Below are 70,539 nucleotides of genomic sequence, written 5' to 3' on the forward strand. Positions count from 1 at the left end.
CAGTTTTCGCCAATGATCATCGTCGGTAACTACGTTGTTTTCGTTGAGGCGTGAAAGTCACCAGTCAAAGCAATCGTCATTTGGGTAATCGTATCCGTCAACGCACAAGATTGGCCAAGCGCTTAATGTAAGCTTCAATGAACCAGAAGCTCGTTCTGGGTTGACGTGTGGTAAGATTAGTAGTAGTCATCAGCACCGCCATCTTCATGCGGTGTTTGGGGTTGCCTCGCTGGACTCGGACGCTCTGTCGCCCGGCACAGCGGCTTTGTACGGTCACGTTTTACCCAACTTCCGGATTACTCATATCTGCGCAGAACTGCAACACACGTGTCGTCTGCTGTCAACCTTTTGTGGGCGTCAGATAAGTCACACAAATACAATATTCATGGCGGGTGTAGCTACGACCACGGGGACTGCGGCAAACGAGGACAGTGTTTGCAGTGTAGAGTAAGCTTACGCTACCTCGGGCAGTCTTCGCGGGGTAACCAGTTTTGCCCTTGAGTGAGTGAGTAAGAACTTTATTAGAGCACCGAAGAGCTAGTCAAGGGGAGGCTACCCTGTTAGGGGCGCCAGTGAAAGGGACCAGTGCTCTTGAGCGCTAGAGTTCAAACCGCACCCCCTTACGGAAGCGCCCGGCACGGAGCAGAGGCCCGTTGGCGGTGAGAAATAGGCGGCAGGGCAGAGATAGGCGGGGAGGGTAAGGAGACGTGCGAGTGTCACGCGTGCGCGGGACGTGGCGGAGGAAGTCGAGGAGGCCGCCGCCGCAGCGATACGCGCGCTCCACGAAGGTAGGCCACGAGTCCATGTACGGGGCAGAACCATAGAGAATGGTAGAACCATGTGTGATAGAGGAAGACGAGCCTCCATCTGTGGTCGCTCGTACATCGGCGAGGCTTAAACATCGCTCGGAGGCAAAAAAGAGGGGAAATGCTACTGTTGCGTACAGCTTTGCTAACTTCAAGTCTTACGCATTATTAGTGTGAGCTTCCATCATTTTTTACTTACGTTTTGCTACCTAATTAAATTCCAGTCATGAACGTTGGTGTCAGATATTGCTTATATGTAAGAAACTTGACGTTGCAAATTGTGCAGAAAGGCCCAGCGCCTTTTTTTTTTAACTACCCCGCTATTCTTTTACAGACCCGTGAGTCTTAGATCTATGCTTGCACTGGCTGAAACGAAGGTCCTCGAAAGCAAAGCCGAGAAAGAATTCTGATGGACCCTAAAGCACCTCTGCAATTTTTCAATTTAATGCGCAGAATTTATGGAATTTAGGGGGGTGAGCCTTGTCGGCAAATGTGAACCATGTATGTGGCATGCGTAGTTTGTGAACAATTTAAAAACCAATCTCGAAAGAATTCAAAATAGTTTGTAAGCGATTTTTGAAAAATAAGCGCAGCTTGCTTTAGTGCCACGTGGCTGGAGAAACAGCATAGCTGGTGCGGCCCCTGTCCCTTCGTCCAAGACCCGGCTGTAGCACCTCACATGGACTTCCGAACTTTCCGCTGAAAGTTCTCCATGCCTGGCAGGTCCGGATCGTTTTGTCCACAGGCTTTCAAATCTTTCCCAAAGTGGACCGCGTTAGCACGCGCTGTAGAGCCCACGGCAACCGACTTCGCGAACGCTCTGGAACTGGTGAAGAGAAGAGCACGTGAGACATACGCCACGAACAGTGGACAGAGTGTCCTCGAAGGCTGAGCTGGACGACGCCGCTCGCTCCTCCCGTGGCGCATTCCCACGTGCACTCCTTATTTTAACTTTTTTATTTTTTTGCGAACACCACCGGACCAAGATAGATAGATAGAAACTCCATTGGTCATGGGATGGTGAGGACGAATCAGCCGCCTCAGTCCAGGCGGCCGCTGAGGGCCCGGATTATGTGGACCGCCAGTTCACGTTGCTCTTGGAAACTCAAGCTTAAACAGCTCTACTGATAAAATAAAAAAATAAATAGAAAGTTGTCCGTGGCGCAGAAATGTTAAATACCCCCATGCATCGTCGTAATTCGCACTCTGCGTACGCGCTCACACGTTTTTTGTGACTTTACTTATCTTGGAAATGGTGCCTATTGATATCTATATTAGTCATCATACATATCATATCTCAGTGGTGAGACGCATAAGCCTTAGGTCTACATCGTGTTGTGATCTTCCAGGTGGTGCCTATTATTAACTAATCTGCTCAAAATTCTCATCTAAGTGATGAGGTGTATAACCTTGAGGTCCACGACGTATTTCGAACGGCGTGTAACTTTGGTGGCGACCTCTATTAGCACAAACACCGCGACGTTACCTTTCCTACGCCTTGTTTCACAGAACGCCTCTCGCTTCTAAGACACGTGTAGCCGAGGAAGTCACACAGACGAGAGTATTTCTAGGGCTACTTAAACGCGAAAATTTTGGTCTGTATGTCCCTTGATTGGGCCGCCCGGCTAAATGTTCGAATGAAGTTTTAAATACTTCGTAAAGGCAAAACTTTTCCAAGCCACTATACTCGAAACAGAATGCACATTTGTCAACGTTGCTCATCAAAAATAAAAGATTAAGCTTATTTGAGGCGATACATCAATATACAAGCGCTATTTGTAGTGTTATATTGATTAAAAATAGATGGCCGCCTGATTTTTCCCATAGAAAATAAAAATATATACGTTGAAAACAGTGTCCTGATCCAAAAATGCAAAAAGCGCTCATTCCTGACCTCGCGTTCTTTCCATGGTATTTCCAATTCGTCGCGGTATTCAAAGGAGTCCAACGGGGGCGAAAGGTTCCAGTAGATGGCGCACCAGCATGCGAAACGCGGCTTTCGACTTTCGACGACCTGTGCAGCAAAGGGAGCAGATACGCTGCCTTTTTTTTTTTTGTTGTTTTTGTTGTTGTTCTCAGTCATGAAAAATACACAGAATACTAGGCATATAAACTTCGCTGAATAACGGCATTGGATATCATCATCGTCACGAGGGGCGCGAAAAGGCATGTACCTGCGTCCTCCTGCCCAGGCACGCGTGCACCGTCCACGGCTCGGTCTTCCCTTCCCGAAAGGAAGAAGTAGATTGCCTGGTACGAGGAGCGCTCAGCGCAGTCATGGTCCCGCTGTGTATTAATTTCACTCGTCCCACCATAGTGAAGGGAGGGCGATGAGGACGGTGATGGTATCTATGACTATACTCGGTTACAACTCAAGAACGGCACCACCTCATGTAGTGTATCACTCCGCCAAAGCGCCGGACCCGCGACGTCAGTGCGCGCGCGTTTTGAAAGGGGCTTGCAATGAATGCGTGATATCGTTTGCCTTGTCTCGCGCAGTTTGTTTGTCGTCCTTAAAGTCCAAAAAATCACGGGAACGGCTCGTGCCATGTTCAAAATATTCCCAGTAACGCCCTACTTGCGCCGCGCGGAGAAACATCTGGCTACGGTGATAAGGCACAGTGGCAACTTCCGGTGCCGTTTTTAAGTTGTCACCTAGTATAGGAGCAGGCCGCTGCCACGTCACTTCGCATACTTGCGCCTTCCATTTCGTTGCAGCATGATAATCATCGTCAGCCTTCTTGGTTAATGGACACAGAGAAAAAATAAACTTTCATCAACAGCCTATCTACGCCCACTGCAGGGCAAAGGCATCTCCAATTATCCCGGTCCTGTGCTAACTGCGACCAATTTATCCCTGCAAACGTCTTGATTTCATCTGCCCATCTAACTTTCTGCCGCCCCCTGCCACGCTTGGAGCCACTCTGTTTTAATGCTCAACGGTTATCTTGCCTTCGCATTACATGCCCTGTCCATGTCCATTTCGTCTTCTAATATGTCATAATATGTCCTAAACACGCGTTTGTTCCGTGACCCACTCCGCTCTCTTCTTGTCCCTTAATGTTACACCTATCATCTTCCGTTCCATTGCTCGCTGAGTCGTCCTCAGTTTAAGAGCCTCCAAGTTTCTGCCCCGTAGGTGAGTTCCGGTAAGATGCAGCTCTCATACACTTTCTTCTTCAGGGGCAATGGTAGGCTGCCAGCATTATCTGACAATGCCTGCCGTAACTGCAATAAACTTTATTCAAGGCAAAAGGGCTGGAGTTGCGTGAAAGATACCGATTGGAGTGGTTCCTAGCCGAGGGTCCAAGCATTGCCAAACAGGCGCCAACCATCTTGTCAAACGGCTGGTAACATTAGTATGTACGTACGATGTATGTACGTCGGTCGGTATGTTATGTATGTAGCCATATATGTATGCATTTATGCACGCGTGCAGGCATGTATGTATGTATGTGTGTATGCATGCATGCATGTATGTATGTATGTATGTATGTATGTATGTATGTATGTATGTATGTATGTATGTATGTATGTATGTATGTATGTATGTATGTATGTATGTATGTATGTATGCCATATTGGCCAGATCCTGGCGAGGTAACAAGCAAATAATTGTTGCAGAAGTGTTGTAAGCTGGGCGAGCTGGCACTAATCTATGGTGAATAACAGCGCAAAAACTGGACGAAGAACACGCAAGGGGTCAAGGTGCATGCATTATGTACAAGTAATATTTTTTTCGAGCAACAAGTTGGGAAGATTATGCGCTACAGTCGACCGCCGCGTGAAGAAAAAACCGGACGTTCCCATGTCCAGCTGTACGGTGAAGCATCTTCATAGCTATGTACCTCGTCGCACTTCTGTCATCTATTCCATTCATCTGCCTTTTGTCCGCCGAAGTGCGTATGTGCCACGAAGAAACGAACAACAACAACAGCTTTTGTTCTACGCTGGCAACATATAGGTCACATGGCTGCTACTGTGTGTGCAGCATAGTTTTGTCCTAGCACACAAACACGTACGAAACAGTTCGGTTTCAACTGGATTTGTGAAGCCGCTGGAATAGATATTTCTTGTATTGCAATTTTTTGCTGATAATAATCTATGGTACCGGCTGCGATTAAACTCCCCACTGTTATTTAGCCTTGAGAGCCAAACGTCATAATATTTGTTTCGGGATAGTTCCAACAAAACATCAGTTACAGCCCTTTTTTCTGTCCATGTTCATCCCGAAGAGGCCCATGTATTGATAACAGACATTGCTAATTTTGAAACGTTGACATCTCCACTATGAATAAATAAGGAAATAAGGACACGTAAATGAAACTTGGGGAAATTACTTAGCTCCCATAGCAGTCTATCGGAGGAGGAGGAGGAATAAACGTTTATTGTGCACACCACGATGTGCTCAGCCTCCCAAGTCCAGGGGGCCGCGAGTCCGAGCTGCGTCCAGAGCTCGTTGCACCAGGGCTTGCTGTCGCTCTGGTGCTGAGCTGGTCAGCTCGGACTCCCACTGCTCAGGGTTGGGGGATGGGATGGGGTTAGGGTGGTGAGGACAAGAGAAAACAAGGTGGTAAGTCGTGAGAGGTATGTGACAGTGCGGGCAGTTGTAGGGGAAAAGGGACGGCGAGATGTGGTGTAGGATGGGGTGATTATAGAAGGTTTCAGTTTGCAGGCGGCGATAAAGGGTGGCGTGGTGTGTTGGGAGGGAGGGGTGGGGCGGGGGGTATATTCTTCGTGTGTGCCTGTAGTGGGACAGTACGGCACTGAAGGTGGAATCAAGGGCAGGGAGCGTGTCTTCAGTGGTGGGAGCGTAGCACCCAGTGTCGGTCCTTGAAGTTGGGAGTGCCCGGTAGTGCAGATCGCGGGCTGCGGCATGAGCCGCTTCATTCCCAACCAGGCCGGCATGGCCAGGAGTCCATACAATGGTCACTTCTAAGTCCGGAGGTAGGCAGCGTAGCATGGGTAACGCTTGCTGTGGGGCGAGACCGGCCTGGTAAAGGCGGCAGGCTTGCTGTGAATCGCTAATGATGGTGAGATAAGGCTGATTTCGATGTGTAGTTATGGCATGGGCGATGGCCAGGGCTTCGGCTTCGGGTGTAGGCATATTTCGGTAAGTTGCCGCAGTAAGGGTGTTGCCAGAAGTGTCCAGGGTGACAAGCGTAGCCGGAGAATCGGGGGAGGGATGCGCAACATCCGTGTTACGGGTCTGCGGGTCATTGCCGTAACGCTTCTCGAGGTGGCGTACTCGAGCTTCTCTTCGCGCACGGTTGTAAATGGGGTGCATGTGCCTGGGTATGGGCGCTGTTCTGAGTTGTTGCCGAATGGAAAGGGGGGTGCGCAGTAGGTTAAGACGAGCAGGGGGTGGGGTTCGGCCTATATTATGAAGAACCTGACGGCCTGTGGGGGTGAGGGCAAGTCTTTGCAGCTGAGACACGCGCTGGGCTTCGATGAGTTCATTCAGGGTGTTGTGGAGGCCAAGTTTCATGCGACGTTCGTTCGCGGTGTAAGTAGGCAGGCTGAGGGATGATTTGTACGTCTTTCTTATGAGGGCGTCCAACTTGTTAGTCTCTTGGGGTTTCAGATTGACGAAGGGGGTCCCATAAGTGATACGGCTGGTGAGCAAGGCTTGTACGAGGCGACATGTGTCTGACTCTCGCAGTCCATATGAGGAGCCCCGGATACGGCGAATGAGATGCATCAGCTGGGAGACTGTTTTGTGTAGCTGTGGTAGGAGAGCTGACCCGGATCCGTCTTGATGGAATGGAACTCCCAAGATGCGAAGCGTGGGAACTTGTGGGATGGAAGCGCCTGATATACTGACCTGGGGATCGGGAGTAGTGTTAGCTTTTCTTCCCCTAGTACGAGCACGAAGAACGAGAAGGCTAGATTTAGTAGGTTCGCATGTTAGCCCTCTACGTTTGAGATATTCCTTTGTTGTGTCAATAGCTTGCTGTAGGCTGTCTTGCTGCTCACCGCTAGAGCCCCGGGTTGTCCAAATGGTGAGATCATCAGCATAGAACGCGTGGTGAATTCCAGGAATTTCTTGCAGCTTGGCCGGGAGGTGGAGCATGGCGATGTTAAAGAGTAAAGGTGAAATAACCGAACCCTGGGGTGTACCTTTGGCTGGGGTGTGAAAACAAGTTGAGGTGAGGGGGCCCAGGCGGAGAGTTGCTGTTCTGTCTCGCAAGAAGGCACTGATGAATTGAAAAGTTCGCAGTCCACATCCCATGGTGTTTAAGTTATCTAGTATGGCCTGATGTGTAACATTGTCAAAGGCACCCTTGACGTCTAATGTAAGAATGGTCTTCGGGGTGGTGCGGCTGAGGTGGTCAAGCACCTCTTCCTTGATCTGGATGAGCACATCTTGCGTGGAAAGGTGTTGGCGAAAACCAAACATAGTAAGAGGGTAGAGGTTCTGCTTTTCTAAATGATCGGATAGGCGTTGATGTATCAGGTGTTCAAGAAGCTTTACGAGGCAAGACGTCAGAGAGATTGGGCGGAGAGTGTCTATCGGAATATAATATTTTTCGTGATACCTACGTTACATTGGGAGCTACAGAGCTTTCGCAAAAAAGTTGGCTTCCTCGCCCATCACTAAACACAAAAGAATTACGAATCTGGCGCCGAATCGAAACACAGACTTACTACAAAATGACAGTTCTACATCACATCTCACCAACTTTTTTCCCTGCAACTGCGCAACGTATAATACACCGAACACCACCTCTCAGTTGACGTGGGAGTGCGTCAAACATCCCAATCCAACCCCTTCGCCCACATTGGAGCCGTGGGAGCATAGGTTGACTAGCGTCCCAGCTCGAGGATCAAGAGTACCTGATCTCGCTCCCAGGCGCGCGCTGCTGGATTCCTGAAGACGGCCTGTGCTGAGGCCACCATCCACTTTCCTTCGCCCTCCCTCTTTCCCTTGAAAAATAAATAAATGTTAGTCCTCCTACTCACGGCAAAGTGTTTTCTGTCGAGTACGACGACGACACAGAAACTTCGATCAACGTATCATTGGTAGATTCGCTGTAAAAATGTCTAAAACCCCTCTCCGACATTCACTAACGGAATCAGAATTTAAATAGTTTTTTTTGCGCGCCATAGCTACACCAGCTTCATAAGGTGGGCCATATAGAGCTATCGTTTAATTTTAGATGGTGTACTGTTCTCAAACCGTGAGCATGAAGGTCGTATACACTGGCACTTTTTTTTCATTTCGCTTCTATCAGAAGTACAACCTCCGCGACCGGAAGTAAAAACTAGAACCCTGCCTGAAAGCAACACAACGGCGTGGCGACTATCCACGAGGTGGATGCCACGTGAAAAGACGTGACGACATAGAAACGACTACTCCCAAAATTCAGCCTTATTCATTTCACACACGGAGCTGGCGGCAAAGTTGTCCCAGTCCACGGTTAGTCCAGGGTTAGGAGCTTCACGAGGAGACAGTGCGCCAGAGTAGCCGCCACCGTGGACGAGAAGGCGAAAGCCGCCGTCTGCGGCGGCGCCATGCTCTGCGTGACCCTGGCCACCAAGCTCCGCCTGAGCAGTTCGTCCATGGTCCTATTCTTGGTGACGCACTTGCCGCCGCGTTCCTCCGCGTCGCCCAAGCACGAGCAGTGGCTGAGCACGCAGTTGGCCCCCACCCCGGCACAGTCGCGGTCCGAGTTACAGCGGCTCCTCAAGCCGGAGTTCTTGGGTAGACAGTTACTCCAGGCGTCCCTCGCGTACCCGTGAATGCAGGCGCACCAGTGGTGCACCGTGCACTCGCTCTTGGGCTCGACGCTCTCGCACTGCTCGTCGTACACGCACTCGGTCTCCAGGAAGGCCTCCACTCGGCACGTCGTGTGCACCGACTGCAGCTTGACGGGGTACTGGGGGCTGGCGCATGCGCAGCGGCTGCTGACGCACCGCGCGTTCCTCGGCGCGCAGTCCTTGTCCGTCTGGCAGTCGTCCGAGACTCGCGCGTGCACCACGCTCTGGGCCGTCTGCATCTCGTCGTCAAAGAGGTAGATGCACTTGAACACGTAGATCTCCTTGAATGTGGGCAGCTTGAGCACGTTGCGGATGAATATGGACGATATCATGACCTTGACTCCCTTGTAGTCGATCGTCTGGATCTTGGACTCGTCCACTTCGAGCAGCACGCGGTCGTTGAGCGTCCACGACACCGAGGCGTGCGTGTTGTAGCCCACGAAGCACTCGAGCTGCAGCGTGTCGTTGCTGGAGAGCACGGCGTGCGCCGGCCGGATCTTTACCTTGCCCAGCTCCATCGGGTGGCCGTCGCCGATGACCTTCTGTGCGCTGCTCATGTTGAACACCTTGGCAGCGTTGCCGGCGCCCGCCTGCACGCCAGAAGGGAGGCCGCCGCCAGGCATGACAACGGGTCTTAGAACAGCGGCGTTCGACCGACCGACCGCGACGCCTTTGATGACTTCGTCCAAAAAGCTGTCGTCTGGCCTTGGCTGCTGTTGCAGCTGCTGCAGCGCGTTGAGAAAATCGTCATCGTCAATGCTACTGTCCTGTTCCGTGATGACGAACGGCCGACCCGGTCGTCGAGTCTGCAGCTCGTTGCCGCCGTTCTCAGCATGTTCGTTAAGAACGAATGTCTGGCGCTTCTGCGTGTCCACTGAAGCGGACGCGACGACAGCGGCTTGCTGCGGCTGGAGGTTTCTGGATTCATCGGGAGCATCAAGCATCCAGCGGCGGGCGGTTCTGAAGAGGGGCTGCGCGTCCGGTTCATTACCAGCGAGCTGCTCTTTCAGGGGCATGGGCTCGTTGAGTTGCGCCGCGGTGGCCTCTCGTGAGGCAAAGAACAGGGTGAGCAGGCATCCCAGAAGGATGTCCCGTAGCGTCTTCGCAGCCATGGGCAATTTTTAAGCGTCCTTTTTTTCGCCAAGCCGTGATTCACATCGACAATATGGGCCACAGTGGCAACGACGCCCGGTTGTACGGCTTTCCCCTGCGCCAACTGGTGGCTGGATGTCGCTGCGCATCTGGCTGCCTCCAGCGTTCACGCTTGTGGTCGTTTGTCCTTGCTGCTTAGTTTCTTACCGTGGCTTGGTATTTTTATTGTTGTTCTTGGAATAACATGTCATGTTTTTGTGATATAGAGCTCTGCTTTTAAATACTTCGCTTGCAATCTGACAGCCACCTTCCATAGGAAAGATGAAGAAGACGGAAAAGCTTCTGCGTGACCATCAGTACCGAGTATGAGAAAATAGTAGCCGCACCACCGCTAGGCTTTCTCTGGGTCTGCCCGTGTCCGCCCACATCTCTTTGCGGGATCTTCTTGAGCCGCGCCCCACAGCACGAATAACATGTCGCGCAGCTACTGCGCTCTTAACGTTCATCCGGAACACGGGACTTGACACTGAGCTATGAACCCTCGGACAAGTCACTTTTCGCCTGATTTTGTGTGTGCTTTTCACGTGTGCCTGTGTGTTGGAGCCGTCATGTGTATGTAAAAGTTCTTCTCACACCTATTCACATCACCTTCACCCTCATCTGGTGTAGCAAGTAGGACGACTAGCCTGGCTGACCTCGCCTGTCCAATAAAGACTTTCTCTCTCTCCATCTCTCTCTCTCTCTCGCTCTCTAAAATGGTAGCAGTGTAGTACAACCTTTTGTTGATCAGGAGAGCCAATGGACACTGTAGAGAGTCATGCTCTTCATAACTTGATGTTACATCTGGGGGTAAAATTGACTATCATGTTACGTGCATCGTGAGAGGCCACTTTTAGTGACAAGGCGGCCTATTCAATGTAAAAAAAAGATTTGTCTAATGCAAGCTAGTCGATTGAGCCGTTAAAATAAGATAGTACAAAGGCAAGATAGGACTAGTTTGACGTGCCTGGATGGTAGAGGTTAGAGGTCAGCCAGCAGAGTAATGTTGACAGAACGTACATTCAGGGAAAAGTGGGGAGCAATTCATTTGGGTAGGATATACCGAGTAAATGCCGCGTTATCGATTAGCGTTTGTAGTAACATCAATACGAGGGAGGGCGATATTGTCCGCCAGGGTTGTTGCTGCTTCTTTCTTGTCTTCAACCATGGAACCTGGGCCAAGGGAGAATCCGGTTGAGAACTCGTCGTAGAGGCAGCCAGTGGACAAGAAATTGATCCTCTTGTACTGTCACGTGGCCTGATTGCCCAGACAATCTGCCTCATGTCCAGAGTTTCAATCCAGACGAACAGTCCTTCCGTTGCGTACAAGCAGATCAGTACCTGTTTGACAGTGGGGCCGAGGGGTTTTGGCCTGTGTATACCTCCTGGAGTGCTTGAAAAGAATCAGTGAGAAGACGAATATGAATTGGAGGGCGCGTAGTGCAGTCATTGCTTATTTGTTTTAGGGGAAAATAAAAGGCGGCAGCTTCTGAGAGCGCTCGAATCTGTAGGCAGTGCCAAGCCAAGCTAGCTGGATGGTCAGACCATAGGCGTGCGCAGAGTTCTCGATTAGGGGGGGCAAAGTCTTACCGCTGCGCCCCCCTTCTTACAGCAAACCTCTTCCCACTGAAGGCCTAGCGGTCCGAACGCAGTGCAAGGAGGGATGATTATAAAATTTTTATTTCAATGCGATGGAATTGCAATACAAAATATTTCTGAGCAGAAATATTTGCTTTAATGCGTTACATTGGCAAAATATGGGCCAATTTGGCGCCCCTTCAGATGATTAGGGGGGGCGGCCGCCCCCCCCTGCCCCCCCTGTGCGCACGCCTATGGGTCAGACGTAGTATTTGGGAATACAGTAATCCTTCGTTAACTCTAACTCGGATATCTCGAAATATCGGTTAAGTTGTGGGATTCTACATTTCACACACTACGTATTTCCCACCCCGCAGCCATCCACGCTCAGCAAACATGTCTTGCGAGCGCCGGCTGCGGACGGGTCCATTGTTTGCGGAAAGAGACAAAGGCAGGAGGCGACAATGGCAAAACGCCAATGGCAGCATTTATTGCAACGTGCAAATCAAATATACTGCATACAGACTAATCGTAGGCCATAGCAGTAATATTGGGAGCGAGACATTAAACAACGCTAAAGATCGAGACGGTTCGACTCACCGATGGAATACCGGTGCAGCGGGGCGCCGCGCGTGCGAACGCGGGTGCAGTTTCCGAGATCGCCCGGAAGCGTCTATTTGTGGCGCGTTCCCCAGGTCCGGACGAGCGCGCCGAAACGTCCGCGCGCTACCGCATCCCCAAGACAAGAAAGCTGTCCTCACGTCATGCTACATCCCACCAGACCTCACCAGACGGTGGCGCTAGGGTGGAGGATACCGGCTGAGACACCCCTCTGGTGTCCACCCGCTACAAAGGGTCAAGCCACTACATCATCATCATCATCATCATCAACTGGTTCTCGGTTAAGGCAGAGGGGAAAAGGGTCCACTCCACCCCGGCGACAACAAACGCTCCGGTTGCTGGAGCGTTCCCGACGCGCGAGCGAGGGGCGCTGTGCAACATCGGCCGCGATGGAAAGCTAGGCAGAAAGGGGTTCGCGTACAAGTCGCGATCCCCACAAAGTAGAAGCTTTTTCTCGCCGTGCATATACTTTCGATTGGTGCTATGTATTTGGCCCCCGTTATCTCGAGACGTTTTTTTCGGTGGATCACTGATATCTCGAAATGTTGCTATAGTCCGCTATAGAGCCAGCTGAGAAGGTCTCCGTTCGGAATCTTAGCTCCAACCACGTGACGAACGCGGTCGTCAACGGCAAATTTACGCGGAGTAAGCGCAGAACGAGGCTGATGTCCCCGTTACCCCAATGCTGTCCGACGCCGACATCGTTGACATAGGTGTGGATGAAGTAGCTGATTATGCGAACGACGAGGGGCCTCCAGAAGTTTCTACGACGATAGAAACAACAGTCCTCCTGCGCCATTCTTCGCAACAAGGCAGAATGTAGCGGCGGCGACCAACAATTGATGCGATGCGTTTAGCAGCACGAGAACGCTTTTTTTTTTGGGGGGGGGGGGGGGGGAGCAGACGCGAACGCGACACAGGCGAGCATGACGAAGTTCTTTCTCCCGCAATACTGCAAATTTGTTTTTCCTGCGAAATATTTTGCCTTCATTACAAAAGCTCCCCCGTGCAGTGAAGCTTTTGTTACGAGCAATAGCTCTTATTTCAGTGATCTGGCCCAAACTTCCGGCGTTGCGCTTAACTCGAAATTTCGCTTATGTAGAAATTTTCAGCGGATTTTACGACTTCGAGTTAACGCGAGATTGCTGTATATCTATTTGATTAGAAAGCCGTGATTTCCCCACCTGTTGTAGCCGGTTCACACAAAGCGTGGCCAGCCTAGCGAAACGGGTTTTCGAAGAGGTTATGTGGTCACGTTCAGTGTTTCCGAAAGTGCAAAGGGCGTAGGGCGTTGAGCGTCCTAGACGGACAGGGCGAGTACTTGTTGGCTTAAAGGAACCGTGCAACACTTTCGATAAACGCTTTCACTCTTTCCTTTGCGTCTGGAACCACTACTAAAGCCATAGTTATCGCCAGCACGGAGCGGCACTGCGTGATTTGGTCGTCGCACCAGGTACGCCTTCCATTTCTGCTTTGTTTTTGTGGCTTTTTTTTAAGTTGCTATTGAAAATATTTCATTGCTGCAACTGCATGAAAACAGGCCAACAGCCGCTACATGGCCTTAATGACGTAATTCGAGCCGTCGAAGAATGTCAAGACCGTGAAAGAGGGAAAAAATTAGCAGTGGCTTAGCTCGGCTATGCCAGGATATACGTAGCGTGAGCTAAGATTCAGCTGGTTATTCTTAACTTTCCTGGTTGTCTAGGATTAGCTTGATTATCATGCTTACTGCTGCTTCAATGACACACTCAAGGTATACGTATTATGTGACACATGTATATTTATCAAGCGGCTCCGGCGCAGCATCACCAATCGCCCCAAAGCTAAGCTGGTTCCACAGGCGCACGCCGGTGTTGCTGCGACGCACGAGCCATCGGTTCCACACCCGGCCACCCCTCGCATGACCATCAAGTGGACCGGGCCGCCACGTGCGGAACACAGGTCGGAGAGAGAGAGAGAGAGAGAGAGAGAGAGAGAGAGAGAGAGAGAGAGAGAGAGAGAGAGAGAGAGAGAGAGAGAGCTCTTAATTAGAAGAAAGCAGAGAGGTCTGCAGGCATGTATTCGCCTACATGCTACTCTGCGGGGATGCGGTGGAGGGAGTAAAGACCCTAAAGGAAGCAGGGCGAAAGAGAGGGGAAAAAAGGAAGAGGTAAAAAAAGGCAACATGGAGTGTTACGTGGGTCACGTAAAAGTCCAGGTGGTCTCACAGGATGACTATGTAGAGTTCTACAGTATCTCTGCGACGCCGATGTCATGTAAATAATCAAACAGTGCATCTAACACTTTTCACTGGGATGACGGAGATGATCATGGTCCAAGAAGAGCTTTCAATGATAAAAGTCCGTTGTTGACGTACTCGACATTCTTGGCGAGGTGGTTACTTTCCTGATTGTACGCCGGACACTCTAATAAAACGTGTTCAGCAGTTTCTGGCAAACCACAGTTATCACAATCAGGGTTTGTGGTTTGACCGAGGCGATGTCGGTAGGAGTTCGTAAGTGCTGCGTTGAGGCGCAACCGATGGTAGAGCGTCTCAAGTCGACGTGGGATTCGCTCTGGGAGCCTCATTCTCAGGTCAGAGTCTATATGATACAGAAAAGGGTGGTGAGTTTAGGGAAAGGGCCAGAGGCGGTTTCGTTCATCTAAGGCAAGCTGCTTCGCTAGCGCTGCAGCCTCGTGCTTTGCAAAGAAAATCTTCCTTGCATTGCGCAGTTGTAGCCCTCTGCGAGCCGCCTCATCTGCTTTCTCGTTGCCGAGAATGCCACAATGTGCGGGTATCCATTGCAAGGTCACAAGATGACCAGCGACGTATGCTAGATGGTGCAGGTAGGTGGTGTCGCGGGATAGGTGGTCGTGAAGGCTGAAGCAACTGGCGTGCCGTAGGGTTAGCAGCGCTGTCTTAGAATCCGTGGATATAGCCCATTCTGCTGATGGCTGACGAAGAATGTAGCGGAGAGCTTGCTTAATTGCATGAAGCTCGGCCGACGTGGATGACGTTGCACGTTCAAGGCGGTAGGACAGCGCTTGGCTGGTAGACGAAACGTAGACGCCCGATGCACTACTGTGAGGTGTAGATGAACCGTCCGTAAAAATGTGGGCCATATGTGAATAACAGCCACTGATGTGGGTGAGCACGAGTTGAAGGAGGCAGAATTGAGGGAGTGTTTGCTTTGAGGTGACACCAGGTATGTTGAGTTTTATGCACATCGGTGACAGAGTCCAGGGGGGGGGAAATCAGACGGCATGGTTGGTCGCACTTGGGATGGCACAGATATGGTAATAGAGTTTATCATCTTTGCAAAGTTGGAGCTTTCGTTGCGTTGTACAACACGGGTCAAAATATTGGTTGATGTGTGCAATCGATGCCGCAGGTATATTCGGAATGTCTCCTGTAGCCGAAGAACATCTAAGGGCAGGCAGCCAGCCTCCGCAACGGTACCAGCGCAGGAAGAGCCCCTAGGAAGGCCAAGGCAGGTGCGCAGACAATTATTTCTTGCCCCATCAAGCTGATTTTTGCTTGTGGTCGACAGCCGCTGCAAAACAGGCAGGCTATAACGCAGCAGCCATCAAAATAAGCCTTGGAGAGAAGCACCATCGATTGACAGTCACTGCCCCATTGACTTCCGGCAAGGTATCCAATGACTTGCGCCGCCGCGGAAATGCGAGTACGTAGTCTCCGAACCTCAGGCGCCCAGGAGAGGTTTCGATCCATGGTTATCCCTAGGTATCTTTGAGTGCGCACATAAGGCAGGCAACGACCACCAAGGATTAATGGGTACTGAGTCATCCACTTGCGGGTGAATGCCATGGCAACTGAAAAAACATCCGGTTCGGGGGCTCTGCTGGCCTCCAATTAGCCGTCGACTTTCACGCGTGTGTGTGCTTGTTGTTTATCTGTTTCCACCGGAGAAAAAATCGCTCATTCATCGGGAATTCCATAAATAACAACGATTGACCTTACTATGGGTTTACCTGACAGGAAAGCACCCTGTTACAAATAAACAACACGCACACACGCGCCTGAAAGCCGCCGGCGTACGGAGGTGCAGGAGAGATCTCGAAGAGGAAATGCGGGATTAGGCGACGTACCCATGAGCCTTTGCGCTCTTTACCGTGAAGCATGCCACTCGAGTCCCGTAACGCTATGGATGCCCGGTACACCGATAGGTTGCATTGGGATGTGCGCGGATATGATTGTTGTGTTGTCACTGTACAAGTAGCAGGGGTCCAAGAGGGGCATAGCAACAGCCGTAAAGAGAATAAAGTGGAGAATTATGTGGGGAGCAAAAACTGGGGAAGCTCCCCTCTTGTTTCACTTTCCTCCTTCTCCTTCCGTCCTTCCTTTCCTTGTTTTTTTTACCTCTAGGTGGCAGGTCGGCCAGAAAGGGAGCTGTTACAAATGATTCTCATCAATTTCTTCCCGAACGCTGAATATTTCTGTCTGGCTAAATTGCTTTTTACGTAACGGTGCTGACCGAATAAGCAAGAGTATAGGTTGTATTCACTATCGAGGCACGCACGCAAGCAACCATGGGAGTGCGCCGTCACTGGTTACGTCGGGCTCTGCGGGATAGCGGTACTTGTCCGTGCTAAGCACATGACGTGTGTTGGACCTTCCAAACTCTGCCCCACCGAACGCGAAGTAATTCTTTGACGCCAATGTGAGTGCGATTAATAATATCTCTGTTGACACCATCATTGAGAAACGGGTTGAAACGAAGCAAACGACGCACGCCGGTGTTTTTTTTTTTTTAATTTTCCTGCGGCGTGCTGGCGCAGTGGCGCAAGCCGCACCATGTCCGTGGCCGTTTCCAGTGTTGCCAAGCGAAGCAATTGACAGCTGAACTTTTCAGTGAAGACCATCTATAACTTGTGCGAATCCAACGCAAGAAGCGGTAGCTGAAGAGCAATCTACAATGAATCCTCATTAGATTTTTACTGTAGGAGAGACCATGAGGAGGAAGCGGGCAAAAAAGTTTTTTTTGTCTTATTATAAATGTTCGAAACAAATTGTGTTAGCAGATAAAGCCCTTCCACCGTCCTCTCCGGCCGACTCGCGATGCTTGTAATGTGATGAACCGGCTAAGGGTAGACTTTGCTCATTGTTGAGTGTGATTGACTACATTTAACCAATTTAACCACGAATCTCAATTTAATCTCTGTTTTGTACGAACAGGTTAAATGCACGTATACATTGCTCCAAAACGGCTGCAGAAGTAACAGCGTCAGGTCATTCATTATAAAATCGCGATGAGAAATAATATGTATGTACAACAGGTAATCTGGGCCAACTGACTGTATACGGCTTCTCGTTGCAATATTTATAACGAACATAAAACCTGGCACAGCTAAAGGCACTATTGCCGTGAAACTTGGCATTTTTAGTTTCCACATAGATGGATAACAACGCTAGTTATGACCGCGTTTTCTGAAACCGCACCGCTCGCACAGGAGCCTATGTATTTGAAAATGTGCGACGCGCGGGTGCTGGCGTACTCCGACTGGTCACAGTCGAGTACGCCGGCACAGGACACAGGAAAAATAAACGAATAATAAATGAGTTCAGACCTTTTTTGCCGCGAACCTGTATACATATATCGAAACAGAAAATCTATCAAGACACCTTCGCAAGGGCCGTTGTGCCGGAAAGACCTTGGAGACCGCACCTTTTCTTCATGCGACATTCTCCATAAAGATGTAAATGCAAAGGCACACATACGAGCCTCGATATTCTCTCCGCCCTTAAAAATAAATAGCAAAGGTGGCATGTCAGACCGAGACATGAAGGTTTCTTCTAAAAATGTGCTTTTGCGTGCACTCATTTAACATTATAGCGAAGAGCGGGCCGCATTACAAAGTTTGTTTCAAAAATGCCGCCTTGTCGACCGCTGCGCCGCGGCGGACGCCCTTCTGCTGCTGTCTCGTCTCCGAAGAAGGCATCAAACGAGACAGCAGCTCGGCAACCGTGGCATTTCCACGCTTGCGCTTGCTTGCGCTCGTCAAAAGTGCCAACGGGTAAGTTTGCGATTGCTGTCTGCTACGCGAGCGAAAAATCGCTACCTTCGCTCGAACGGATGGTTAATGTAGGGAATTTAATGCGGAATGTTTGTGTTTTTCATCCGCACACTAGTTTTTGTGGCGACGGAGTTTCTTCCGACTCCATTCCGCCCTCGCCGCCGATGACTTGCTCATTGCGCCTCGCCGTCTTTATGCCGACTGCGCTAAGAAAACGATGTCAGATTTTGCTGATCCCCACGATTGGCTTCGGATCCACGCGATCAAACTAATTCTTTCAAACTTGTTCGGCTAAAGCTGACAGAGATCTGGTACTAAAATGAGTAATTTAAGTCAAGAGCCGCCGAATCGTGCCGCCGAGCACGAAGCTTTCCCACCGCCCTAGCTGCCACAAAGTTTTATGTTCGTGTCGACAACTTCTCAAATGTGCCATCTGTGGCTATTTGCACTCAAATTGCAGATGCGTATGTTTCCTCGCATGTATCTAGCACTCAGGATGCAGATAAGGCAGGAACTCGCCCGTATGAATTGGACCTTCGTCTTTTATTGGTTGTTTCGGGGGTATATGAGTGTATTTCCTTGACGTTGAGGGCTTTTGACCTGGGAAGTCGGTTCAAGAACACGCGATGGGTCGGCGGTCCGCTCGCCTTGAGCAAAACTCAAGGCGAGCTTGGGGGGTTTCGATGATGTGGCACTAACGGCGATTGAAGTTCCCACGCGCGTTTCTTAACGCCCTTCTTTTTTCTTTTACTGTTCACTTTCCCGTCACGCGTCTGGAATATTGACAGCGCTCGCTCGTTTGCGCTATATTTAGCTGATGGGGCCCGGTCTATTGTTTTTTCTTCTGTGTCATCGTTTTAGCCATGCAGTCGGCGCGGTAGCGCAGATGTGCGATCTTTTTTTTTCCTGCGTTTAATCCGTCGTGCATCTCTCGTTAATCGCGGAATTTTGCCAAAGTGAGCGGAATAATTTTGGCTGACTGGTATGAACTCGAGTATAATTCTGGAGTTGTGCTGAAAACCTGGTTAACTTTCCTTTTCATTTTTAATGGATGCATAGTTCAATCTTTACTTTAAAAAGAAAAAAAAGAACTTTCTATCCACTTTCTCTGCGCACCATCCAAGTAGCCGTGTTTGAGGGTCTGCAACCCATCGTACGAAGGTTTACTATAAGGAAAGGGCATAGAGGGCTGAAAGGTAGACTCCGGTTAAGACGAACTTGAAGGGACCGTAAAAATTTGTTCGTATTATCGGAAATTCTTCTTAAGAGGAGGGTTTTTGCGTTGTGGACGTTACAAGAGAGTAAAAATGTTGTTCGTATTAACCGAGTTCGTCTTAACGGCAGTCCACTGTACATCTATATGTCTTACGTTATCAGTGGGACTCTTCCATCTACAATTAGGGACTAACCACATATAGTCCGCACGTAATCCAAGAATTCTCTGCGCCTAGTAATATATGTAAAAAAACAAATGGCGGATTGCTTTTTGAGAAATACATGGTGAGTGTGGTATCAGCAATTGATAAGCCTTGTAATGCTTGTTAAATTCTGTTCCTTGAAAGGAGATTGACCTTGGTGCTTCTTCTTTTTTTGGACAGGAGAGGTGGTGAGCTCGGATCGCCCACAGTGTCGCCATGGTGTCACTCTTGGTGCGCTACTCGCTGCTGCTGTGCCTGCTCCAGCTGTCTCTCACCATTGCCATCCACAAGGGCGAACACAACACCAGGGCACACGAACACAAGGTACCACCCGCACTGCTCTCTCCTACTATTCCGCTACCCTGCAATTTGAATGAGCTCTGTGTTTTGACGTTGCGTAATGTCCACTGCAGGATTGTAGGAGATCTAAGTAGGGGGAAATGAAAGCAGTTATGAGGACACGTAAGCACTCCTTGTAATGTAGTGATCGTGAAAGCAGCAGAGTATGGGTTTTGTCTGATTCTTTCATGACTGTATGAAAAAACAACGCAAAAACAAGGGCAGGAAAAGGACATAAAAGGACATTCTGTCTGGTAGTTTCAAGACTGGATTAAAAAACACCGCAAGAACAGGGCAGCAAAAGGGCATAGAATGGCATTTTGTCAGGTTGTTTCGTGATTCTCCGAAAAAACAGCACAAAAATGGGGTCAACAAAAGGACATGGAAGGACATCTTGTCTCATTTCATGAGTGGATGAAAAAACGGTGCAAAAACAGGGGCAGCAGAAGGACATAGCACCATAGCGGATGGACATAGCTCCTGAGTTGTGTTTCCCTTTCGTTGTCCCAATTTTTGTGCTGTTTTTTTTTTATCAAACTGTGAAAAAATGACCACTCAATTTCTGAGCTTGCCCTCTAATTGTTATCATCTTTTACCCTCTGCGTCTTTCCTCTTCTTGGTTACTGTTACGTGGCACATGCCTGCATTCACATCTCGAAGCAGAGAGGGCGTTTAAGGGAATGTACTTTGCCACTTCTGTAATTGGCGCTCTGAAACTGTGTACTCATGTGGGCTTCCATACATCTCTCTCCTGCATGTTTATAAGTCAAAGATCACAACACATTCACTAGGTCTACTGTTTGCTAGATTCGCCGAGCTGTAGTGGGGCGGGTACGTGCAGTCACACAGTGGGAGGGCTCCCAGTTCAAGGCCTACACCGACCCAAATTTACCCAAATTTCTTTTCAACTCAGTGCTACCTTGTTTTATTCATTTAGTTGTCCGCCTATTTGTGTGGCATTCAGCGGCCGTTTTTTGTGCCGCCTGTGTGCCAGGGACGTCATACTTTCGACGTAATGCTTTAAAAAAAGAGCAATACATAACAAGGATGGCAAAGATGAAATGGTGTTTGCGCTATAGATGGGCGTGGCAATGAAGGGTGGGCGATAAATCGAATTTAGTGTCTACTGATAGGGTCTTTTCTTGCGCTATCAGGATTTCTTGCTCGCGCTGTGCAAGGTACCACTGCACGAGCCTGACTAACTTTTCCCTAATTAGTATGATGGCAGGGCTGGAACTTTTATCCAGTCCCGCCCACAGGTTTTTTCATAAAAAGCCATTTTTTTTTAGCTCGATATAACAAAAAGAAATATGGGAATGTGTGGTAACAAGTGGAGAATTCGGGCAGTGTACTAATCAGTGGTGCAGCCAGAAATATACTACTCTGGGGGGTGTTATACGACACTGGGAAAAGTAAAGAAACTAGAAAGAAAGAGATACTGTGTCGGATGCCCAAACAATGTATTAGTCATTTTTCTGCACGAATGAATTTCGGGGGTGGGGTGTTCTGACACTAAAACACTTTCTTTGGCTATTCCCCTGGTTCTAATTACTGCAGTGTAAAAGGAATCATGAGGATAGCATTAGGACTATGTCTCAATCGAAAGATTGCCTTGCCAACTATGACAACTATGCCAAGTTAATTAATGCAAATACCTAAGCTGGTTAGATAATTAGGCAAGACGTAGATTATAAGGATGCAATTTCTTGATGTTTTTCCTGCACTCGCAGAATAATGTCACTGGATGAGGTCGCTCACCTGTACATATATGTTTATGCTGTTAAAAACGAACCAAAAGTCAAACAATACCAGAGATTCCCAGGAAGCCAGTGCCATTGTTCTGTGGCTCGTGTTAACAGATGGCATGAAAGTGCCACTGACCTTGTGCTGTCAAACTCGAAAAGAACACCCTTAACATAAATTGCCAGTTTTCTCACGAGAACATTGGGAGCTCAGTTAGGCTTTAGGTACTATAATGCCAACCCTGGCCTTTGAGGTGCAAGTTTTTTTGGTAATAGAAGCAAAAGTCACCACTGAACAAATTATAGTGAGGTATGGGCTGCCCAATGTGTGAAATAAAGCACAGTTGCATGTTGTCTTGGTGGTTCCTTTCAGATATCTCTTTGTACATAATGTTCCTGGTTCTCTCCTAAGAATCATCATTCTTAGGAGTATACTTATGATAATGACATACTACGACTAATGACTTGTGGGTAATCTTTAGACTTGAAAACCTATTTCATAACCTTGTGGCTGTAATTATGATTTATTGCACAACTAGGGAAAAGATATATAAGCTATCAGTGTTGTGTGTTTAACCCCATCAAGAGCGAAATTTCCAGCTAAGCTGAAACTTTTTTTTTTTTGAGTCATTTATGTGAGCAATATTTAAACGTAGGAACCAATGCAATAACTTCACCCAACCTAAGAGTATCAAGTGATTGGTTCATTCAAACCATTTCATATTTTGGCATGAAATCCCACCAGAGGGTCTGTTAGAAAGACTTTAATGACCCTACCCTCTATGGGAAAAAAAGCAATGTGATCCCGGGGTACTTTGAGCAAATTAATTATGAATCAGTCAGTCGTTCAGTCACACCGCTATTATTGGATATTATTTACTTCGTGATGGATTTGCTTCGTTGATAGTGCGTGTGGGAACAAATAATTTCACCTGCCAAAAGCCAGAGACAAGAAAACCTGTTCTCTTTCAATAATTGTGAGTCAAAAATGCTTGTGCTTCAGCACAATAGTAACTTTCACTGTGGAGCAGGCTCATCACTGCTGTCCCCAAGAGGTTGCACTGCACCAGTGTACACATACAGAATGTGCCTGCACTACTGCTGCTCCTCATGCACTGCGACGTAAAAATTCAATTGCAGCTCAAATGGATAAGACTTGTGAAACTTGCAGAATTAATAATTTTGAGCTTACATCTTCCATCAGCTTTGCCAGATTATACAATTACAAAGCTCCTGTTTCTTCCTGTGCCTTTTTAGGTAACTGTAGCTAGATGACGGTGACTGTATGAGTGAAGTGAAAATTTTGGGTGGTTCCTCACAATCCTGATTCCCGCAATGTAGCATGAACCAAGCAGGAAGGAACAGCGCAGGGTGTTTTTTCATGCACTGCCCATTGCAGATAAAATACCTCTGGCTTTTTTTGTTTTTTTCTTTCAAAATAGCTAAACTATGAATCACATGGATGAAACTTCACAATGAAGCCACATGTACAACTTCAGCAAATTCACTTCAGTGTTCGTTTTGGGTGACACTAACCCAGGTTGGTGTAACTAGCCATAATTATTTTTCCTGTTACTTTCACCGGTACTTTTTTTGGTGCTCTATTTTTACACCAGTTTTAAGGGGACAGGGCGGCGCACTCGTGCTGGTTAGGTCTTACGGCAGAATGACACAAAGCGCGCATTGAACATAAAGAACGTCCGCTAAACAATTGGCCGACTTAGCAGCAAACATTGTACGTAAAATGAACAACCCGAAGGCTGAGAGGCAACACCTATTCTTACAGTGGGAATATGAAAGCCAACAGCAATTGAATGTGTTGCAGTTTTTTTAAATTAAATGGCAGCGAAATAAATTATGGGCAAAGCTTAGGTATGCTTCATATGAACAAGCAAGGAAGAAAGGTACCGAATACTAAATGCAAGAATTGTGGGTCACGCAAAATGTGCCAGTGGCAGACAGATTCAAAACGTAAGTTACAAATGCGCCGCATAAAGCTCATGTACGAGAAAGGTATTCCTAATTTTCCCCCTGCTTTCAGTAGTTTTGTATTGACCTGCCATCTGTTTGCAGGGAGTTGAGCTATCAGAGAACTCAGTGCAATTTTTAGCACTTCAGCCAAATTACATGGCATTGTTAAAATAAAATAGCCAACTCTTTTTATCACTAAATGAAGTCATCCCATGTGTGAAGGAGTACACAAGAATTTATATACATCGGTTGGACGTTCAGTTTTTCTTTTTTTTTCCCGGCAGACATTGCACCTGTATGCAATTGCTGAAACCATTGCCAAAAATTGCACACGGACAAACAGTTCTAAATGGAGTTTTCGCAGCTGGTATGGAGTGAAAGGATGTGATTGTAATTCAGCCGGTCGTTGTGCCCTGTGCAGCCTCTGAGTGACGAGGAGCACTACAAGGGGGGCAGGGAAGACGACGAGGACGCGCACAACCCCGAGTACGACCACGAGGCCTTCCTTGGGGAGGAGGAGTCCAAGGCATTCGACCAGCTCTCGCCCGCCGAGAGCAAGGAGCGCCTCGGCAAGATTGTCGACAAGATCGACAAGGATGCCGTGAGTTGTCCCTTCTCTCCTCTTCTGCTGATGCAGTAGAGAGGAGCTAGGGGCCAAAGTTGTTTTGCACCTTAGGTTTGCTTGCAACTTAGCTTTGTCGGTGGAGATTAGTCTCAGCTGCCTGCACCAAATAAAATCGAAATCAGGTCAGCGTTTTTCTTTTTTTTGCAAGAGTGAAGGAGAGGAAGAGAAAGCAGGCATTTTAGTTGTTAGCATTCAAAAGAAGAAACACCGAGCACATGTAAATATTTGATGGCTGCAATAAGGAGGGACTTTACCAACTCCTATATGGTTTTGATTCCCAAGAGGCTGCACATGTAGAATCCACAGATTGGAGGAAAAGGGGTTCAGTGCACTTTCCAGTGTGGTTTTATTGGTGAGTGTGAGGGAGGGAGTGATTGAGTGAGTGATTGAGAGCGAGAGAGAGTGAAACGTTTCATGCTGCTTTTTTTTTTTCTAGCTTCTTTTTATTTGGTTTTAAGATGGCTGCCAGAACACTTCCTTTGCGTTTTTTAAAATCGGGCTGACTTTGAAAAAAGAAAAAGAAAAAGTAATTGCCGGGCATGCATAGGACACTTGCAGGTGCTTTTAGTCTTTGTGCTAGTTAGTCTTCTGCCTGAGCTGAACACGTAATCAGCAGCTATTGACAGCATGAGAGTAGCTAGCCACAACATCACTGCCAACCATTTCCGGGTTGGCAGTCCATGAGGAGACCATGAGCACATCGTGCCACAAACGCTTGATGAGCGTGACTGATAACTATAGCTTCCTGTACAGTTATGTCCTTGAAAAAGTGCTCAATGGGCGTAATAACACTCGCATTTCGTTTCGTCTTTTTGTCTTGAGGTTTCTAAAGCATCATATTCCGCTCTGGGATAGGTACGAGTGAGGCAGTTCGGGGGTGATGCAGAACGTTAAGGGGTCCATGAAGAGAAAATACATCTTTGTTTAACTTTAGAGAGTTAGGCTTCAGTACCTCACTCAGCTCCATTCCGGCCACGAAAGACGTTTTTTTAACCGATAAAAATGCAAGAAATACTTATGAACTTTCAAATTTCGCGCCACAGTGACGTGTTGTCGGCGCGAGTGACGTCATATGGGACAGCACTAAAAACATAATTTTTAGTGGGTTGGGTGCACGTCAGCATTCAAGTGATTCGATCAAACGGAACTAGCAGCCCCACTACAATCGTCCAGTCATGTTTCCTGGCAATTGATTAGTTCAGCCGCCATAAATCGCCCAAACAAGATTTTGTGACATCATAGAAAAGTTGCCGGAAACTGGCTAGCGAGTCACCACAACTCCACACGTTTTCTTTTGGAAGTTTGCGATGATATTGGTATCATTTTTATCAGGACAAAGCAGCCTTTCTAATAAACCAAACTTGTATTTTGTCTTCATGGCTTCTTTAAACACGTTTATATGTTCTGCCCTTCCCCTAAAACGACCTAAAAATACCAAATCACTCTTATTTATGAAAAGCATTAAGAATGTGTAGAATTGAGTTAACATTTTGCAGTAAAAGAAAACTTACAGGTATTGCAAAAACTTTGACGCTGCTGGGGCTCGAATGCAGACGATTTGTGCCAAAACTCGCCATTCTATCCCTACCCTAGTGTACTGAGGGCAAACAGTGGGGGCCATTTAACAGTTGCTCATCCACGCAAACCAGTAGATGGCGCTGAATGCACGCAGGAAGTGGTGGCGGGTTTGTTACCCACAGGGGAACGGAATCTCGCTTCCAAGACGCCTGTGTCGGCAAAAGCGACAATCATGCGGTAGCCAACTATTGTAAGCCAGCGTCACAACCTATGTTCAACAGTGTCCTTCGTGTCAGGATTCGCGGCACAAACCGGTAAGCCTGGCGGTGCGTGTGGCTTCTTCTTTCCAGGACGGCTACGTGACGCAGCAAGAGCTGGAGGACTGGATCCGGTACACGCAGAAGCGCTACATCCGCGACGATGTCGAGAAGCAGTGGAAGGTGTACAACCCCCAGGAGAGCAGCCGCATCAGCTGGGAGGAGTACCGCAACACCACCTATGGGGCCGAAGGTGGGTAGAAGAGGTGTACGACACTCTTTCTCAAGGAAGTCAGTGCGGGAACGTAGGGCGCAGTAATGGGTTCATACTGGTGCAGACCCACATGTTTGCACCTTCTCGAATCTTTTTTGCACTAATGGGTTGAGATGTGATGTGATGAGGAATTTTGATGCCTGCCTAGGAGTGGTAGGAGCACAATCTTGCATCACATTCCGTTCCTCCCGGTACTGTGAGCATCTAGATAGCGAGGAGTAGATGATGGTGATTGTGGTGAGGCATCTTGATGTATGTTTACATTTCATAGCACATCATTAGCATTCTTTTGCAGTGCTAATTGTGACAGAAAAGATGCGACAGGCTGTGATAGGCAAATTTTTGTTTGAGGCCAGAGCGTGTTCTGGGACGAAAGAACACACTCAAAGCCAACTGATGGTGCCCACATAATGCGAAGGATTCTTTTGCAAGCAAATTTTCCTGATTCTAGTGAGTGCAGACTGAATGAACTCTTCAGTTTCAGTGTCCGTTATGCGCGAGGAATTCTTGTCGGCAGATGACCCTGTGACCTTCTTTGTGACGTGCACGACGCAGGCAGCGACGGGGAGGACTCCTCGGACGGCGAGGAGGGAGGCATGAGCTTCCAGGAGATGGTGAGGCGGGACAAGCGGCGCTGGAGTCGTGCAGACAAGGACGGGGATGGGGAGCTGAACAAGGAGGAGTTCGGAAACTTCCTGCACCCCGAGGAGAGCGAGGACATGAAGAACGTCGTCGTCGAGGAGACCATGGAGGACATCGACAAGGACAAGGACGGCCGCGTTTCCCTCGACGAGTACATCGGTGCGTCCCCAGTCTCCCGTCTCCGAGGGTTCTTGTCCCCTTCCTATTGCTCTGATTGTGGCACAGTTGAACATTGTTATAAGGAAGTATCATAGGGACAGCAAATTAGTTTGTTATATCCAATATTCGTTGTAACAGTAGATGTAAAAATTGGCTCTAACAAGATACATAAATGCATTTATTTAGGCTTCGAGTCCAGTATAAACAAGGTAACAATTTGTTGCATTTTAAGCTCAATGAATTGGAGCGTGAGTACGTGAAATTACAACAGAACAAAATTCACTTGACAAAACACGCTTGTATTCTTGTGGTCTTCGTCTGGTGACTACTCACAGCACTTGGTAGGATGAAGTTTTACACAGGGTCCACGAACAAAAGGGCCTTTTTTACGTCTGCAGTTTCGGACGATAGGGGTTTTTATCAAGCAGCTTTTCAGACTCCTGGTCCAATATTTCTTCGTTATATCTGATATCGCGCACGACTCTTGCGGTTCTAGTTTTGCTGTGAAAGAATAAGTGTCATTGAAATAAACAGTGACCAACCAAAGTTTTTATTTAGTTTGCTATAGTCAATAATTCGCTATATCAATGTTCATTGTAACGAGGTTCAAATGTGCCTCAAATTTGGAGTTGAATTATGCAGAAATTAGGTACACCTCTCAGTATGAGACACACTGTATTAAAGGGCTGCAAGTCATGGTATCTTTGCATGTATGAGTACAAACCACACCCCCATGTTGCGCCCAGGTAAAAAAAAGATATCCTGATATTTGTCATAGCATTGACAACATAATGCAACCTATCAGTCTAAATAAAAATGGGAGCGCCGCGTATTTATGTAGTGTTTATTTAAACATCAAATGTGCCAGTAGTTATCAAACTTTTTGTTTGCCTGTACGTGAAGTGTGCAGTATGAGTGGTGAGAAGAAAAATGCAGCTAAAACACATATTGCTGTGCATTTAACCACATTCGCCAAACTAGTTACTTGCAAATAGTTACTAGTATTTCGGAGCCTCTCCTCTCACCGTAGCAAAGTGGTGCATTTTATTCCACACTGCACGGTGGCGTCTGGCCTGCGCTTGCGATAAAGATGTGGTGGCACCATCTTCAAAGACTGAACGGTGAAACTTCATTTGCTTTTTGTTTTCACAATGAGCCAAATAGAACAGAGCAGGAGAAAGCTTAAAATGATGGCTAGTGACAACATAACGTATTTTTGCGCATATAACTCGCACCAAAAATGCGAAAATTTCATTGGCAAAGTAGGAGTGCGGATAATATGCAGGGTTTTTCCTTTAGTGCAGCTTCACAGCACTGTGCGTTGTGCTGTGGAGCTCCTACGCAGTAACACTGACTAAGCCTTCCATGGCACCGATTTCGCAAAACATACAAAGGCAAGGAAGAAAAAACAAGGATGAGCGCACTCTAACAACTGAATTTTACGCTTTTTCTGTCTACATAGTGTGTGATGTGTTGCTTGAGCAAAAGCCTTGGTGCAGCCTATCCCGTATCAATTGTGCGGGCAATACGCAAGAGTTTTTTTTTTTGTTTTCCGGCGGGCTGAAAGGGGGATTGCGAATTATATGCAGGGGCGGATTAATCGTGTGAACATACGGTATGCATCATGATGGGATACACACTGCAGTAAAGCTGCATTTTGAAGAAAATATCGGTCTGTTACTTTACTAATATCATTTATTGGTGTGGGTTATATGGGCTAAAGTGTGGCAGTGCCAAACACACGAGACATTTTTCACACGCCCCCTCCCTTTCCCCCCCCTTCCGCCCGGCAAGAAATGCATCCACCATGGGTAGGAATCATACTGGCAACATGAGGTGTACAGGCAACAACCAGAAATGTCTATGCATGTATACATGCAGAAACTTCGATGTAGGTTGAGTAATGCCAGTGGCATTTCATACATCAAATTAGCAATGCTTTATGGGAGTCCCAAATTTGTTTTGAATGCAGTAGCTGCCGTGGCCATGATTTATCATGCTCTAAAAAGGTTTTTTTCTGAATGTGTAGTATAAGAGTAGAAGCGGTCATTAATGATCAAGTGGTATCAGCTTGAATCAACTGTTGCTTTCAAATAAAGTTTATTGCCTGCTGTGGTTTATACTAACACTGCAAACTGAAATTTGTTGTTCTCATACAGCTCCTCCTACTTAACTCATTTTCACCCTTTTATGTATGCGAATAGTATTAGCCAAAAAGGGGTAAGGGGTGCAAAGCAGTCATGATTTGTTGCTTGTCTTGTGCTTGGCACTTGTATATGTCCTATGTGGAATGTGGAATTCCAGTGCAGCTGACGTGGCAAGGTGGGGAAATTAATTGGCCCAACATTTGGTCATGCAAGCTTTTAGTTGTTTTAGTTGGGGAGTCTTACCTGATGTCTATGGATCTTTTTTTTTCGGTAATAATGTCCTAGGGATGCAAGCTCATTGGCGGATCCAGAGGAGGGGGTCGGGATGTCCTGACCCCCCCCCTTAATTTTGGGACTAATACCCCAATAACTAGACCCCTCAGGTTCTAGAAAAAGTCTAGTTCATAATTTTTCGTATTTCTTGTATTTTTAGATATCAAAAATTTCGGTGAACAAAAAAGGTTACTATCCTCCTCCTCATTTCACCATCGATAGAAGCTGACCCCCCCCCTTAAAAAGAAAACCTGTATCCACCCCTGTGTAAGCTAGGTATCACCAGAGGTTGCAATGCCGTGCGGACATTTTGCAGATGTTGTGGGGATGTGAGGACGTCTTGAGGATGTTCTGGGGACGTTGTGCCTGTGCAGGGGACATGTACGAGGGCGGCTCTGAGGGCGAGGTTGAGCCGGACTGGGTTGCAAACGAGAAGGAGCAGTTCACCAACTTCCGGGACAAGGACAAGGACGGCTTCATGAACCTGGACGAGGTGCGCGAGTGGGTGATGCCCACCGACTACGACCACTCCATCTCCGAGGCACGGCACCTCATCCACCAGGCTGACCGGGACCACGTGAGTGCCCGCTCCCCCTCACTTGGCACGAGACCCTCGGCACGTTCCGTAGTTTTTAAAAAGAAAGCCTTGGATCTCTATGTTTTGTAGACCAAGTTGCGAGGTACCGAAAGTTATGAAATGCACAAAATTTGAACGTGGGCCTGGGAGGAGAGCCAGGGATTTCCTGGCAATAGTGAGCGCGCGGAACAAGCTTTGGTGGGTGCTGTCCAGGGTGAGGTGGTGACAGGCACGACCACAAAGTTCAACAGCAGATAAACAATAAGTCTGGCTAGGTTTTTGCCTTCACCTTCTTGAAGGTCTGAGCGTCCCCCGTAATTTTGGTACTGTGGTCTGCGAATTTCAGAAAAATTTTGGAAAGTTATGATGGGAGGCTTAAAAGCCTACCCAATATGTGTCCTCAGATTTTTTAAGTACGATGTGCAAATATCTGAGTTTACAAGGGATGGGTGAGCGCAAAAAGGGGGTGCTTATAATTGAGTAACTATGGTACATTGTAGTAGCCTTCTCAAGCTTATACAGACTTGCGCTCTGTCTCTGGCGTAGGATGGCAAGCTGACCAAGGAAGAGATTGTGGACAAGTACGACACCTTTGTGGGCAGCCAGGCCACCGACTATGGCGAGGCACTCAAGCGCCACGACGAGTTCTGAGCAAGAGAGGACATTTGTGCGTCGCTCACGGCTGCCAGTGCGTCGTCTCTGCTGGACTGAGACTGTGCACAAGCAAACTGCCCCCTCGGCCAGTGCCTCCGACAACGTAGTAGACTTGACGCCGTTAGCCGCTCTGCTCAGCTGCTGTGGCCGCTTGTTCTTTGCTCTTTCCTGCGGTGTGCCGTAGCCTTTTTTTTTTTTTTTTTTTTTTTCCCACTTTCGTTGTTGTGCAAATTGTTTCCTGCCCCGAACAGCCAGCTTTTGCACATTAGTCGTATTTGAAAGCAGCCTCAAAGGCCCAATGTTGAGTTCAAAACTTTTCAGCTGTGTTGTTAACCCGTGTACTTGCATGCTAAGCTGCTGCACATGCTTGTTCTTTGCTCTTTCCCACAGTGCAGCTTGGAAAGGTTTTTGTATTATTTTTTTAACAACACCTGTTGTTGTCAAAATTGTTTCCTGCCCCGAACAGCGCCAACCTTCATGCATTCGTCGTATTCAAAGATAGTTTTAAAAGGCCCAATGTTGAGCTCAGGAGACCCTCAGCTATGTTGTTAACAAGTGCATTTGAACAAATGTGTCCGCGTGTGAATTTATTGGAATGTTCAAAGCAAACAGTCAGACTTGCCCGGGTTGAAAGACCGTGTCACATTGCGAGCAGAATACTCAAAGCTGAACAGTAAATGCTTGTTTGTGAAGAACTTGTGGGGTGTAGCAGCTTGAGATGAGGCTGGTCTTTGAAGTTAGTGATTCATTGACATTGAGCTTCACATGTTTCGTTCGGTGAAATGTAAAGGGACTGTTTATTTGGGGCGGTTGTTTTAAAGGTAGCTTTTTCTTTACGTTCTGGATTTGTTTCCTTGTACTTTACAGTACAGTTATTCTGCTGTCTCATTTGGGGTAGTTAGATCAAGTTATATCTGTGCATGTTGCTGTTATCGCCAAAGTTTTAGGTCCTACGTTATTTTATTTTAAGCATGCTGACACATGACTGAGCAGTCAAAAAAAACGCTCTGGAACAAGTTTGAGATTATGCGTGCGTCTTTGTACAGTACATTTGTTGCTTGACGGAAATCGGAAGAGCAGGGAAGGGTCGGTAGCCATGGCTGAAGTTTTGACACTGTATCCTCTGCAAGTACGTTTCATAGTTAAAATTTTTTGTCTTTGTTTCACCGCATTTATTTATTTTGTCAGCAGTGGTCTTTCTGAAGTACTACGTCAGCTTTTTTACTTCATTGTATGTTCTGTTTTCTGAAGACTTAAACACAGTGAGCGCACACCCAAATGATACTTTAAGCACGTGTTTTAAGCACATTAGCCAGTGGTGCAGAGTTTATTATGACCCTCCTTGGGGTCATATTTTATGTTTAGTCTCGTCGGAGTACAACTCAAAGTGACTGCATTTAAGTTCTAAGCTCCTTTTTATCTTTGGTTTGAAGCTGGCGCGATGACTCTTTGGTTCGTTAGGTCAACTTCCGATGTTGCGCTGTCTGAGACGGGAAAAGCCGGTGCAGTTTTTCGGGCGAGTGTCTGTTCTTCCCGGTTTGTTCTTTTAGTGTCACGGTATCACTTTTCAACTTGTAGTATCTTGAAGTATTGAGGCACGAATCCCGCTGGCATGCTGGTTCTCCGCACACTTTTACCGATAAATTGACTCGCAGGTATTGATAGTTTTTTTTTTTTCTCCTTCTTCTTTGCTATTGGGCATTTATTACGATGACACCCTTGCTTTTGCATGTTTTTTCTAGCACTTGGTGCGTCCTCTTACAACCCTAGTCAAGCCACTCTTTTTTTCTTTACCTTCGTGTGTTTGCTGTCTTGGACTTCCTCGACCGCTTTCTTAAACTCGCACATCATTCACTGTCCGAAAGGGATTTTGGGAGCATTGACATTAGTGGCAGAATTTATCAGTTTTTGTGCATTAAAGTGTTAATTTTATCAGTTTGTGGATCAGCGACACCCATTTATGTCACAATATCATTGTGCCTTCGTGATGCTTTATTAACGTGTCTCCATTCATTGAAACTGTAAATGCAGTTGCTACGTATTGCCGTCAGCTGCCAATCGTACCACTAATGCTGTAAAACAGCTATTGTGAGACCTTGGCTTCACAGAAAATCCGGCCAAAGTTTTAATTTAAAGAACTAATTTGCGGCTCATTTGGGGTAAAAGCTGTTGTGCCACAAATGCAACGCAAAAATTCCCGCATCTAAATTCCCATTGGCTGCAACACGTTTTGTGGCGAATTCACCACTGATAAGAAATGCTTAGGTGTCCTCAGTTTTATCGTTAAGGGAAAGTTATGTATCGCGTGACAGTCTATGCAGAGTTGGTTCGTAGCGCCGGGATCAACATTCTGATAAAACAGTACAAGTATAGGAAACTTTATCTCACCACCAATTACAACTTGCTGAGTTCAGTGGAAGGCCTCACTGAGCAGCTTTCTAGAAAGTCTGACTTTTTGAGGTGGATAATATGTTTCAACCAAAGCTCGGTGGCCGTAGCTTCGCATAGTATAGTTTTTAGTTTTTGTGGCACAGCCTTTGTTTCCACCTCTAGCTCTTATGCAGAGCTGCTGCGCTTGACGTTGTTGCACTGTGCTTCTAGCTTGCCGACATTATCCAAACGGACGTAATCCAAAGAGTGTCGCGTGCCAAAGCTCTGTCCGCATGAATTCTTTCTCGCCGTGTAAGCATCAGCCATTTCCCATGACCGTGAGATCTGTTCCAAAGGGATTGTGGGTCTCTTCTCTACATTTTTTGTAAAGTGGGAAACCTTGATACAGTTTGAATAAAGACTTTTTACAGAACTACAACGCTTCATGTGGTGAGTGCTCAACCAGCCAGCGAGCATATTGGCCGCATGTTGTGTTCACAACGTATGTTTGCGATCAATTTAAAGGTGTTGCTCTGCAACCTTGCTCTAATGCACAGCTAGCAAGTTTTTGTGTGTTGTCTTTGGTGCGCATTTGAGCAGAAGGTAAGCACTGCCTTTTTGTTTATGACAATGTGGCTTTAAGTGCTTCTATATTTGTAATTCCTACTAGCCAGCTTTCGATTGATTTTGATTTGATTGTAGGGTTTAACGTGCCGACGCAACGCAGGCGCGCCGTAGTGGAGGGCTCCAGATTAATTTTGACCACCTGGGGATCTTTAAAGTGTGCCGAAATCTCGTACACACGGGCGTTTTTGCTTTTCACCTCCACCAGAAAAGCAGCCGCCGCGGCCGGGAATCGAACTTGCGACCTCGTGCTCAGCACTAGCCACCTTTCGGTACCTTCAAAAACTTTAAAGCAACAAAGAAAACACCGCACCAAAAATGCTTTCGAAAAGGCAGCACTTGCCGTAATAGTAGGCTGTGCAACCACATTTGTTTTTGATTGTTTAATCAAGGTAGTCTTTATTTGTAATTGTATTCGTATATTTGTATTGTAATGCACTTACACTGTTATTAGCAAGCCTTTTTTTTTCTTACCCAATTTTAAATGTCAGCCGCCTGCCAAATGACTATGGCTTTACATTCAGCTTCAAAACTGTTGGTGTGGTTTAGTTCTTCCAGGTGAAATATTTAAGCTGGCACTGTTGTCGTAAATGGCCAGATTAGAAAGAGGGAAGCATTTCATTTATAGGAGCCCTGCCCTGGCAGAATGCTTGTGTTAATGCATCTAACAAAAATCTAACAGGCAACAAGTATCAGCCCAGGTAAGTACTTGCTAATTGACAGCTGAGGGTACAACACTGTGGTATCTTTAAGGTTCTATGTATTTTAAGTGCGAATGCACTTCTTAAGCGAGCCTGAATCGTCCGCCGCCGTCGTCCGCATAGCAACAGCTGCGGGTGCGCGCGCTCCTCGTCTCCCCTAGCAACGGGGGGAGATGGGCGCGCGCTACTCTCCTCCTCTCTCCGCTCAGTGACTGCGGGTGTTGGGCGCCTCCTCTCCACTTCTGGCGGGAGAGCTCTCGCTCGCGTAGCGGGCGCTCCGCATTCCGACGCGTGAGGGCGCTCGTGTAGCCCTCGCCGTAACGGCGGGCGCTACTCTCCCCCTCCTCTCTCCGCTCAGTGACTGCGGGTGTTGGGCGCCTCCTCTCCACTCCAAGATCACGATATCCACCGTAATCGCGCAATCAACAACCGTGCATTCGCACTTACACACTCTCCCCCTCGGGGAAGTGCGAGGGAATTTTTTGATGTTCAAGGTCAAAAGCTCGATGCTGCGCATTTCTCTGAAGCACAAGGTGTTGAAACATGAGCATCCCGGTGACCACCAAAGTCACACGCTGTTAAAAACATCTTTTGAACCTATAAACTCCACTTGGATATGCATTTCAAGGAGGTCAGCTACCAATCGACACCATTTTCAAGGTCAGTAGCCAAACTGCAAGTTTGTGGATGTAGTCTCTTTTTAGAGGTGCCTGCCACGAATACTCGAAAGGAATAATTTGCTCATGCCTCACCTAAATTCCGTGTCACCTCTATGCCATGCTTTAAAAAGCTTTGCTGGTCATCCACCTTCAAAGTGGAATGGCTCAAGCTTTTGAACCAAGTAAACTTGCTCTAATCTTCAGCTATATCACATGCAAGTACAAGGTCTCTGGAGGGGGGATGGTAAAGGATGGTGTTCAGTTCTGTAAAGCTTCGAAGAAATGCGTGCAAATGAGTTTTCATTATAATTAATGCACTGAAGTTGCACCTGGGCTATAAGGCGCACCATAGTAAAGGGCTCCGGATTAATTTTGACCCTCTGGGGTTCTTTACCGTGCACCGAAATCTCGATACAGGCTTTTTCGCTTTTCGCCTCCATCAGAAAAGCAGCCACCGCTGCCAAGATCAAATCCCCGTCCTTGGGCTCTTCCGCGCAGCACCTTAGCACTGAGCCACCGTTGCCTGTAAACAAGTTTTTTATGTGCCATTGCAGCTCTTGGCAAAGGATGATGCCAGGTAGCACAGTGGATTGCTCCGGTGATGTCGGGAATTAGTAGCATCTATGCTGCTGTCTGACATGTGCAGCAGTCTGGATGTTTGGATATTTGCTGTTTCAGAGTAAGCACTGCTGCTTCACAGAAACAATTTGTTAAAGAGTGGTTTAATGGTTTAATTATCATTGGCTGATGACAATTTGTCATCAGTCAATGCCACCACAATTTGTAGAACATTGTTCGAAGTTGAATTACTGGGGCCATTGTCGGGAAGAGCCAGTTCTACAATTTATGCCTGTTTTGGCACCCTGTCGTTTCTGCGGAGTGTAGGAAAGTCATTACCATCATACGACTGTTTAAACAAAAAAAAAAAAAAAAAAGAAGAAGAAGAAGTGGTTGCACGTCCTGCTATTACAGCAAGTGCTTCTATTTTGAAAACAAATTTTTGGTGTATAGTGTTTCCTTTGTTGCTTTAAAGTTTTTGAGGAAACGATTGAAGGCTTTGGGGAGCGTCATTTATCCGGCTACCCCTCTCCCTCCTTTTTTTTCTACTCGACCACATGTTCCTTCTTGCCAAACTCTTTCGTTTTTGTCCAACCGTAAAGCATGCATGACGGAATATCAAGGGTGCACGGTACCCATGACTCACTCACTCTTACAGCAACAGTGGTGGCAGCGAAGAAGTAGCGAATCGGCTGAAATCGTGGACTGAACAGCCGTGACGGTCGTGAACGTTGCGTACAGCTTGTATTCGCCCCGAGCGCGAACAGAGTCGGCCCCTGGCGGCGGCGGGACGAACCGCTCCTAGTGTGGATGGCGCTCTCGCGTCGTCTGCTTTTTCACATTGCGTGCGGCGCAAGACGCGTGCTGCACACGACAAAACAACCAATATGTGTGCTCGTTTGGCAGTAAGCAATGACATAGTTACCTCTGCTTGCGCATTTCCTCTAGAAACGCAATAATCAGTGGCCGTTGAGGGTTAATGCGCTGGCTTAATTCCACGAAACATCTTCGCCGTGGTCACCGCTTGAGTGTGAACATTGCTTACACACATTGCACTTTTCCTATTGCTGAGTGCAGTCGTCTGCCGTTTCGGGAACGTCGAAGGGTGCTTATTGAAGGTGGCGTGGTGATTATTTAAAGGATAAAAGTTTAGTACGCGAAACGGGTAAGAAGCGACAAGACCTGTGCATACGCGTGCAAATTCCACTCCCTTGTAAAACCTTGTAAATTCCACTCCCTTGTAATTCCACTCCCTTGTAAATTCCACTCCCTTGTAAGTTGTGAGTTTGCGTCTGTCGTGTGGCATTTCGTGTGTCATTTTCATATATATCATTTTCAAATCCGACATGAATCACCTTGTCCAGAATTCTCACTCAGCATAACCAAATGCCTAATATGGTCACGTCTTAACCTCTTAAGGTGGACCTAAGTTTAAAGAAAGAGGAGAAAACGTGTAATATAATGCACGTTGTTGCCCACATGTGTGAGGAGTGTGTGCCTTGACTCGTTGATTTTTTTTTTTAATTTTTTCCCACAATGCTTGCTTTCAATACATTTTTGAAAAAGGCGAGCCACAATTCCTGGACAATCTCGGACCAAAGGGGGCTTAATTAATTTTGAAAATACGTGTTAAAGTACTGCTGTTTCACCGCTACTGAACACAACGCCTACTGTAGTTTCTATTGTAAGTAATACTGATAACCATAGTTTGGCTTTTCGCGTTACATGCGTTCTCTTCTCGCTGCTCTTGCAACGTTGGCAGGACCCCCCCCCCCCTCTTCCCGAAAAAAAAAAAGGAAATGCACAGAATTTCATTTTTTAACCAATCCTCAAGAATTAAATGCCAAGACAAAGGCGATATTCAGTTTGCAAAACAAAGTAGTTACCGGGAACCCGTTGCGCTGATTCGCAACGAGAAATAAAAAGGAAATGTTTTACTACATCTGCAACAGCGCAACTTCGATCATTTATTGCCATCTTTAGGGTTCGTAAGCGACCTTATACGCAAGAATGCAAACACATGTCGCTGTTGCAGGCACCTGTTAGATTTTAAAAGGAACGCAAATGGTCAAAAGAGTAACCGTAACAGAAAACTTGTGCTGACTGTGAGATCCCAGAAGCTTGGTTTGCACACTGTAAACCTGCTTGTCACTTTGCTAAAACCTAGCTAAACATGAGATGTTGATTGTACTGTGTGCGTTGATAATTCAATTCGCAAGTTCACTCGCGACGAAAGCCGTAAATAAGTGATCTGAAACCGTTATTCATCAAACCTTCCTTCAGAGTCGCTAAAATTTAATTTAAAAGACCCGTTGGTTACATTTATATCTCTGCGCTGATCAAAATTCAGTAATTTTATGTTGCCTTTTGAACACACAAAAAATATCGTAAGCTCTTAGAAAGAATTTCGGGGCAGTTAAGTAGTGTTACCATTTCAGGGCATCCCACAAATGCAAGAATGCGTCATGCTACCAGTGAAAGCGATTGAGATTGCCGTTGTAAACTGAGTTTCAGAGATCGAGGATTCCTGATTTGTTTCTATTTATGCTTTTATTGAAGGCTCAAAGCCATAGTCTGGAAAGATCGAGCTTGCTACGAGCCACAGCGTACAAGTTCATTGTCACAATTACGGCAATTCTGAGATTCCCGATGAGCCATCGCTTTTTTTGGCGTAGTAATGAAAACTGACTGCCGCTTCCATGCTATACATTGAACGTTGAGGAACCGAACTACAGCATACCACTCTTGTTTGCGCCTTTCGTGCGCACATACTGCGAGAAAAAAGCACGAAGCGCGCCCACAGTGTGCATTCTTACGGGCCGCTCAGCGGAGCATCCACACTAGCAGCGCGACGGTGTCGCCACCTACATGTCGAGCTCGCGGCGAATACCTTCAAGTCTTACCCGTTAGTGCGAGCTTACTTCGTTGTTTTAATTGTTTGTTTGTTTTTTTCACTGAAGTGTCCCAAATTCACAACTATTTTCCTCAGTAGTTCAGTCTGAATGCATCCTCTATTTAGTAATTTCGAAATTGGCGGGCTAAGCCACCGCGCTACAGCCACTATCTCTCAAGCCAGGTTTATTATAGTACTATTTTTGGCTTTTTGTTTCAATTCGAAAAACTTATTTACAAAAATTACAATGAATATTTGATAAAAACTATTTTTGAAGTTAAAGAATGCGCTTGACGCGCCCCTGGTGGTAAGGCAGGGTATCTTTTCGCGCGCTCTCCAGCTTACGAATATGCGATCGCCCCAATTTCCGCAAGCTTGACAAAAACGTTGCGAAATGGATTCTAGCTTGCGCGAAACGCTCGAAAGCGAAGTCGTCTATGATCGCAATGTCGTAAGTACTCGGAAACACGTGAACTTAGCCGCAACCTCTCATGCAGGGTCTTCCTCAACTCGATTGTCTCATCGGCTAAGCAGTGCGACTAGAAAGAGTAATCGTTGCTGATAAAATACGCACTCATCACTGTAATCGAGGTATTTTATTCTAGGTCACATACAAGTGGCTCGCCTCAAGGTTTGAACTTCACACTAATGCAGCCAAAGGGTGAGTGCGTGACGATCAGTTCTTGTAATCCGATTCCCAATGCGGCGCTCTGTCATTTGACTGCTCCTGTTGTTGCCTCCTCAAAACAGACACCTGAAAGAGTTTACGAACGAACAAGAAGCTGATGGAGCGAATGTCACCGGTCATTCTATCGTCACCGGAAAACAAGACAAGGTTGGTTTTTCCCTGTCTAGTGACTGAACTATGAACCTTTAACCGCCGTTTCGGTGCACGTAAACAGTACCGCAGGATCAGACGTGTTACCTTCTACCATTAGAAGCATTTAAAACGATATGGACGTGCAGAAGAAGAACGTAGGTTGAACTGGACCGAACTTATGGACTGTCATAGGACACTAAGTAGGCTGGAACAAGTTTTGCTGACCATAGTTCGGGAAATGGTCGAGCTTCCATAAAAATTTAACAGAGCCTAATGTTGTGAGAACACATACCACTTTGAGAAGATTAAGTGAGGGGTGTGTAGGAATTATGCGCGTGGTGGTAGTGTGCTGTCAGCTAGATGCACTGTACATAGGAAAATAGTTCACATGGCTATAAACAGATTTTGCACCAATAATTGCACTTAATTATCAATCTGAAGGTGCTGATTATTTCTTCATGCGGGCCATTTTTTTGTGGAGAAAGTCACCTGGCAAACGTGCTATCCGTCTTCATTCAGTGCAATCATTTTTAATTGATGCAGTGGGGTTGCACGACGGGCAAGTTTCTTGCATGAGAGTTGACTCTAGTCGAAGGATGAGGAGCTGGAGACAAACTTCAAGCCGTTTCAATCTGCGATGAGATGGAGGGCGCAATGAGGCTACCGCAAGCAGAATTGCTAGAAAGATTCCAGCATGAGTACTGCGCACTCGAGTACTGTTTAGCACTTGCAGATGCAATGTGCTCACTACCTCCATTTTTACAGGCGCTGCACAATCGTCTGTTCTCTGGCGGCTAGTTCTCTGGCAGCCACAGCAGAGTTCGAAGTAAAAGCAAACATGACTGTTAGCACACTAGTTGGCCACTCAGTCACTTGCTGTTGAGAGGCATAATCATGCGTAGAAGTCAGCAGAAGAACGTCCGTCAGTTGATTGTCTTGCATGTTTCAACCTGTCAGTGCATCATCGCTGTCGCAGGAAAGGTGGTCATAGTTTTCCGTTTCGCAATGGGCAGCCGCTTTGTTTGCTAACGGATGATAATGGCTTGTAATTGAGGCGCTTAACAGTTGGTTTGTAAAGCAGCTGTCGGTGCCTTCGAGTGCTTGAACAGGAGTAGCCAGAGACTGCTCTGGTGAATACCACGGTCTATGCGCGCTGTCACTTCTAACTGTCCGGTCCCTATCCTTGGGAGCAGACATTTTTCTCCTGGCCACTAACCACGACAGACTGCATTGAGCCAGCTTGCACTGATTGCATTTTGAATGGAATGTTAATACAGAAGGTACATGTGCAATTCAAACATCTGGTGCACAGTAACGGATACTGTATTTTTGCGTGTATAACCACACCAAAAATGCAAAAATTTCAGTGGCAGAGTAGGGGTGTGGATTATACACTGGGTTTTTCCTATAGTGCAGCTTCACGGCAATGCACGTTGTGCCGTGAAGCTCGTATGCAGTAACACTAAGCCTTCCATGGCAGTGATTGCACAAGGGACAAGGAAGAAAAAACAAGGGCGAGCGCATTCTAACAACTGAATTTTATTAGTGAATTGTGACTTTTGCCTTGCAATCAGTGTATTCTACCTGCTGAATATAGGCTTTTTCTGTCTACGTAGTATGTGGCGTGTTGCTTGAGCAGTAGCTTTGGTGCAGCCTTTCCTGTATCAAATGTGTGGGCTATACGCGAGTTTTTTTTTTTTTTTTTCCCGGCAGGCTAAAAGTGGGGGTGCGGATTATATATGCAGGAGTGGGTTATACGCGCAAAAATGCGGTATACAGGATGGTATGCCCAGACACTGCTACTATGACATCCCTTATGTCTCAGGCATAAACTCGACACTCGCACCTAAATCTCAGTATTGTAAATTGAAATCCCTCATTGCTAAGAAAAATGGCTGCATGCTTGCACTATCTGTCAACCTACCTGGTTCCAGGATATTTGCACTGCTTGCCTAGAGGGTCGAAATTGTGAAAATTAACTAGTAGGCTGCAATTGTCTCAGTTGTCTTGAAAAGGGGTTGCCTCTACTGCTGCAGCTTTACCGGATCATCTTGACGGCAAATCGGAGCGTGCCTGAAGCCAAGAAGGACTTCACCTCTGTGACCGGAGTCCACTCATTCAGTGCCCAGCCTTCAAACCTAGAGGTACGACGCAGCGTTTTGCTGTAATGGGTTGTTAATTCTTAACAGTGTTGATGTTTTTTTGGGGGGGCTTGGCCTACCCAGTATTCTGTGAATTTTGCACATCACCATTTGGCTGTATTACAGTAAAGTCGTCATCTCTCAGTTAATCTGATTTTGCCACTTACTCCGCCAAATTAAAACACCCCAGTCTTTGAGAAGTATTTTTCAGCTCCCGTTCAGTGACCAGTGAACTACAGTATCAACTGTATATGTACACCTTGCCTCACCAGCTATAATTCCTTGCATTATGCCCCCCAAAATATAAACTAAATGCAAGTTCATAGGTGGAGTAAAGGCACCAGTTTATAAACACCTTAGCAATCAATGGTGCGTAACTATCAAAACAGGCTCAAGCATTTTGCTGTGTTCTTATGTACAAAATGTTGCTGTCAAAGTCATGCTTGGAATTTTGATGTCAGCTGCAGGGAGAGACCATACGCAGCAACTTGTGACCATTCCCCGGTAATTAACCCTCCAGCACCTGAAACAAACCTGGCTTGACCACTCATTTTATGTGTGGAGGCCTGTGATGTGGAGTAGTTTCGGTAGTTTTAGGCTCGCGATTTTACTGAGGTTTTACTACTATTTGAGGCGGGGAGGGGGGAGTGCAAGAGAGAGAGAGAGAAAGGAAATGACTGAACAGAAATTTTTGTGGAAAAATGATCGGTTTAAACGTTTGCAAAAACTAAGTGGAAAAATTCAGATTACAGTAGCGTCGAAGTCTGCTGCATGTCGCATGTCCTTAGGTGGTGGAGAACTAAAGAGGTAGGACAGTTAAACTGTAGCTGGAGGTAAATGAGTGCCTAGATGTCGTGGCACTTTGAACAGTCAAATCTTCTGCTGCTGCTTTTTCTGTTTCTTTATACTCAGGTTTTGTTTATATGATTATTTTGCGGGGCTCAGTGGGATGCTATTCTTAGTGCTAAGCTTTGGCACACCTTTTTCTGTCATGCAGGATTCTGCCGACAAGCTAACAGAAGTGGCGACGTGTCATGTTGACCTCAAGTAAGGACCTCCATTTTTTCCTATGCTCTGTCCCTATAAAACTTGGCAAAAGAAAGCACTCGCAAACTCTGTACAGCATGTAAAGCACTCGCAACATTAAAGTCAGCATTTTCAAAAACAGTGATCCCAGTGGATGCAACCTTGCATGCAGATAGACAGCAGACAAGGAAGGAGAGGATGTGGCAATATTGCCTTTAGCAACAAGCAGTACATCCAACCACGGTGCATTTCGAAAGGTTCTGGTCACAGCGGCAGCGCTAGGGCATTGGGTCAGTTTTGTGGTTGCTTCCACTGGTAAAGTTGATTGATTTCTAGCTTACTTATTTTGCCAGACACTGGACCAGATCACCTGCTTTGTACAGTTATAGTGCAGTGAACACCAAGAAGCAGCAACAAGGCTGTCGAGTTCACAAACAAGCAGTGGCGTTTGTTTTTCTCGCACTTTCTAAGCATTTGATTTCCACGTTCCTTAAAGGGACCCTGAACACTTACCATCGACTACTCGGAATGTATTTTGGGGTAAGGTCTGTTGTCCCACGAATCTCCTCCCGCAAGAATTATGAAAATCCGTTCACTATCACCGAAACTACACGCGATGAGAAATCGCGCATAATTGTTCCCTCTCAACTCGACCGAGGACAACGCAATGAAAGCTGCGCGCTCTCTCCCGGAGAGGGGGGCGGCTCACGGTGTTCTCTTCGGTAGCCTTCAATATATCACAGGCCAGGGAGTTTTCTCCTTTTTTTCGCAACGTGGAGGGGTCTATTTCTGGCCTGGTGCCACAAAAAAACAGACATGGCTTCCTGCTTGCAAAGAGGCTGGTAGATCGTTTTTGAAGCACTAAAGGTTTGTCATTGAGCGGTCTCGTTGAAAAATGGGAGTAATGAGTTCATCACTCAAACTCTGCGCGCTCTCAAAACACAAAAGAAACACCAAAACTATGCGTACAGGTTCAGGCACAGAAGAGATTGGTACACAGCGCCGACGATGGCGGATCGTCACAGGAAATGCAAGAAATAAGGCTCGAAGTTGACCAGCGACAGCGAATAGGACAGCCATGGCCTCAGTGACGTCGTTTAGGCCACGCCAGGAGTGCGTAATGAAGAAAATTGAAGAGAGCGAGGTTGGTTTTTCTGCGTCTTTCACAGCGATTAGCGCACTTACCGCTTCACGTGCACAAGTAATATTTGGCTCAGGTATTCCTGGCAGTGTAATTTAAACGCCGTGCAGGTTTACTTGCACTGCTCAGAGTGTTGCAGGGTCCCTTTAAGCATAAGTAAAGACTTGTGAGCAAAATTAACTGTTCCTCCCTTTCCAGGGTGTGCCCCATCTACTGTGAAGCGGCACAGAGGATACGAGGTTCCGGAAAGGCTGTTAATGGCATCCCAACAGTGGCTGAAAAGAAATCGGTTACAGCTGCCAAGCCCCTCCCAACCACTCAGGTATGATGGAGTATGACTTGGTTAGAGTATGATGGAGTATCACTTGGGATGTAGTATGATGGAGGTATGACTGGGATGGAGGATGGAGTTGAACAACCCGCCGTGATGTATGAGTGGCTAAAGCGTTGCGCTGCTGAGCTCAAGGTCGTGGGTTCGATTCCCAGCCGCCGTGGCCGCTTTTCTAATGGAGGCGAAAAGCAAAAACGCCCGTGTGTACGAGATTTCGGCGCACTTTAAAGATCCCCAGATGGTCAAAATTAATCAAGAGCCCTCTACTACGGTGCGCCTCATCGCCTGCGTCGCAACCCTATGATCGATCGATCGGATGGAGTTGAACAGTGACAGCGGGCAAGGAAGTGGTGACCTATTCGTGTAAGTTACTTTGCAGAGCTGCCAATATTAGTTTGCAGCTTAAAATGTAAATAAGCAGAGAATAAGGTGCAGAGCAGCATTTGTCTTGCTAGTACCACTTCTCTGAGAAGGCGGGACAGATGTCCCAATGCTCTTTTGGCGTTTCAAGCTTAGCTCTGCCACATTTTTGCTGAATGAAGCAGAAAGTAAGAGGCAGGGATGGTCCACGTGTAGTTTGCCAGCTCCTCGAGGTTACCATAAGCTCCAGCATTCATCTCCTTCTTCGTCAAGGCTGTTATACGAGACATTTGTATATTGTCTTATACCAGACATTTGTACCAGACTCTTATACCAGACATTTTCAGAGGTTCATAATGGATGCTCCACATTTCTTTGACCCTTGTTACACAATTGTAAGTCGACTCAAATGTAGGTCGACCCCCCCACCCCCCAAAATTGCATATCTCTCTCTCAAAAAAAAAAAAAAAAGAGCACAGGAGGCTGCCTGTTTGAACGCTGCTGGGAACGAGCGCCGAGGGAGTTCTTCGGGCACTCATAACAGACGGGATGATTCAGCACAACACAGTAATGACACAAGCACGCGGCAATGCGGCCGCCTAGAAAATCGTATCACAAAGAGAAGCGCTTCCCGTCAACTACCAATACCCCCCATACAGCGGCTCTTCCATCAATAATCGATGCTCCCACAAGAGCCGTACGCTCGTGGTGCGCATAGTAGGTGTAAGCACGCGAAATAACCATGCGCTGTGGGTTGTGCGGGAAACTTTATGTCCAATCATGAGAACACATTTCCTGCGAGATGACAACCATCGAAGCTACCGGCAGTGGCCACTGCCGTGCGATATCAAAACAAACAACATGGCGGCTGAAAGAAGCAGCCGCTGGCGATTTTCTTTGATTCGTGAATACGTTACTCGCATTCAAGAAGCGTTTTGTTCGTCTGTAATAAACGAAATGAGTATTACCGAATCCCTTGAATCAGTGCATGGCGCTGCCGTAGGCACAATTATATCACTTCGTTCGGTATGCTTCCGAACACGCTGGTGGAAGGTTAGCTGCTCTAGGTACGGTGGACAAAGGGCACAGATCGGGAACGTAAACTTTCAAAGTCGGCATCACCTTTATTGACGCCAAAATGTATGCAATAGTTAACGCTACGCTTCGACCGTAACCATAGAAATGTGGGTGTTACGCTTTCCTCAGCTCGTAGCACCCCTGGTTTCTCATTTTTCTTGCCGTTACAAGCGACACAAAGTTTGCTAAGTCGACCCCCCAACATGGGATTGTCAAACTTGAAAAAAAAAAAGGGTCGACCTACAATTGTGTAAATACGGTAGTCTTTTTATTTATTTATGTATTTATTTATCTATTTATTTATCTATTTATTTATTTATTTTCTGGTACGACCTCTAAAATGTGCAGTAGGAGATCGAAAATTTGTCAAGGTTATCTTTTCTTGGTGAGAACAGCGAGGCCTTTGAGGTTGCAGTGGAGTTGAATAAGTTAGCAAAGGTGTACACCTGTTGAATAAAACAAGGGTGTGTGTTGCCTTCAGGGCATGTTTAAGACCCAAATTCAAGATTCTTTTCAGGTCTTGAACCATGTCAGTGGGACAATTTTCAGAGCATGCTATTATCATCCATACTGGCCTCGCCTTGCTTTGATATCAGTACCTAAGCCATCACAAGTATGCACCAGAATTTTTGGATTGAAAGGCAAGGGTTTGCTTGAAATCTGCAAAAATAATTATAGTAGAATACATATGAGCAATGCTGTTGCTGTTATGTGATCCTGTAGTGTAATGTCCGAAAGCTCCCAAAAAGTGGTGTTCCGCCGTCGCACAGAAATGTTTGGCTGGTGTGTGCATCCACCAAATGCCTGCAATGCCTTTCACAATTGGACGCACCCTAAAGAAAGCTGCTATCATAAATGCACGTATCTTAGAGCGAGCCCTGTTCAGCCGTTCTTGTTTTAAAAGAGTTTCAGAGGCGTAGCGCAAACAAAACAAGTGCCAACCAGCTCACATGCTTTTGCTCTTCGATCTGTGTTTAATTTGTGAGTATCACTTCTTCATTACTCAATTCAGCTGAAGGAAACAAAAAACAGTATCTCAAATCCCCAAGGCAGAACCTGGGTACAAAAAAATTGTTGCCCTTATTTATCCAGAAACGTCTCATCGAAATTCCCCATTGGCTTAAACGGCCTAATAACAAGTCCACCCAAATGGATTGGCCAGTGGCAGTGACAGCAGCCTTCGTAAGCTCACAGATGATTTAACTATTCCTACCCGCCGCGGTGGCTCAGTGGTTAAGGCGTTGCGCTGCTGAGCACTTGGTCGGGGGTTCGATTCCCAGCCGCGGCAGCCGTTTTTCTGATGGAGGCGAAAAGCAAAAACGCCCGTGTGTACGAGATTTCGGCACACGTCAAAGATCCCGAGCTGTTCAAAATTAATCCGGAGCCCTCCACTACGGTGCGCCTCATCGCCTGCGTCGCAACCCTATGATCGATCGTTGCGTCGGCATGTTAAACACTAAAATCAATCAATTCAACTATTCCCATGTTGTGTTAATGATAAAAAGAGGTGGCTTGCACAGGCACCTCTTTATTATCATTATTATGGGCATAACTTTATTATTATGGGCATAGCTCATGCCTTGCACTCCAAGCAGTTTATTGTGAGTAGCACAGCAAACGGGCGACCTGCTGTGTGGCTCCTTTCGTCAACCAATACCCACAGTTTGATGTATAGTGAGTATGGCGTTGTTTGGCACATCGTTATGATAAACATTAAGGCTAAATATCAGCGTAACAACGTACTGATTTTTTTATTTATTATACATACTCCAGCCCTTTTCAGGGCTATTGCATTAGTGGACGTACAAATGATGTAAAGAAAAAACATAAATACGAGCTGCTCAGCACGCAGTTTTAACTGGTTTACAGTAGTAAATAAGGTTTACGATGAACAAATGCAAGATCAAAGAAAGCAGGAGTACATAGAAATCTGCATTAAATATGAATTTTGTATTGCAGACAGAAATTGATCTGTAGGGAGCATGCGAGTGTCACCTGGTACTGAGTTCCAGTGGCAGAATAGTCAAGAGGAAAAAAAAATATATTTAGACAAATCAGTTTCAGGGTGAAATGGTGTAATATTTAGTGCTGGTATGTATAGAGGATGGCATTGCAAGCTACAGAGTTTTGTTGTGATGGCAATCGCGGTAAATTAAGCAAGGCGGGGAGGAATTTTAAGCACTCTTGGTGGCACCGAGCAGATAATGGAGTTAAACCCAAAATTGATTGGTTGAAAGAAGGCGAAAAATGGCGATCATGTCTTAATCGAACAGATTTTGCAGCGATCATGTCTGCGATGGAGGAAACTCGCGGCTTTCTTTTGAATCGATTCTAATTTTGCAGCGTCGGAAAATTCCACGAGGGAACCATATTCAAGTAATGGACTTACTAGAGTTTTGAAAATTAAAAGCTTTGTTTCTTTTGGTGCTGCGCGCAGAATGCGCTGTAGGCATCCAGGTGTTTTGAGGGCTTTGTTATACAGTAGAATCTCGATGATACGATTCTGGGTGGTACGAATTTCGGGATGAAACGAATTTCTGAAAAGTCCCGGCAAAATTGCATTGTTTGCAATGGGAAAAATTTCGGCTGTTACGAACGGACCTGCGCGGCCCGGCGGATGATACGAACGAGCCGGCGAGGCGCCCGAGTGCTGAACAAGCAAGTGACGGCTCTCTCTCCCCATTTGTCACTCTTCTTTCTCCAGAAACGGCTGGGCTGTTGTTTTCTGCTCGCGAAAACGCGCCCCGCACGCCCCATGCGCGCCGCGAAACCTCTCGCACGCTGCGCGCGCCGCGGCCGGCGGCGGCAACATGGCGGCGGCTTCGGCCGCGAACTGGCACGGCCACTTGAGCGACTGCTTCTAGCCGCTCTTTAAAATGCCGCTCAAGGCAGACACGAAGTTTCTTGTGCATTAAAGGAGCTGATAACGTTGGCGAAAACGGTACTATAAAACACCATCCGTGCCGCTAGTGGAAGCGCCCATAAAATATCTGCCGGAGTGCTAAGCCTAAACATCTCGGGCGGAGCCAGCGGGCTGTCTCGATCGTTTCACAAGTCGTCAGCGTCTTTTTCTGACCGAGGTAGGAGATACCGCGGGCGCGAAATTGTCAATGCGGCCGTGAAAATACAGTGCGCGCAAAGCCGAGGCGTGCGAATCGCGTGCAAAAACGCACCATGCGGTTCACGCTTGACTGTTGCGGCGTGTAGCGAGCTTGGACACCGGGAGTGAGGAGACAAGAGCGAAGCTAGGCGAAGCGTTACGCGCTCCAGAAAGGACTGCTTTGTGACGTGGGGGTTTAAAAAAAAGCAGAAGAAATCACGAATTTGTTCACGCGAAAGTAAGAAAAGAAATAAACGAAAACTTTTTTCAGCGCTCAATTTTTTGGTCTGTGTTGGTTCATACGAATTCCGGATGATACGAATATTTTTCGCGGCCCCGCGAGATTCGTATCATCGAGATTCTACTGTAGGTACCATTGATGTGCCAATTCAAGTAGGTTGGCTAGTGACAATGACACCAGCGCAGCTGATTCACCAGTTTCCATTTTGGGTGCGTTGGTCAGCATGCCAGCGCTTACCGTATTTATTCGAATCTAGGCCGACCCCGATTCTAAGCCGACCCCCAAAAGTCCGAAGCCATGAAAAAAAAAAGAACTTGCCTCGAATGTAGGCCGAACAAAAAGGCGAGGTCAGCGTTCACAAAAAGAAAACACGTTTATTGAACATGAAGATGCGGTGCTCATTCTGAGTCATCATCGCTGCTAGCCTCTGAATGCCATCCTCGTCGCGGCGCACGCAAATATCCTCTCCCGTTGCGTCCTCCAACAAAGGACATTTTTTTCATCCACACCGAAGTCCTGCCCGGCTTGAACATTCGACGACAACTCCGCGGCTAAAACAACTTTTCTTTTAAAAGCGGCACTATAACGGCACCACTTGTTTGGTGCCATTGCGCTGTCAAACGCCACACTGCCTGCAGGCCACTATCCGCACAGTTCAAAATGGCGGCATCGCCCCCAGCTATGGCCCCTTAAGTGGCTACTGGCTTGTCTAGTAATGGCTACAATACTTTCTTTTCTGGGTGGCGCTAGCTGCGCCCCACTTCCCTCAATTTCACTTGTACATTGGCGCGTTTCAAAATCCTCAAATCCAAGCCGACCCTGAAGTTTGATATATCAGTATTTCAAAAAAACTATCGGCATAGATTCGAATAAATACGGTAATTCTCTGGTATACCCTCTCAGGGGGATCGGCTAGGGGCGATGACAGCAGCCATCAGGGGCTTATGGTTGATTCACTGATGTCTATTGGCAGTGACGTCAACACACCCACCCACACATCGGCTTTCACAACTCAACCAGGAGTGACGATGCTCACCAATGCTGACATCATAAGGGAACACTTAGGCAACCCTGGTACTCTTTTTATGGCACCAAAAGCAAGCTGTAGACAGGCCACGAGGACGCGGGTTCGATTCTCAGCTGCAGCGGCTGCTTTTCTGATGGAGGCGAATAGCGAAAACGGCCGTATGTGCGAGATTTTGGAGCGCGTTAAAGGTCCCGAGGTGGTCAAAATTAATGTCTCATCACCTGCGCTGCGTCAGTGCGTTAAACCCTACAGTCAATCAAATCAATCAATCAGCTGTAGACAAGCACTTTGGTTGGCATCTTGTCAGTGTTTCTTGTGGATGTTTTGGCAGAATAGAAGGGATGTGAGAGGTGCAAGCTTCCTTTGTCATGATGTCATGAGTGACATCACCAAATGCAATAATGTACACTTCTTACCCTTTCCCTTTTCGCATCTTTTGTTCCCCTGCTCTCTGAGCAACCCTTTCACTCCCTCCTATTTTTGTTTCTGCATCAAATTGATACGAGTTTGAGACTGGCTTACATAGTGCCCGCCATTTGGTTGCTCTGTTCAGACACTGTGTATGTTAATGTGTTAAGGGTATTGTGGCCCTATGTGTTGCTACTAGCTTTGATGCTCCTGGCAAATCCTTGCCCTTGGGAATGGCACTGGAGCCAGCTAACCTTGGTCAGTGTTGGTTAACGTGCTCATTAGCTGCGCTTTTGTCTTCCCTGTCGCAGGAGTCAAAGCCATCACCAAACCAGCCCGTGAAAGCTGAGAAGGACAAGCCCGTTTCCTCAGTAAGTTGTTGCTACTGCTGCTCCTTTTCAATCCGGCAATTCTCGTTAAGTTGACTCCTCACAATATCTGCCGGTGGGACTCGCTTTGTATGTGTGCATCTGTGTGCGTGTGTTCGTGTGGTGCGTGCACTTTCCCACAATGTCACCCCTTCGTTATTTACAGAAACAGAAAGCCACAGCCAAGGGCAAATCGAAGGAAAGCAACAGTCTTGCCGCTGCCTTTTCCAAAACCCGTACGCCAGGTAGTCCCTTCTCTTGCACTCTCCTTTTTTTTCGTTAAGCCATCTGTTGGGCACGAGTAGCATTTCGTTTTGTTCATTCTGGCTTGGCTTGCTCGAAAAAATTATGAGCCTTCCGCACGACTACAGGTGACACGGAATCTGGGCGAAAAGTATGAAAAAAAAGAAAGTGTGTTGTACGGAATCTGGGTGAATGTTCATGGCGGTCATTTCGAAGGGAGACACATAAAGTTACAGCTGTTTTCTGCTGGGCATTTGCGATAACGGAGTTTTGCGCACGTAGGACAAAAATGCACGGAACCCTAGCCTATTTCCGTTCCTCACTTATACCAATTCATCTTGTAAGTTGAGTAGCATTTATGAAAGAAATTCTGTCTGGATGCTTTTGGTACTTGTGCCGCTCTCTAGCCCAAGTCCAGAGGTCCTTTTGTGAGGAAAGCGAACATGCCGCTGTGTACTGCAGCTGCGTGGTTACCATTGAAAGCTTGAACAGAACTGCAAACCTGGCACTGCCTGCAGCCTGTTCGTCTACAGTATATACAAAAAAATTCAAGTGAAAATGCCGTGCACAATTTTGAGCAGTTTGATTTATCCCTGCGGCTATGGTGGCAGCCAGGTTAGAAAGAGCCTGAAGCAAAGGAAAAGGCGCTGGAAAGATGTAAAGTTCGAAATAAATACACAAGTGTAAGCTGAGTATGTCCTCTCACCTTTTCCCTTGAAGCAGAGTCCTTCAATGCTTTACTGGTCACGAAACTTCGGCGCTCGCTTCATATAGGGACCGCGCGCGCCACTACAGGCACCACCGCCGCACGAAGGTCATCCAGCCGCCGCGCGTGCGGCGTATTGGCCAGCTCTTGGAGTGCAAAAGCTCGCTGCTTTTGGTGTCTGCGCGCTGATTAAGAGTGTTTTTTTTTTCGTAGTAGTTAGCGATGAATAGTCCAGTTATTGTGTTTATCACCTGACTTCAATGGGGTTTTATTTTTCAAGTAAGTTACCGTAGACTTCGGCCGCGAACGGCAACGGCTTCTGTGTGCTCTGGCACAAGCGCTGCGCCGTCGTGTTTACGGATTTTAAATCTATATTGCTTATTTTCTTAAAGCAAAGTTGTAAATACCACACATACGGTAGCTGTGTAGTCACGGACTGCTGCGGGCCTATCGATTTTACAATAAAAAAACTGAAAGAAACCAAGTACGCGTCGTTCAGACTACGCTTAATGAATCCGTTGATTGCTCTGGAATGCACAGAACGCTAAAAGAGATAGCCAAATAGTATTGTCGTTTCGATGAGTGGGTACATACTTGTGAACATCTAAAAATGCTGCAGAAACGCGAAGGATCAAAAACGAAGAGATATATGTTGCACCATGTGTCTTTCTGCTTCCACGCTTTGCAATCCTTGCAAAAACAGGAAGCGAAACAATGAAATAGATTTTATCCCACGCAACAAAAAAATTCAATGTTACGAAGGGAGACAAAAGAGCGTGGTCCAGCGTACAAAAATTTATTTTTTCGCGCTGCGATGTGCAGCACACGGAGGAAACAGAATATTGCCACGTAGCCAAGAACAACGCAAAGCTTTTCTGAACGCAGCGAGCTAGCGATCTCCTGCACTACGAAAGACTAGAATGAAACACAAACGTCGGAGAAGCAGTCCGCAGTGTGACGTGAACAGATGAACGTCGGAGCTCCGAGGTTTCGGACCCAGGTGCTAGTCACTTCCCGAGGCCTTCAGGTCGCTGCGGCCTTGTGGGCAGCCGCCACCGTCCCATAAGGGGGAGCTCTTTCAATAAATGTTATTTCTTTCTCTCTCTCTCTCTCTCTCTCTCTCTCTCTCTCTCTCTCTCTCTCTCTCTCTCTCTCTCTCTCTCTCTCTCTCTCTCTCTCTCTCTCTCGGTAAAGTGAGTTGCGCGGCGTTTACTACGCATGCATTACTCTTGGAACGTTATTAATTTCAGATCCATGGAAACAGGATCGAGAACATTGCCGAAGAAACAAAAAATCAAGTTAGCGACAAGGTGGCATGCACCCTTTCCATATCGAACAATATTGCCCGACGGGACGTACGCAAAAAGAGCAAACGGGCGCTCCGGTTGAAACGCCAGATAAGAAACCGGAATCGGTCACACGCGGTTAAAAAACAAACAAAACTAACCCTAAGGGATAATTCGCGGAAATATGAAAAGTAAAAGCACAAGGAAGTCCCAAAGCTTTTTTACACGCGAGTCTGAGCGCAATGTAATACAAGATTGCAAACAGGTAATGAAGCACCGCTACAACCCGACTGATCTAACAAAAATCCGGCTTTAAGTTAGCTTTGTACAATTCGAGGTCCTCGATGATCTCAAAAGGGTACATTGCTTTTTCCATTCTCACACACAGTGCATTCCCACACACTATCACACACTTATAATCGAAGCTGAAACCTCCCGTTGCTTGCCTTGGAATGGCGGGCCTCAATTTCTCACGCGGTGAACAGAACAAGGAAACATTTTCTGTGGTTTCGTTGTACAAGGAACGACATCCCGGGACGCAACACATGTTCACCATCGTCGTTGCACTACCTTAGTCGCATCACAAGAGCGCGAGATGCACGTTACATTTTTTTCCCGCACAAAACAAACACAACTCGCCGCGGCTCCGCCGTTCGAACCAGCGCAACGCCGCCCGAGGAGTGACCTCAGTGAGAGGGTGGCGCCACCGCGCGGCGGCCAAACGCAGCATATGAAGCTCTCCCATTGAGTTACGGAGGAGTTTCGTGACCAGTAAAGCATTGAAGGACTCTGCTTGAAGGAAGGGAACCACTTGGACTTTGTCGAGCTGCAAATGTGCAGCTTTTGCCCTCTCTCTCTCTGAAGGGAAAAATAAAGATTTTTTTTTAATGGAAGACGAGCGAAAGGTACCCGCATAACGCCCCCTTGCTTCGGTTTCATGTTTATTACTTTCCCTAATCATTTTTGTCATTCTGCTGTTGCCGTGGCATCCTGCTTGTTTGTTGGTTATGGGGAGTTGAAGTTTTGATTCTACGAGCAGCCAGTGTGATGAAATCACCAAAAGGCAATGGTGTGAATGAAACTGCTTTTTTTAACGCTTTTTTTTTTTTTTTCTGGCAAAATGCATGTAAATCAGCGGAACAAAGTCATAGCATCAAGTATGCACTCTGAGTTTTAACGTTGCAAAGCAATTAGCCGATAATTATAACTTTGGATCCCTTGAACCCTTATGTTTTTCCAGGTAGCGGCGCATCCTCTAAATTGGCTTCTGAGCCAGCCAAGAAAAGCGCAGACCAAGGCAGAGAGACGCCCAAGGCAACCTCCTCACCTACCAGCAAGGGAGTGAAGAGGAAGAGCACGGACTCACCTGACAGGGAGAAGGAGGAGACAGCGAGAAGGAAGAAGAGTGCGGACAAGAGTCCCTCCAAGTCACCCGAGAAGAAGAGGGTGAAGACAGAGGAGCCGGGCTCTCCCGAGGCGCCCATTGCGAGGAAAAAGCCGTCTCGAAGAAAGGTCATCAGGTGTGTGTCTGTGGGGAAGCTCTTTCCCTCCTTCACCAGTCCTAAAATGCGCTTGGGGAATCTCAAGAATCGTGGTATTCACTGCAAAGATGGCTGTTGTGGTGTCTTGGGCCTGAGGGTAGAATAACATTTCGCAGCTTTGCAAGTTAGCTTAAGTGTTAAGCTAACTCGCCGCTCCCACGTACATGCCTCTCTTTCTTCCCTGCCCACCTGTCGCCATTTTTTTGTTCCAGTCTTTCTCCTTCCACGATAAACACGCTTGATGTTTTCTCCAGTAAATTAAACTTCACTGCGTTCTACTGTTAAGGATAACTTAACCTTAGCCTTAACTTAAACTTAAGTTTAGGTATAGCCTTTCCGCCCTTCTTCACCGAGCTACTACCGCAAGTTTGAAAGCCAGTGAAAAGTTTCTGGATATTTCTAGACTGCACTGAGATGAGGTGGTTTTGAAGGAACACAGAATGCTTTAGCAAAAGCGAAAACGTCGACAGCATAGTTTTTTTAACAAGAGAATTAGCACATATATTACCGGTTGACAAACGCACTGTGATGTAACCATGTGAGAAGCTGAGGAACATGTGCACGAACATGGAGGGTGCGGGCAGTTTGCCAAAAGACAAGCTTTTTGTTGCTGGACGCTTTTTTTCTGTGTGTGTGCTTTCGTGATTTGTTAAATTCTTGGGCTAAAAATTTGGCCCCACTTGAAAGTTGCAAACAGGGAAGAATTAGGCTTTTGTTTTTTTCATTTGTAATTTTGTGTTTTGATTTGATGAGCAAAAAAAAAAATACTTTGAGTAGCAGCAGCAGCGTCAGCTTTTTCAGACACGCAAAAAACTTTATGGCAGGTAGGATTCGCCGACAAAAACTTGTAGTAATGAAAAAAGGCGGTTTCCAAACTGTCACCATCCCTGCGGGAATTTTAGGTAAGCCATCTGAGAGCAGCTTCAACTTGTAAAAAGGAATAATTTTTGTGAGGCATTTCTTGTGGCCCTCTTTGAATGCCCCTGCTAATAGGCCCTCAGCTTGATTAGTGCTTTTGCAATTCCCATCAAGCATCAACAGGGGAAATCAGGTCTATGTTAGCTGTCTGTGAAGTTGTACTTTTCATCTGTTTTATGTATTAATAGGAGGTCCCCCTGACATTTTTGTAACTTTGGGACCTCCTTCTGTATTAAATGTTGTTGCAATGTTGTTGTTGTTGTTGCAATAAATAAATACCCGAGAAACTGGAGGGGAGCACAGCCTCGCCGGTAATTAAAAAAAAGGCTGTTTTGATTTGTTAGCGAGCATATACTGCCGAGAAATGTTTTTCGCAGCACTTGTCAATTTGGTTGGGCCTCTTGTCAATTTGGTGGTAAAAAGATGGAGGTTGGCTGTGAAAGTCGGGCACTTTTCGTGGTTGATGCGCAGGAATATTGACGTCATGTGACAGCAGATTTTCCGAGAAGACTTCGATTTAACTTATTTAGCGCAATTGATGGGGAGGGGGAGCAGGCAGTGATCAGTTTTACTTGAAAACAAGGGGTCTCTGTGTGATGCAGTGAGGTCTGTTGTGTGCCGTCCACCTGACCAAAGGTGGACGACAGATAGCAGGCTTGCACAACCATCTCTTTTTCGATAGTTCCAGGCACATGCTTTGGGGTGGAGTTCATGAAATTGTTCAAGGCACGTAATACATCTGCTTGCTGGTGCTAATTTTGGCGTGGCAGTGGGGAAAAAGGTATAATCTTACTTCAGAGCAGTGACTGTAGCGAGGAGTAAGAAGTCATGTTGCTCTGTCATGTCGAACATTAGGGTGGTCGGCCACGATTTTGGGGTTGTGGAATGTGAAACTGAAAAGAAAGCAATGAATCCTGGAGATTAAGTTAGTACACAAATATGAGGAGGTTGACAAGGGGTGGGGAAAGGTTCATGAACAGTGAAGAGAGGAAAGGAAGCAGAAGGGAAGAAATAGAAAAAATCTCGGGCCACCTACATTAACGTGAAACCTTGGGAGGGGTGAAGCATGCAGTGTATAAGCGTATTCTTGGCGCCTTGGTGTTTTTGCCCGCGGAGATGAAGCCGTTGTGGGGTACAGGTATACAGCTTCGCTGTAAATGTCTCTTGTCTTTGAAGCATGAAGTTCTCCAGCGCAAGGCGTAAACGAGTGCCCTGGTGTATATTTAGTACATGTTACGTTCTAGAGCAAGGCGTAAACGTGTTTCCCGGTGTTTTAGTGCAGTGACTACATGAGACGACGATTACAATGACGACAGGTGACGCCAACAGCCCCAGCCCCTGAAGGGCTTTGCCCCTAACAAGAGAAGTGTTAGCTACCCGGAATTTAATGACGATCGTCGAAACACCCACTTGATCAAGCCAGACTGGCTAAAAGAGAACCTTTCACGTACGCAACACATAATTCACCGCACATTTTGTAGTCTTTTGTTTGTTAAGACTTGGTTTCATTCGGAATTTCAGTGACTCTGAAGATGAAGATGAGGACACTTCACAGTCTACAGCAACTCCAGCGGATGCTGAAAAGTCACCGACCAGTGGTGAGTCGGTGATGTTTTTGCTGTTGTAAAGTCTGTACAGTAATGAGCATGGGGCCTCCACTGGCTGTGCGTGTCGTCTCTGCATGTAGCTTCAAACAAGAAATATAGCCAGTGCAGGGGGGGTCACGTGGCATCATTTGCCTGGTAGTCAGGGATGCTTTTGCCAAGGCATAGACTCTCTCTCTCTCTCTCTCTCTCTCTCTCTCTCTCTCTCTCTCTCTCTCTCTCTCTCTCTCTCTCTCTCTCTCTCTCTCTCTCTCTCTCTCTCTCTCTCTCTCTCCTCCCAACCAACCAACCAACATTTTTTTAGGTGTTTTGACCCATGCTTTCCACCTGCTAAATGTCTTTGCTGTCTCAGCTGAGAATTACTTGTCTAGAAAATACCACTGAGGCAGAGTTTCAGTGTTACCAATAACATTTAGCCTGAAGAATTGTGGCAGGAATTTAATTAACATTGCAGAGCTTCCTAGGCGTTCTAAAATGAAAGGTAAGCAGGGTTTGGCAATGTGATCCGCAGACTAAGTTTCAATGCGGCCACTGAACTTGACATTCAGATTCTGTCTAGCATGGGCGTGCTCGGCTATGATTCCATCTGTCTGTTAGGCTCCTCACTCACATGTCTTAGCACAAGCTCTGAAAATGCCCGCAGCTGCTCCAAACTCGCATTTTTCCTGCTCTTGAGGCCTGCTCCAAGTTTGGAAAAACTGCTTCAATAGCTTAAACTGACAGTCCAGTATTGGAGCATTGAGGGCATGTAGGAAGGTGTCCAAATGAATGATATTACACAGTGAGTGAAAAAAAAAAAAAAAGAAGTGAGGACAAATACGTGGAACAGTACTTGCAGCACAGCCTTTTTTTTTTAATGGTGTAACTCTCACCAGTTGTATAGTTCGCGGGTGCTTGTTAACTCTTTTTCATAACAAGCTGTGGTGTGGTCCGAAGTTGCAGGCCAGTCAAGCGGCAAGCCTGCGAGTGGAGGCGCCAAGTCGTTGGCCAGTTCCTCCTCGGACTCTGCTGCCAATGGCTCGCAGAAGAAGCGGCGCCGAGTGATGAAGTCGGTGAAGAAGACCTTCAAGGACGAAGAGGGCTTCCTGGGTAAGTTATTATTCGCTCCGGCAGGGCCCAATTACGGCTCCACCCGTTCCCTGCAAGCTCCATGAGGATCAGTTTTTGTGGTTAAATGCAGTGAGATGAAAATGGTGACACCAGATCTTAGGTAGCCCACTTTTTCTGTTCCTTTGTGTCAGAGTAGTAAAACATGAGCTTCTGTTTCAAACCCTTTGCTTGCTTTGCAATGAAAAGACGTGGCATAATGGAGCAAGCAAACATTTGGTTTTCGTTTGTTTATGCTCTGCAGTGAATGGGGCCAAATTAGAATCTCCTAGCGTGGCTGGGACTTTTGTTAGCTGGGAAAAGATGCAAAACTTGCCGGGCAGCCTAGCCTGTTGGAGGAATTGGGCTGCGACGCGTAAAAAATGACTGTTGGCAGCGGCAAAAAAGGCCACCTGCTTGCAACTGTATACAGTACCTTTCCCTCGTAAATTGGACAAGTGCAGGGCAAACAAGAGGATGTGATCTGTTCTGCGATCTCGTAGAGGAGACCCTGGTCTTGATGACATTGGTGTTTTTTTTAGATGCGAAGCATCTCATGCTCGCGGCTGTGTCCCTCCCTCCCTCGTTGTTGTCCGTCGTCCGCATTCTACTGCTCATGCGCGTCTCTTCAGCCCCGTCAGCGCAGTCCACTATAAAAAGACATAGTTAGGCGGTGCCCTGTTTCGATCCCACGACTCTCTGGCCGCAATGGGAGGTACGTGGCGCTCTTCCTACTGCGCTACAAACCGACAAACGCACCTTATGTCCTTCACTCATGCAAACTACGTCAAGAAGCTACTGATGCAACGAAGGCACGCGAAGCTGAACGTCAACAAAAACGACGAACTGAAAACTAATGGGAACTTCAGTCGACCCCATGGCTGCTTCGCATGCTACTCCGGGTTCCCCTACGGGAACATGGTGTACTTTTTTTAACCTAGATGCTTCAGATTTCTACATTACGTGTATTTCAACATCCTGAGCACAAATATGCAGTCCGTTTTCATCTATGTGGTCAAAGTTTAGAGTTGTGCAACATGTTATGCCATCCCATTCCGGGCAAATTTTTCGTTACCTACCTATGAAGTACCCAAATACTTTCTATCCCTTTCTGCTCTAGAAGGACCAGAAAGTGCAACTATGCCACAGCAGTAATTTTAGTTTTATTTCTGAAAATGCTTTGAACTTATTAAATGTGTGTTCATCAATTACCAATGTTTTCGTAAAACTAGCTGCATAATGTTTGGTGCTAGCAAAAAGAAATTCCATATCTTTGTGGTTTTTATTGCACTGTTAAGTTCATAAGCTTTCGAATGCAGTAAAAATGATACAAATTAACCAGTACCTCTCAAGATTCTGTGCCCGATAGTTGACCTCGTAAGGAAAAAAATTGGTTTTGAGAAAACGGCACGAAATCTGGAAACAGTGGCAAAAATGGTCATTTAGACATTTTCAAAGGGTGACAGTGTAGTAAATACTTATGGTACAGCTAAAATATTTTGCAGGTACATTTCTTGGAACCTGTAGACAGCAAATAAAATTAATACAGAAAATTTAATTTTTAGCAAATTTCCAGTCAAGATGAGTGTTCCCCCTTAAAGGGACCCTGCAACACATGCCATCGACTACTACCGTATAATGCGGAACATAGGTCGACCCCCTTACCTTGTAGCCGAAAAATGCAAAAAAAATAATTAGGTACCAACCATTGTTTTATTGAGACTATAACTTGTTTCGTCTCAGATTACTCATTTAAAACTGTCTGAAGTATCGTCGGACAACTGCTTCTGGCTCGCTGTCGCCCACACAGCAGGTCGTCCTCGGTGCAGTCCAGGGAATTGCTTATGCAGCACTTCTTAAACACTCGCAAGACCATGTCATTGAGCGCAAAGCATGGGACACTCGTGTGCAGACCGGAGCGACAGCTAGTCTCTGCAGGCGGTCAGCAAACATCTTGGGGTATCCATTCGTAGAGACATCGCACGATGCTAGCGGACAAAATTTGTCCCTCTGTACAGCAGCACAGGTGCACAGAGCAGCACCCATGAAACAAGGCCTTCCGAGCGTTGCATACCGAGAGCTGCCCCTTCAGCTAACGCCGCTAGCAACACTTCTTTTGGTGATACCGAACTGGTGCAAGGCGGACACGTCATTGGTTTTGGAAAACCCCCAACTTTTCTTTTAAATGCTGCTGTAAACTGGCACCAAGTGCCTAAATTCATTTTGAGCAAATAGCACGCACACATTCGCCGACAGCGAGAGAAGCAACAAAACAAAGATGGTGTCGCGTCCGATTGATGGTGGTGGCGATGGTGCCTTTGGGGTTTGGATGGGCTCGATGGGCTGCCCGGTCGCCAGATGACAATTACCAGTGACTGCAATATAGGTCGAGGGGTGACTTTTTGGCAAATTTTTCTGTAAAAAATCTCGACCTATATTCCGCATTATATGGTAGTAATGTATTTTGGGATAAAGTATATTGTCCCACAAATCTCCTCCCGCAAGAATTATGAAAATCCGTTCACAATTAACGAAACTACGCGTGATGAGAAATCGCGCATAATTGTTCCCTCTCAACTCGACCGCGGGCAACGCGGCGAAAGCTGCGTGCTCTCTCCCAAAGAGGGGGCCGGCTCGCGGCGTTCTCTTCGGCGGCCTTCGATATATCACATGCCGGGTAGTTTTCTCCTTTTCTCCGCAACCCTTAGGGGCCTATTTCCGGTCTGGTGCCACAAAAAAGCAGGCATGGGTGCCTGCTCGCAAGTGCGTGCTCGGGCTGGTAGGGTGTTTTTGAAGCAATAAATGTTTGTAGTCGCGTGGTCCCGTTGAAAGGGAAGTATTGAGCTCATCACTCAAACTCCGCGCGCACTCAAAACACAAAAGAAACGGAAAAACTGTGCCTACAGGTTCAGGCATAGAAGAGGTTCATACACAGCGATGACGACGACGGAAATGGGAGAATCTTGCCGCGAAGTTGACCAGTGACAGCCGATCGGGCAGCCATGGCCTATGTGACCTCCCTTAGGCCATGCCAGGGGTTGCATAATGAGGACAACTGAAGAGAGAGCGGTTGGTTTTTCCACGTCTTTCACATCGATTTGCGCACTCACCGCTTCACGTGCACGTGTAATATTTGGCTCAGGAATTCCTGGCAGTGTAATCTAAACGTCGGGCAGGTTTACTTGCACTGCTGCAGTGTTGCAGGGTCCCTTTAAAGAGTGCTTGGTGCTTGAAAAGTAGTGACTTTTTGTTTTCTGTCTGTAATCTGGAACAGCATAACAAACTGCCTAGAATTGGGGGATTTCTGTACTGTGATGATGTGAATTTGTGTAAGAAATCATCTTTTTTTGTCGCATAAATGAAAGTTAAACAGATTTTTAATTGACCTTTTACGAGGTAATTACCAAATAGCTTTGCTGAACAGGTTGTACTGTTGGGAAAGTTGGTAGTTCATATTAAAATAGCTACAGTGTGAAAAGAAACAAAGACACGAGAAAACCAGTTTGAATGCTGACTTCCAACTGGATTTTCATGAAAAGTGCGAGTTTCTTCATAATAAATTTAGTTGGAAACCCGCTCTCATCCCGTTGTTCCTCGTGCCTCTGTTTCTTTTCGCACTATAGCTATTTTAATGGCTTTACTTGTTTCAGAAATGCTTCTAACATGATGAAAAAGAGCGCTTCAGTTCTAAAGGCGTGAAAAGTGGTTCATGCTTTGCAACAGGCTTTGTGCTGAACAGCGTTTTTCTCACAGCTGCTGAGTGCGTACAGCGTGTGTGCCGCTTCAGTGCAAATGTTTTTGAGAAACAGGAAGCTTGAATATTCGACCTCCCTTCTTCCTCTGTGCATTCCGGCTTAGTTGGTGCTTACATGTGTGAATGTGATCTTTGGTACTTGTCTCCTCCGCTGCAGTCACCAAACTGGTGAAGGAACTTGTGAGTGAGTCTGATGACGATGAAGAGGACCCCCTGCCAAAGGCCGCTCGAGAAAAGGCCCCCCAGGAAAAATCAGCCGGAGGAAAGAAGAAATCTGTTGCAGCCACGGATAAGAAACAACAATCCCTGCTATCCTTTTTTGGGAAGAAGTAGCCACGGCAGAACAGTATACACAACCAACCACTCGTGTTAAGAGCTGTGTTTCAGCACTCTGTCCTGTTTATGGATTGTGCCACCAATAAATGACGCTACCTTGGCATGGTCTGAGTGCAGTCTTTACACGCGCATTGTGCAGGTTTATGCTGTCGTGTGGGATGGGAAACGGTGGAAATATAGAGGGTGGGGTATTCACTAACACGCCGCATACAGGAGTTGGCATATCCACGACCAAGTCGCATATGGGAGTTCGTGTATTCACAAACACTTCGAATGGAAGCGCAAAGCGAAAACGCCGGTGTGTTTGAGATTTCGGCGCGTTTTAAAGATCCATAGGTGGTCAGAATTAATCTGGAGCCCTCCACTACGGTGCGCCTTATCGCCTGTGTAGCATTGGCGTGCTAAACCACTTAATCAATCAGTATTCACAAACACAGCACATGGATATTCTTACTTTCGCATACAAGCCATACAGGAACATGCACATGCATGGCAAACAAGGTTTTTTTTTTTTAATTTTGGTAAGTGCCACGTACCAGTCACTGCAGAAGACTTTGCAAAACTGCTTGTTGACTTCCATGGCCCCACTGACAATCTTTCACTTGCAAGATACAGCTGCATTTGAACTCTCAATTCCACCACTAGACAAGTTGAAGTTTTTGCCAACACTTATGCAAAGTAAGCCCAGAGATTATTACTATTGCACTTTAAATTGCAAAAGTGCGATAATAGTTTTAACGGTGGGCTTCAGCAAGTTTGACCTTGTGGGAGTGTGTTGTACTTCAGTAGGAATTTCTTTGTTGTGGTGATTTAAAATGTGTGACTAACTTGTTTTCAAACATTGGCCTATTAAAAACACTTATGGAGGCGGCCAAAAGAACATTTTTGGAACCTACCTACCTAGTTTCAGTTTCTGGGTGCGCATAGAATGCAGTTAAGTCAGTGTGCTCATTTCAATTCATTCATTTTAACTAAATTTCACAAGTAGTAGGGAACAGGAAGTGCTTGAGACATTTGTCAGCAGACTGGCAACTGTACGTTGTCTGCAATCTCCAATGCCTCAATATGTAAGGCTTGAGAGACTGTTCAAACTAGGTCTACCAAGTTGCTCTGGAGTATTTTCAAATGGGGTGTCGGGAAGCAACTTAAGACTTGCAAGACGTCATTGTTATTAGAGCACTACACGGGCCTGGGTCGTCTGAATTGTTTATAGGCCGGGCCCAGGCTCAATGCTATGGGCCCTGGTTGGACTCGGGTTCGAAGCTGTGGGCCTGGGCCAGTCTCGGGCTTGAAATCATGGGAATAGTATTTCGGAAGTGAAGTCTAGAAAAGAGCCTTAACAAGTATCTCCCGAGTTTATTTCCACTCGGTTATTGGTGTTAGCTGTACGCATTGTTTTAAAAACCTGTTTTGCTAGGTCTGATAGTCACTGTGTTGGTTTTTTTGGCATTTTATGTACTGCATCAAGATTTTGTATTTTCTGGTATAACATACCAAAGGTACGATTATAACCAATGCCATAGTGGGGAAGGGATGAATTCAGACAACGTGGAGCGCTGCCCATATGTCTAGGAACACGTATGTTTTACATGTCTCACCCATCGTAATGCAGCTGCCATGCCCAGGAATCAAACACGAGTGTTAGAAAAACAGCACCACTGAACAACCATTGCAGGTAAAAGATTTCAGTGCACGTGTATGTTCGTGGAGGGAAACATAGCACCAACAATGTCTGCATACCAACTTGTAGCCGAGATAACCACGTGAAGTTGCGAAGAATCTGGTCATCAAAGGTGATGGTGTGTCTAATGTAAAATTACAAGCTATTGTTACGCCCGTGAACTGAAGACACTGGAAGCTAAAGCAGGCGAACTGATTAACCCTAATGTTTCGAATTTCAGTTCATGACGTGCTGTACAGACTAGGTGCTTGGTCTGATCTTGGTCTGGTCTGGTCTGCCTTCTACAAAGACACTCAACCAAATACAGTCAAAACTCGTTCTAACGACACCCAATCTTACAAATTTCCCGATCTAACAACCGGCCCATATGGCTCAAAGCTTTTATGAACTCGAACTAACGAAATATATTCAGCACATTTCCCGATTTGACTATGTAGCTTGAGAAACAGACACATTTAAACAAGGAGCAATACGGAATGTGTTCATTGGACCGTCAAGAAGAATATTGCGCGTCAGGAAAAAAAAAAAATAAAGAGGCTGTCAGTTTGCCTAACGCTAACAAAGCACACGCAAAATAAAATCACAAGCTTTTTGCCCGGAAACAAATTCATTTCTTCCAGAGCCCGTAACATTTTATTATTATTTTCACTGCGGTCATTAAGCACATTGCTAAATTATCGGCAGGCGAGTACCACGGCCACCACAATTATGATACCATGGTAGCTGCTGTAATGGGCCTCCCTTTAGATATCGAATTTGTGGAATGAACTGCTCGTAAAGTGACAGCCCCGATTTTCCAAAGTTTTCGATTTAACGCAATATTTCGTGGTTCCTGGTGACTTTGTTAGATCGAGATTTAACTGAATTCCCTTCAGTGTCTTTGCCCGGGCCTGGTCACGCACACGCAGGCCCTCCCTGGCCTTAAAAGTAAATGACCAGGCTTGAAAGGACGGGCCCGAACCAGGTTCACTTGTCAACGGCCGGGCCCGGCCCATTTGCAGGGCCGGGTCGGCCTTGGGCTTCATAAAGCAAGCTCGGGCCAGGCCCGGGCCTTAAAATCAGGCCCGTGCAGTGCTGTAATTGTTATACAAAATAAACCCTTGGCAATCAAAGACGGAGTTAAGAGATGTCTTTGACAGGCGTCCTGTTTGCAGAAATAATTTCAAAAGGGTGATTTCGGGCACAGAATTACTTTATTTCAAACGTAATATTCTCTGCATCTTCCCACATATTCATTATCTTGGTCGTTGCATCAACACTCGTGGTACAGCAGAAGTCCAAAATGGGGTAATGGGATTTAATTCGTTGGCTGCAGTGGGTTGCCGGGCTGTAGCAGTGTGTAGGTCGGGTGGATTACTTCAAAAGGTACCTGGCCGAGAGGCTGTGCTGAGGGGAGGGCGGAGGTTAGGTGTTTGGCTGCTCTTGTTGTGGCTGCATCAGAGGCTTGACTAGATGTGCTGGCTCTGCTTCCACTGTCAACAGAGTGGCTACTCCAGGAGCTAAAGTGGCTTCTGGATAGCCTGCGCCGACACTCGCGGCTGCTCAGACTTTGCAGGTGGCTTGCTGCCGATTGGGCCCCGGAACGGTCCTGCCGCCTCCTCTGGCGATGGGAAGCGCCCGCTGGCCGTGACGAAGCCCATCTTGAGGGCCGGCGGAGCTCTGCCTCGCAGAAGCTGAAGGGCAATGCGCGGTTCCGCGTAATATCCTCGGACTTTTTGAAAGAAGCATGCGGAGATCGTATCTGGGTGCCCGGCCGCGCTCGAATGACCTGATGCGCCGGCGCTGACGGCCGCGGTGGTGCGAGTGACGTGTTCGTGGATCGGCAGGTGAGCATCGGCGGCGGCCGCGGGGGCAGCATCGGCGGCTGGGTCAGGCTTAGGTGGCGACCCGTCGGCGGGTGTCCGTGTCGGGCTTGGACAACCCACGGTGGCCTTCGGACCGGTGCCTAGCGGCTCCTCTCCGTCGCAGGTACTGCTCTGGAAGTCCATCGTGCCGGTATAGCCTGCTCAAGCCGTTCGTAGGGTGGGCCGAAAGCTAGCAGAATTCGGCGTCCGATCTTCTGCGTCCGTAGTGTTCGAACGCGGCTCTGATGCCTCGTGCTTCGATCGGGTCGCGTTCCTCCGTGATGACGACGATGTGGCACGCGCCTTGGTTTCGGCACGCGTCGCGTCTTTATTTTCTTCCTTCTTTTACAGCGAAGCGGTCTTGCTCTAGCTGCAGGCCAAAATTGCGCGCATCTATCGGGTCGCGTCGACAAAGGGGGTGGTGGTGGTGGCCCATAAAGTTGCGCATACCCACTCCCTGGGGATTTGCCAAGAAGATTTTTTTTTTCATTAAAAAGAACCAGATAAGGCAAAATAGAGGGTGTTGCGACGATAATTGGAACACTTTAAAAAAAATTCCTGAGGAACCGCCGCTCTGTTCGCGCTCAAACTTCACACGAAGGTCGCATTTTGTGGTCTATTTTGTTTGGCACCGGGAACAACGACGGCACTTACCTGTTTATCGTGAAAATAAATAAAAACGACTTTCGCCCATGGGAAAATGGCGGCTGATTTGGACGTGCGAGCCCGAAAACCGGGTTTTCTAATCGTCTGCTAGCTCCATTCTAGGTGCATTTTCTGATCGTCTGCTGCACCATTTGGCTCCTTCCTACCGTGAAGCCCAAACGTGCGTTTCGCTCTGCATACCCAGGTGGTTCCGTCGTTCCAACATAAAGTTGCGCTGGCTCGCACGTCCAAATCAGCCGCCATTTTCCCATAGGCGAAAATAGTTTTATTTATTTTCAGAATACGTACAGGTAAGCACCATCGTTGTTCCCGGTATCAAACAAAATAGACCACAAAATGCTACCTTCGTGGCAAGTTTGAGCGCGAACAGGGCGGTGGTTCGCTCAGGAAAAATTTTTAAAGTGTTCCAATTATCGTCGCAACACGTAGTACAGTCGAAGAAAGAATTTAGTACGTAGATTGAAGAGAGAAATAGAAAAAGAAAGAGGAACGAGAGAGCCTGATGAGCATTGTTTTAGCAAGGCAGACGAGCCGTCTCTGAAATGAAGGAATGGATGGCGTGACAAACATCTGTCGACAAAGAATCGCACCGCGTGCGCTTGCTCCAAAGGCGGTGTAAAGTAGATCTTTAGCTATCCATCTAATGTAGGCGTTTTGGAAAACATCGCGCGGAAACTGGCCGAAATAAGCCGTCTCTGCCATTACGCCCGGTTTCATTTACTTGTCATATTTGGTTAGCTTACGATGAAGTTGAAAACGCTACGGGGAGTATGGTATTCGCCGCGAGCTCGACATGTAGGTGGCGACAGCGTCGCGCTGCTAGTGTGGATGCTCCGCTGAGCGGCCCGTAAGAATGCACACTGTGGGCGCGCTTCGTGCCTTTTTCTCGCCGTATGTGCGCACGAAAGGTGCAAACAAGAGTGGTATGCTGTAGTTCGGTTCCTCAACGTTCAGTGTATAGCATGGAAGCGGCAGTCAGTTTTCATTATTACGCCAAAACAAGCGACGACCCATCGGGAATCTCAGAATGGCCGTAATTGTGACAATGAACTTGTACGCTGTGGCTCGTAGCAAGCTCGATCTTTCCAGTCTATGGCTTTGAGCCTTCAATAAAATAATATATAGAAACAAATCAGGAAGCCTCGATCTCTGAAATTCAGTTTACAACGGCACTCTCAATCGCTTTCACTGGTACCCTGACGCATTCTTGCATTTGTGGGATGCTCTGAAATGGTAACACTACTTAACTGCCCCGAAATTCTTTCTAAGAGCTTACGATATTTTTTGTGTGTTCAAAAGGCAACATAAAATTACTGAATTTTGATCAGCGCAGAGATATAAATGTAACCGCTCAACGGGTCTTTTAAATGAATTTTTAACGACTCTGAAGGACGTTTTGGTGAATAACGGTTTCGGATCTCTTATTTACGGCTTTCGTCGATAGTGAACTTGCGAATTGAATTGTCAACGCACGCAGTACAAACAACATCTCATGTTTAGCTAGGTTTTCGCAAAGTGACAAGCAGGTTTACAGTGTGCAAACCAAGCTTCTGGGACCTCCCAGTGAGCACAAATTTTCTGTTACGGCTGCTCTGTTGACCATTTGCGTTCCTTTTAAAATATAACAGGTGCCTGCAACAGCGAGATGTGTTTGCATTCTTGCGTATAAGGTCGCTTACGAACCCTAAAGATGGCAACAACTGAAGTTGCGCTGTTGCAGATGTAGTAAAACATTTCCTTTTTATTTCTCGTTGCAAATCAGCGCAACGGGTTCCCGGTAACTACTTTGTTTTGTAAACTGAATATCGCCTTTGTCTTGGCATTTAATTCTTGAGGATTGGTTAAAAAATGAAATTCTGTGCATTTCGTTTTTTTGGGGGGAAGGGGGAGGGGGGGGTCCTGCCAATGTTGCAAGAGCAGCGAGAAGAGAACGCATCTGACACGCGCGAAAAGCCAAAATACGGTTATCCGTATTACTTACAATCGAAACTACACTAGCGTCGTGTTCTGTAGCGGTGAAAAAGCAGTACACGTATTTTCAAAACTGATTAACCCCCCTTTGGTCCGAGATTGTCCAGGAATTGTGGGACGCCTTTTTCAAAATTGTATTGAAAGCAAGCATTGTGGGAAAAAATTAAAAAAAAACCCAGCGAGTCATGGCACACACCCCACACACATGTGGGCAACAACGTGCATTATATATTACGCGTTTTCTCCTCTTTCTTTAAACTTAGGTCCACGTTAAGAGGTTAAGACGTTACCAAATTAGGCAGTTGGTTATGCTGAGTGAGACACGTTTCTGGACAAGGTGATTCATGTCAGATTTGAAAATGATATATATGAAAATGACACAAAATGCCACATGACTGACGCAAACTCACAACTGCTGAATTTTACCGAAAAATCCCCCCTAAATACTCTTGCGCATCCATAGAAACGTATTTTAAATAATACGTAAAATTAGCAACTCGATACAGTTGAATAAATGTTTATTCCTCCTCCTGAGTATAACCAACGACTGTCCAAAAATGGTATTTATTTTAGAAAAGGTATGGGAAGGACACGATCACACAGGCGCTTACGGGTGTAAAATACGTGTCCGGTAATGTATGGGCGATAGCGCACGGGTCGTGTGCAGTGTAAATGTTTTTGTTTGTTTCTTCTTTCTATAAGGACACAGCGCAATTTTACAAGGGTGTGGAATTTGCGCGCGTATGCACAGGTCTTGTCGCTTCTTACCCGTTTCGCGTACTAAACTTTTATCCTTTAAATAATCACCACGCCACCTTCAAAAAGCACCTTTCGACGTTCCCGAAACGGCAGACGACTGCACTCAACAATAGAAAAGTGCAATGTGTGGAAGCAATGTTTATAACACGTTTCACACTCAAGCGGTGACCACAGCGAAGATGTTTCGTGGAATTAAACCAGCGCATTAACCCGCAACGGCCGCTGATTATTGCGTTTCTGGAGGAAATGCGCACGCAGAGCTAACTATGTCATTGCTTACTGCCAAACGAGCACACACATTGGTTGTTTTGTCGTGTGCAGCACGCGTCTTGCGCCGCACGCAACGTGAAAAAGCAGACGACGCGAGAGCGCCATCCACACTAGGAGCGGTTCGTCCCGCCGCCGCCAGGGGCCGACTGTGTTCGCGCTCGGGGCGAATAGAAAACGGTTCGTTTTGTCGACAGTATTCCGAAACAAATTATATGTGAATTAACTTAGAATTAGTTCTAAGGGAGTTATGTGCATCTGTCTTTATTCGATCAATATATATATATATATATATATATATATATATATATATATGAGGCTTTTTTTTTTTTCAAAATTAGCCAGATCCAGAAACCGAAACTAAATCGAATAAAACTGTAGAGACAAAGAAAAAGTCGGCAACTTTCCCCTTAAAAAGGGGTGGCAAGAAAATAATTGAGATGATGCCCTGCAAACGTGTACGGAGATCGTAGGTCGTATAAAAAAATGAGCCAGATTCTGCTGTTTCGCGGATCAAAATGAGCCATTAATCCATTTGCCCAATTGGAGTTTGCTCTTGGATGGATTGTTCAGAATGTTTCGTGGGGACCGTTCTCGGAAGTTTCTTTTTTCCGCTTTCCAGATCTGGCTTATTATGAATTCAGACGGCAATTAGGAGATCGGCGAAAGATCTGTTCCCAGGTACGTGTCAACGACGAAGTGAACAAAAATAAAACTGAGACCAAAATTAAATGACATCTGACCCCCCCCCCCCTTCCCCATATTTCTGGCGATATTTACTTTTTACTCCAATATTTATTGTTTTAGCACTTAACTGAATAGCCGCAGTTTACAAGCCCTAGCAAATCCCCCCCCCCCCCCCCCCCCATCCCGCCCCTCTGAAGGTACGCACAACTTTATTAACGAAAAAATTAGCAGCCTTCTTGCCAAGAGTGCACCACACACTCTCTATCTGCCCGGTCTATGTGTGAATAGTGAAAAAAAAAAAAAAAAACGTGTGAACTGTGACCCTACATGAACAGCAAGCCTATGCATGAATATGCAGAGAACTGCGTGAACAGTCAGCGTCGGCTGACCTGCTCTTTACACTACCTTTTTACCCCCCTCTCCCCAGGGAATCTGACCTCCTTACCTCAATAAAGCAATTTTCTCTCTCTCTCTCTCTCTCTCTCTCTCTCTCTCTCTCTCTCTCTTGTGAAGCGTTTTGGAAATTCATGGCAAAGCAACGAAAAGCTTGCTTAGTTATTTCGTGAGTGCCTTCAGGCGTCCCCAAGAAAATTATCCTAGGGAAGAATCCGAAAATATATGCTAATTCTCAATGGATATTTCTACTGTTCTTGAGGCCGTGTGGCGCATTTTTATTGCCTCTTCAAAGAAAACTCAAACGCACCATGCTTGAATTGAGCTTTCATAACAATGCCGCATCAACTTGACTGCTTCAATTCAATATCAGCCAAATCCAAACTTATCACCCCAATATGGCTCAAGTTTACGGCAAAATTTTGAATTACTTGTGGCCATAAA

At 46.6% G+C, this 70,539-nt stretch overlaps 3 protein-coding genes across 5 annotated transcripts; 2 read left to right on the forward strand and 1 right to left on the reverse strand.

The window, feature by feature from the left end:
* Positions 1-8,183: 8,183 nt before the first annotated feature.
* Positions 8,184-10,119, reverse strand: LOC144166547 (uncharacterized). The gene has a single exon (XM_077696046.1). The coding sequence runs from the start codon at positions 9,677-9,679 to the stop codon at positions 8,228-8,230; it is 1,452 nt and encodes a 483-aa protein (XP_077552172.1). The 5' UTR covers positions 9,680-10,119; the 3' UTR covers positions 8,184-8,227.
* A 7,684-nt stretch (positions 10,120-17,803) lies between these two features.
* LOC144166594 (calumenin-like) lies at positions 17,804-33,317 on the forward strand. Of its 2 annotated transcripts, none has more exons than XM_077696101.1 (7): positions 17,804-17,912; positions 19,511-19,654; positions 23,804-23,983; positions 25,876-26,035; positions 26,612-26,857; positions 29,652-29,854; positions 30,401-33,317. In XM_077696101.1, the coding sequence occupies exons 2-7, from the start codon at positions 19,547-19,549 to the stop codon at positions 30,503-30,505; spliced, it is 1,002 nt and encodes a 333-aa protein (XP_077552227.1). In that variant the 5' UTR covers positions 17,804-17,912; positions 19,511-19,546; the 3' UTR covers positions 30,506-33,317. The 2 variants fall into 2 exon arrangements, with proteins under 2 accessions (XP_077552227.1, XP_077552228.1); XM_077696102.1 differs by lacking the exon at positions 17,804-17,912 and adding an exon at positions 17,959-17,980.
* Positions 33,318-38,606: 5,289 nt separating this feature from the next.
* Positions 38,607-61,932, forward strand: LOC144166595 (uncharacterized). Of its 2 annotated transcripts, none has more exons than XM_077696103.1 (12): positions 38,607-38,764; positions 38,919-38,974; positions 39,064-39,148; positions 41,170-41,277; positions 42,272-42,321; positions 43,640-43,763; positions 50,297-50,356; positions 50,520-50,598; positions 53,829-54,108; positions 56,569-56,645; positions 57,588-57,740; positions 61,649-61,932. In XM_077696103.1, exons 1-12 carry the CDS (start codon positions 38,708-38,710, stop codon positions 61,822-61,824), a joined length of 1,305 nt encoding a protein of 434 aa, XP_077552229.1. In that variant the 5' UTR covers positions 38,607-38,707; the 3' UTR covers positions 61,825-61,932. The 2 variants fall into 2 exon arrangements, with proteins under 2 accessions (XP_077552229.1, XP_077552230.1); XM_077696104.1 differs by having other exon boundaries at positions 57,594-57,740.
* Positions 61,933-70,539: the final 8,607 nt, after the last annotated feature.

The sequence above is a fragment of the Haemaphysalis longicornis genome, unplaced genomic scaffold (assembly GCF_048455015.1).
Source record: "Haemaphysalis longicornis isolate Haplotype H1 unplaced genomic scaffold, Haemaphysalis longicornis Haplotype H1 scaffold_18, whole genome shotgun sequence".
Classification (NCBI taxonomy): Eukaryota; Metazoa; Arthropoda; class Arachnida; order Ixodida; family Ixodidae; genus Haemaphysalis; species Haemaphysalis longicornis.

Bases quoted from the DNA above. Each gene is read 5' to 3' on its own strand.
- LOC144166547 (XM_077696046.1), bottom strand. From the start codon at position 9,679: ATGGCTGCGAAGACGCTACGGGACATCCTTCTGGGATGCCTGCTCACC.
- LOC144166594 (XM_077696101.1), top strand. From the start codon at position 19,547: ATGGTGTCACTCTTGGTGCGCTACTCGCTGCTGCTGTGCCTGCTCCAG. The intron at 23,984-25,875 runs GTGAGTTGTCCC...TCTTCTTTCCAG, and splicing joins ACAAGATCGACAAGGATGCC to GACGGCTACGTGACGCAGCA. The intron at 26,858-29,651 runs GTGCGTCCCCAG...GTGCCTGTGCAG, and splicing joins TTCCCTCGACGAGTACATCG to GGGACATGTACGAGGGCGGC.
- LOC144166595 (XM_077696103.1), top strand. From the start codon at position 38,708: ATGGATTCTAGCTTGCGCGAAACGCTCGAAAGCGAAGTCGTCTATGAT. The intron at 41,278-42,271 runs GTACGACGCAGC...TCTGTCATGCAG, and splicing joins CCCAGCCTTCAAACCTAGAG to GATTCTGCCGACAAGCTAAC. The intron at 50,357-50,519 runs GTAAGTTGTTGC...CGTTATTTACAG, and splicing joins AGGACAAGCCCGTTTCCTCA to AAACAGAAAGCCACAGCCAA.